The 72,089-nt window shown below is 36.5% G+C and overlaps 1 long non-coding RNA gene and 1 other non-coding gene across 3 annotated transcripts; one reads left to right on the forward strand and one right to left on the reverse strand.

Annotated features, from left to right (window-relative positions):
* Window positions 1-26,444: 26,444 nt before the first annotated feature.
* Window positions 26,445-29,925, forward strand: LOC131647794 (uncharacterized). 2 transcript variants are annotated; one of them, XR_009297963.1, is made up of 4 exons: window positions 26,445-26,870; window positions 26,990-27,064; window positions 28,563-28,625; window positions 29,572-29,925. It is a non-coding gene; the product is annotated as an uncharacterized LOC131647794 (long non-coding RNA). The 2 variants fall into 2 exon arrangements; XR_009297962.1 differs by lacking the exon at window positions 28,563-28,625.
* Window positions 29,926-71,746: 41,821 nt separating this feature from the next.
* Window positions 71,747-71,853, reverse strand: LOC131654383 (small nucleolar RNA R71). The gene has a single exon (XR_009299424.1). It is a non-coding gene; the product is annotated as a small nucleolar RNA R71 (small nucleolar RNA).
* Between the last annotated feature and the right edge of the window lie 236 nt (window positions 71,854-72,089).

The raw sequence follows: 72,089 nt of genomic DNA on the forward strand, positions 1-72,089 counted from the left end.
AGGACCCATCAGGTTTCTTATAAACATAGGAACAGGTCTTTAGTCACCTTTTAGCCTACCCTGGTGAGTTTTCTTCCAATTTAAACCAGACTTTTAACAAGCCAAGTTTGTCTCAATTTTGCATTGAGTACACCTTTTGGAATGAGAGACATGGACAGTCTCTGTCACCCTTATCTTCATCAATCTTCCTTAGCAGAGTCTAGGATCCATATTTGCTTATCCTCAACATGAGTCAGCCTTCATCTTGGGCTTTAAACAAGAAGTCTCCACTAGATAATCTTTCTGCCATTCACCAAGAGAGTCAAAACCCCTGGAAAGGGTTAGCCTCCAAATCAATCCATCATTTCAATAAAAACCCCTGGAAAGGGTTAGCCTCCAAATCAATCCATCATTTCAATAAAAACCCCTGGAAAGGGTTAGCCTCCAAAGTCAATTAATCAAAAAGAGTCACGACCCCTGGAAAGGGTCAGCCTCCAAAAAACATGATAAAGTCAGTCTTTTAACAGACAATTTCTCCAGCTGAGTCAAAACCCCTGGAAAGGGTTAGCCTCCAAAATCAGTCTTTCAAAAATCAAAGATTCATTCTCTTAGGAGATAATCTCCCCAAAGAGAGTCTCCCTAAGTAGAGTCAGCCTCAATTCTGGGCTTCGTACAGAACACCAAAAAATCCTTAGTTTAAATACTCCCCAGTAGAGTTATCATTTCAATAAGTCAATAAAATCAATCAAAAAGCCTCAAGCTTGGGCCTCATTCAAGCCAGCTAAAGTCAAATCTTTCATATAGTAAATAGACATAGCTTATCTCTATAGAGAGATATTTTTACTACTCTACCACATTCAAACAAACAAACATTTCAATTTCAATTTCATTCAAAGTCTCCCATTTAGGACTCTGAAAGACATGCTCTGGCACATCCCCAGACTTGTACACTTTCCCTAATTTGGATGAGCATCTTTCTTTCATTTTAGAGGCACGATGGCTGTCATACTTGATCAACCAAGTAGACTCCCCTCTTAATGAAACATCATTTTTTTAGCTTTTCTGTCACTTTTAAATGTTTGTGGTAGAATAGTACAAATACCTCTCTGTAAAGATGATTTCATGTCTCTTTACTGTAAACAGAGATTTAATTCCAAGCTTCAACCTTGAGCTTCAAGCAAGGCACCAAAAACAAGTAATTTCCCTAGTTAGTTCCCCGAACTACATTAAGCTCTGACTTCCATTAGGGATATGTAGGCATGAGGTTCACAAGGAATCTCAGCGAGCTAATAAAATACCAAAAATAGTCTGTCTGTCTATCTGTCTGTCTTTCTTTAATCAATTCAATTCTCTCTCCTAACACAAAGGAGAAACTTTCCCAATCATTAGCAGCAAACACAATCACAATGACACAGAGAAGGTTCCTGTAGAGTACTACAGATATGTAGGGTGTTTAAACACTTCCCTATGTATAACCGACCCCCCGGACTCCAGAATTTCTAGTCTAGGTGAAATCCCCACACTTAGCAAACTCCTAGGGTTTAGTTGAGATCTTTTTTTCCCTTTCCTACTCGTAGGACCAATAAGAAAGTTCGTGTGATATCGTAGGAAGAACTGAAACAAAATTCATCCCACCACGGGCGCATTCTCCTTCCAAATTTCGCGTGAAGGGTTTAGCGTGCCGTCCTCCCAAGTGAAACGGGGAGGTAAAGAAAACGACACCACAGTATGGTTTTTGTTTCTAATGATTTTCTTTGTTGTTTCAAATCTTAATCCTTTATGCATATTTTATTTGACTTGGTCTAAAATCTAATAATGTAGAATGATTAACACTAGTAAAATTATAAGAAATTTATTTTATAACTTCAATTTCAACATCATAATTTATTTATTTTTTATAATTTAATTAATGATATAAAATATTTAGTTGATTTTGATTATGCGTTGTACAAATTGTACGTCAACTTATTTAAAATATATCACATCATTATAATTAGGGACAACATTATAGAAATATTATTTTAACTTATTATTCTTCACATTGCTTGAAAAAATGGAGGTTGAGCACTTTATAAATGAGACCGCCCATATACCCAATGTCTTATGGTTTTGGATGAATATGTGGTGTTTCTTTCACTTGTGTGTTGCTCAACTCAATTTGAATACTCCTCCTTGTGACCCGTTGATGGTATCAGAGTTGATGGTTTAAGTAAGAGACTAACTCCTTGTATTGAAATTCTTTCTGACATAGTGGTGGTCAAGCAGCGTGTCCCGTTGAAGTGCCTGTGACGTGGTAAGGGTTTCAACGAAGATACATGGTAGTCGCTTTGAAAGTCGTTTAACCTTAATTAATCAAGGTCAAGGTGGTGATTTTAAGATTGATGGTAAAGATGTTATAAATTTTTTTGACATGATTTGTGTACCTGATGTGTCTGAACTCAAGAAGAGTATTTTTGAAAAAGGACACCAAAGTGGTCCGAGTATTCACCCTAGTTCTACTGAAATGTATCAAGACTTGAAGAAGATCTTTTAGTGGCCTGGGATAAAAAAGGAAGTTGTTGAATTTGTGTATGCTTGCTTGACTTGTCAAAAGTAAATAATTGAGCATCAAAAGTCGTTGGGTTTGATGCAGCTGTTGTCTATTCCTAGATGGAAATGAGACAATATTTCGATAGATTTTGTGTTTCGATTACCCAGAGAATCGAAGAGTTGTGATACTATTTGGGTTATTGTGGATAGGTTGACTAAATTGGCGCATTTGATTCGAATTCTACTTAACAATCCGTTGGAGAAGTTAGCAAAGCTGTATATTGAGAGGATTGTCAGCTTGCATGGGATTCCACCCAGTATTGTATCTGATAGAGATATGCGGTTTACATCACGATTCTATGAGAGTTTGCATAAGTCTTTTGGTACAAGGTTCTGTTTGAGTTATGCTTATCATCCGCAAACATAGAGGACTATCCAATCCTTAGAAGACTTGTTGAGAGCTTGTGTGCTAGAATAATGAGGTGCTTGGGATAGTTTTCTAGCATTGATTGAGTTTATCTATAACAATAATTTTCATTTTGAATATTGGAATGACACCATTTGAGACATTGTATGGTAGAAGGTGTAAGACATCTCTGTGTTGGCATGAGTAAAGAGAGGGTGTTGTAATTGGACTTGAGATTGTCAAACAGACCACTAAGAAGATAAAAGTGATTCAAGAGAAGATGAGAGCTTCTCAGAGTCTTGATCGCGACAATAGGGTATGTCTGTGATTATGACTGCAAGTGCACAATCTATCGCGTAGTTTTAAAGATATCGAACCCACAGGGACTAAGAATCGACCTAGTGTAGTTAATCGTTACTACGTAAATCTAAGGTTAATATTTGATTTGATTGTTGATCAGACAGGAAAATAAAAAGGATATAGTTTAATTAAATAAGCGGGAATATAATCAGTATGTAACGGTTGAACGTCGTGGATCTAGTAAACTATCGACGCGAATCGTAATTTAAAATATTCTTTCTGTAGAAATCACTTGTTTAAAAACCCTCCTCTCACACTGTCGTGTTTATTGATTACGATCTCATTTTAAACCTAAGTGAGCACTCTCGCTGTATCAAATAAAGTTTAAAGATGATTTTTGAAAACCGACGAAGTCTAATTAACCTTAAAGCGCTCTCGCTGTATTTAAAGTTAATGTTTAATTTCTACTATCCAGTTAAAATCTCAAACTCTCATTTTTATTGATCCTAACTTCTATTGTTTTTAACTCTCGTTACAAAACAGTTAAATTAAGCATTAGAAATTAATACCAGATAAATAAATTTAATTAATAAAATACGTCGACAGCGTTACTCGATTCCCTCGGTATTGTGACCTTACATACTTATAAAAATAAATTAGTCGGACATTGTTTTAATAAACAGAACAGGATAGATATAGTAGGTAAAAATTAATCCGGGCATAATTCTATTAACTAACATAAACATACTATAATAATTTAAAGCAATTAAATGAACCTGGATTTAATATAGCAAACTGAAATTGAACAAATCTTGAAGTATCAATCTTGAATCCGAAACAAAATCTATTGCAGAAAATAAACTAAATCTAAAACTAAAATCTGGAGCTTGAAAGAAATTGAAACGCAATAGTGTTCCGGTGTGGAAAACTATTGCAGAGTATTGGTTCGGGAAGAGAATGAAATTGCAGAAGAAAGATATTACGACACTAGGTTAAAGCTCCCCCCTCTATCAATGATTCTTGGAGGATACTTATAGGGTTGGTGCAGAGTGGAGTTTGTTTTCGTGTTGCTGCTCTTTCGGAGGAGAAAATGGCGGAAACAGAAAAATTGCGTCTCTTCTGGGCCTGGGAGTGTGACTAAAGTCACACACCAATTAAAAGGGGGGTGCCGAACGGAATGGAGGGGTGTGCGCCGTACGGAATGAAGGAGGAGGTGTCGTACAGAATGAGGCTTTGGTCCGTCATGGGCCATTGCATTATGGGCCTGTTGCTTCATTTTTGTTGCTTTTCACACCTCCTTTCTTTCTTGCATTTTTTTTATCTTTTTAACTTCAATTTTTTATACTTTTTCTTCCTTTTCTCACATGAGCCAATAATTATTCAATTACCTGAAACACAACGAAATACCAGCATAATACAAAATAAAATAATAAAATCTAAATAAAATAGAATTATAATGCATGTAAATTAAGCTAAATATACGATACGATTTTGTGTTATCAAACTCCCCCACACTTGAACTTTGCTTGCCCTCAAGCAAACAATTAAGAAAAAGATTTTACACACGCATGACAATCATCTCGATTCGTACTCGTCGCGGCGATACTTTGTTAGAGATACGGAAGCTTAACATAAACACTAAAGATACAGTAGCGACACTAGACAATTCCGGCTTATGCAGACCAATTCAAATCATGCTATTACAGCTCATCTAGACCCTTTTGCCAGATTTTGCTTGCTTTCATTTGAGCGCAATCACATTAAGCCATTTATCTTCACACGCACATAGTAGAGTAACCAATTAGTGACTCTGATCCTTATTAGCACGGGGCTCTGACACATTTCTATGGTACCCATTTCTTTGACCAATTGTAAGCTGCGGTGGATCGAACCGTAATTCACCCTACCAAGTTCAATATCAGATACTTTTGAACCAACTGACAATAGGTTTTCTTATTGTTTGCGAGATATACATCTTTTGGGTTAAATGACCGGGTGAGGGTCACCTAGCTTAGTCAGTGCAATCTTTTAAATTCTTTACTGAAAATTTTTCAGGATCATTCACTTATACTCATAGGCTCTCTACGTAGTTTGTGTTTAAGACGGTGTCGACTGCTGAATAAACTACTCGAAGCTACTTTAAAGCTAGAGATTAAAGACTTTGAAATAATAGGTACTTAAATTGAGTCTTGCATAAATCAGAGTTCTAGAGTGTCAAGACTGTAACTATTTTGTTTACTAGTGCTTCGGTTCTAACATATCTTAAATTGTTGTATTCTTGTACTTTTCAAGCGTGTCAAGCTATGCATATAAAGTGAAAAAGGTTTATGGTTCAAGTAGGCGGAGAATTCGACAAACGGAAAATACTCGCATATATTAAACTTAGAGTACATGGGTTGGAATGACAAGAGAATAGATTTTTTTTAAAGGGAAATAACTAAAAATACCGGAAATTAAATACTAGGAATTAAAATCTACCGAAAATAAAATGAAAAGTAGCAAGCTTCCTCCCCCACACTTAAACGTTGTGTTGTCCTCAATGCGACTTTGTCTGGTAGAAACGGTGAAAACTCACTGTCGCGGGGAAAAATCGTATCTTTTCTCGGGATGAGACACCTGATGCCTTCTTTGGGCTCGAGTGCTCAAAAAAATGATTTTTCTTTTGTTCCGACCAAACTTTTTATTATTTCCAAAGTAGGAAAAGGAAAAAAGCTGCAATAACCTAAAAGTGGGGGGAGAGATCTTTGGGTAAGAGGGTTGGTTATACGAAGGGAAGGTATTAGCACCCAACGTATCTATAGTACTCTATAGGTTTCTTTGTTATGTTTTTCATTCCATGTTATTGAGAGGTTCTGTTGTGAGATAGGTGGGACCTAAGGTGTTTGTTTGATTATGCTCGCAAAGACAGTTTGAGAAAGTGCCATAGTAATCTGGGAAAAAGTTACCCCTGAATGTGGGATAAACGCTGAACCTTGTGAAGCAGGCGCTTCAGTTGTGGTTGTTTGAACCCCAGAGAAATTAGGGCGGAAACCTGCACCAAAGCTGAAAGGTGTGCCCCAACCTTCTGGCATGGAGAAAGATGGAATGCTGAATGCAACTGTAGAAACTGGAGTAGTGACTTCAGATGTTACCGTTGCTTGACTGTTAGGTGGCGGTGGCTGATTTTGTGCGGCCATTAAGGAGTCAACCAGAGTAGTGAGACTTTCCAACTTTTCCTGAAGGGTGGTCACTGTACTACGGAGCTCAATATTCTCTTGTTCAGAGTGTTCCATTACTCTTCTTCTATTTGAACGAGTATTGTATCTGTGATCTGATTGCGAGCGCGGTCGAGAAACTTTGAGACGCGACAGCTTGATGATCTATTGGAGAAAGATCCAAAAGATGAGACTCTATACAACAGACTCGATATGCAGAATGATGTATGCAAAAAGAAATTTATGATTTTTCCAAATATTTTAAAGATTATTTCCTTGCAAACATTTGAACACAAACTATTCTTTTATTGAATAAATGGGAAATGTTACAACATTGGAGCGTAGCTCCTTACAAAAGCAAATGATAAATGAAAAGCTAAACAATCCTAAGCATCTTCATCAGACGAAGAACCAAATGCATTGTGCAGCTTGAGCTTCATGATTTCTTTCCCATAGTAAGCTTTCAATTCGGCCTTTTCGGTCCTTAGCTTGTCAACAACATTCTTCCAATCGTCAGGAGTTGGAGCGTTGCTTGTTGAACCTTCAAGATTTTTCTTGCTTTCTTTGATGTACCTTTTGATTGCAGCGTCTTTCTGACGAATCTTCTCATCTTTGTTCATGAGCCATCCATCTTGATAATAGAGAGTTTCTTCGTGATCTTTCACTCTTTTTTTCAACTTTCTGTTTTCCACATTGGTCTTACGAAACTTTTCTTCCCAAGCGTCTTTTTCTAACCTCATCTTAGCCAAAGTGTCTTGGTATTCCTCCATAGTGGGAATGTTGGGTCGTTGAGATACTGCAGGAAACATGGGCTTTTCATAAGCATAAGGCATTTGGAACTCCTTTGCTCTTTTCTTTACCCAGCAGGTGTGGGCGTCCACAGCAATGCAATTTCTTGCCTCACCTTTTTCTTTCCATCGGACGTCGTACCAAGCTCTCACCATTCTTGTTTTCAACCTTTGAGGATCATCCCCTTCTTGGTAAAAGTAGCATTCCACTGCGAGACCAATGGGTTTAGCTGAATTTGCATACCCGAGTTGTCGTCGGGCTAGGACCGGATTGTAGTTAATTCCTCCTTGTGTACCAATGAGGGGTACGTTGGCGAACTCTCCACAACTTTCAATGGTTTCTCTACCACAGTGAGCCAAGGTATACCAACGAATATCATGATTAGTAAGGGACATAAGTCTTCGAGGCCAACGCAAACCTTCTCGGTTTTCCATGAAAATAGGAGACTCAGGTAAGTGTGAAACAATCCATTTGAACAACAATGGTGCACAACATACAATGACTCCACCGCCTTGGCGATTCCTATGATGAACAGAGAAATACATGTCACCAAGCAAAGTCGGAACAGGATTCCCAATCAGAAAGATCTTTATGGCATTGATATCAACAAAGTCGTTGACGTTGGGAAACAGAACCAAACCATAGATGAGCAAGGCTAGTATAGCTTCAAAAGTTATCATGCTACCAGTTTCGATGAAATCAAAGGCTTTCTTTATTAGGAAGTGCGAAGTCAAACCCGGGAGGTTTCCTTTAGTAGTCCAATTACTCTCTACTTCAGACTTCTTCAAGTGGATACTTGCTGCAATGATGTGTGACATAGGAATGGCTTCCAAACCATTGAAAGGTATTTTGTCAGACACGGGAATACCCAAAAGATTGGCATATTCTTCCAAGGTCGGTACCAACTGGTAGTCTGGAAAGGTAAAACACCAGTAGACGGGATCATAGAATTGAACCAGAGTTTTGAGAAGTCCTTCATCAACATGAGTGTTCAGGATAGGCAAAAGCTTTCCATAACTTTTCCTAAAATTAGAAGGATCTTGTACAGAAGATGCTAATTCTATCAGTTTTCCCACATCAGGCGCTTTGAAACCGTACTTTTTGGTATACCTTTTTACCCCTTCCATAACTTAATCATGTAATGTTTGCAAAGAAAATCCTCTAAATCTTTGGAGAAATCATGTTTTTATGGAAAAAGATGGGTTTTTTAATGAATGTATGAATGCATGGATGCATGGATGCCACATATTCAAACATGGTAAAGCGAACATGGTAACGCAAACATGGTACTGCAAACATGGTACACAAACATGGTACACAAACATGGTAACACAAACATGGTATACAAACATGGTACACATAGGTTCAAAGGTCCAGCGTCACGAGCATGAGGTTAGAGAACCAAAAATGGGATAGTTCTAGTTAATCACCTGCACAACATGTTCTACTGATACGTCAGAGTCTACATTTTTCTTTCGGATATTATCGGCTTGCACGATTGAACTTGTGAGCCAGAAATATTCTCAAGAAAAACTCATTTGAGTGTGGCTCTCCGCATGACAACTATCCAAGTCTTCACCTGAATCGTTTCTGCGCCACAACCTAATAAGGCCAGGATGGGTTGGGGTTCTACGGCCAACTCAGCTTCTACAGTTCAATGCAGCAATAATGTTTTCGCTACGAAACATGCTAAACATATATTACCAACAAGGAACCTCCACTGAGCGGAAGGATTCTTACGTACGCCTGTACATGACTATACCCTCCACCTAATTCTTATGTGTACTTAATCCGGGTTAGGATTTGTCCATAATGTATCACTTGTAACAGAACCACACATGTAACAGAACCAAAGAACCACACATGTAACAAGAATTAAAATAAAAAACAACAATTAGAAATAACCCTTTCTTTGGAAACAATAAAAAGATGGTCCCCAGTGAAGTCGCCATTTTTCTGTCGCGGGGAAAAATCGTTATCTTTTTTTCGGGATGAGACACCTGATGCCTTCTTTGGGCTCGAGTGCTCAAAAAAATGATTTTTCTTTTGTTCCGACCAAACTTTTTATTATTTCCAAAGTAGGAAAAGGAAAAAAGCTGCAATAACCTAAAAGTGGGGGGAGAGATCTTTGGGTAAGAGGGTTGGTTATACGAAGGGAAGGTATTAGCACCCAACGTATCTATAGTACTCTATAGGTTTCTTTGTTATGTTTTTCATTCCATGTTATTGAGAGGTTCTGTTGTGAGATAGGTGGGACCTAAGGTGTTTGTTTGATTATGCTCGCAAAGATCGTCGCGATCCTCTGCATACATATCCCTTAGAGGGAATCAGAGCATCTGTAGCTCGGGGTCTACGGGTGCGCTAAGGTTTGAGTGGTTTGAGGGAGAAGTTTTGCTCGCCAAGGATACGACCTTGTGCCTACGTATTCTCAAAGGGATGTTGAGAAAGTCAGAGCAATCGTAGTTCCCACTTATGCTAGTGGAAGCAAAGGATAAGAGACAAATGTCATCTTAATGCTCGATGTATCTAATCTATATCATCACATACATCTGTTTGATTTTGTTTGAAATCTTTTCATTATAAGCCCTGGGCTGTGCCACTTATGGCGCTTAGAATGATAAAGATGTTTTTTGTTTAACCAGCCTTGTGGCAAAAACTTTCAATGAAGTCAGCCTTGTGACAAAAAGTTTTGATTAATCAGCCAGCCTTGTGGCAAAAGTTTCAATGAAGTCAGCCTTGTGACAAAAACTTTGGTTAATCAACCAGTATGGTGGCAAAACGGTTTGATTGATTAGCCAGCCTTGTGGAAAAAATAAATTTGATTGATTGATTGTTGGTGATGATATAGAAGAGATACTCCTATCATAGAGATGAAAAATGTCTAATCTCCTAGGGTATTTGATTCGGATATTGGGGATGCTTATAAGAAGCCCGTGGGTCCTTGTACGAAGCCCAAGAGGAGGCTATCCGAGGGTCCTTGCATTGTAAGCCCAAGAGGAGGCTATGGGAGGGACAATCGAGGGTCCTTGCATTGTAAGCCCAAGAGGAGGCTATGGGAGGGACAAGTCGTTTGTACAAAGCCCAAGAGGAGGCGTGGTATAGTTGGTTTGAGCTCTTAGAGCGATTTCACCGGGAAACCATACTCTATGTCCTAACCTAAACTAGGGAGATTCTTTGCACGAAGCCCAATAGGAGGCTATGGGGAACCTAGTGTTGTACTAAGTTGAACAAGTATATATAACACAATCACAAATATGGACAAGTACGAACAAATATGAACAAACATGAACAAGTATGAACAGTTACATATATATGACAAAGTGTGTGTATATAATGGAGTTTATGAAGGAAATATACCTGTAAGCATGATCCATTTGTATACACGGGGGCTTGGGACTTATACTTAGGGAGAGGCCCGCTTGAGTTTATTCAAAGCTATGTAAACAAGTATTTACAAAAGGGCTCGGGACTTATACCTACATGGAGGCCCATGGTATTTTTGGAATCAATTGATCAACCCAAAAAGATTTAATCAATAGTTTCTTTTGAAAAGAAAAACTCAAAAAGAAATGGTTTATCATTTTGAAAAACGGTGATCGTTTGCTTTGAAACGGTTTGAAATTTTGAAAGAAATCAAATTAATTAAGATAAACACAAAGATTATACTTAATTAACACCTAGAAGATTAGGGTTTGATCACAAAATATTTACAAATGATTAAGTTTGAAAAATCAAATAAATATATTTTTGTGATTTTTTTATATTCATAAAATACATATATAAAATAAGAAGTGTGTAAAAAATGAATAAAAAATGAGTTAATTTGATTGGTTAAATTAATTGATGAAGTTGTGAAGAAAAATAAGAAAAATAGTGTTAAAAAATTGGGTTTTGTCTCCACAAGGACTTGAACTCACGCCCTCACTCTCACCAGCCAAAACAACAACCAACTGAGCCACGCTTGTGGCTTGTAAGTAACACGCGCCCAATTAAATATATTTTCAATCAATTTCAAAAAAACCTTTGAACAAAATCTGGCGCCAAGAACAAACCCTCAACAAGAATTTGAAAATCTTCGAAACTGAATGAAATTGATCAAGTAAAGGGTCCATCTCACTCGTTTTTTCATAAGGAACATGATGGTGACCTTTAATTTCATTTATTTTCACTCTAAGGCTATCAATTTTCTGATGAACACGAAGAACCCTAATTCTATGATTCAATCTGAAGTTGTGTATGATTGATGAATTATGAAATTGATTGAGGGTTATTGATCAGTGATAGTGCAGAAACAAGATGGCAAAGCAATATTTCATTTATGATGCATGATTCATAGAGTTTGAAGTTCAAGTGTACTTACCTCAAAAACGGCCAAACTGAGAATTGAATTTTGATCTGGAGGTGTTACAGGTGCTTTGTATCAATCTGAATAGCTTCAATGATGATTATGGAAGGTGTCTGGATGCTTGGAGCAATTTGAATTCACCTCTGCTAAGCTATGGAACCCGATCTACAGAGCCTTTGGAGTGTGAATCGAATTTGAAGATTATGAGGTTACAGGTCATATGTGAGTGTTTAGATCATTCATATGAAGTATATGGAGGGTGTTAGAAGTGATAGTTTGGGCAGATATGGCTTGATGTGAGAATTGGCATGTTAAGGTTCACTTTATGCAAACATGGAGGTGAGATGATGATTCTGAGTTTTGGGGTGATTTGGGGTGTGTGAGTGGATCAAACATATCACATATGATGTTTATGAGATGTTAGAATCATTACTTTGGCCAGAACTTCAAGGGTTTGGAGGTTGAGATTTCTACCTCTTTGAAACTCATGAAACTTGCAACTTAAGAAAGAAAGAGAAAGCCTATAATTTGTGAGGTTTTGGTGTCATTTGGAGAGTGGAAATGACCTCTATTTATAGGCAAAGCTTTCTGAATACAAAGCCCTTGCAAGTGGATCAAAGAGTGATGATTTGGCTTAAGAGATAAAATGGAATCTTTCACATTTAATGCATATGGTTAAAAGTGACTTAACCATGGTTATTTTGCCAAGCTTCTTATCTCTTTCCATTCTGATCTCAAACCAGAAAAATATCTTCCAATTATTGCATTGGTGTGTCATCACTTGTGTTATAGGCCATATAGTGTATGAACTTAGTGAAAATGGCTTGTAATTTCATGCATAATGACCTCTAATGTCAAAATTCAAAACCATAGCTACACTCCATATTTTTTCATGCTCTTGGACATTTTGGAAAGCTCATGTTATGTACTTCAAAACCCTAGTTGAAAGTTTCTTCAAGACCTTTAAGGAAATGGGTGAAAAAGATCCATGAACTTTGAAGAAAATGAGATTTTAAGTGAAATTTTCAAAAGATGCCAACTTTGAAGCTCCATATCTCTTAAATGGTTGATCTTTTGGAAAATCATCATATTTGACAAAGTTGTTTATTGGATCAAAATCTACAAATTTCATGTTGGAAGTTTTTTTCAGTTTGTAGGTGAAATTTTGAGAAATTCCCTTCCAAAGTTTGGAAAAAACCATTGAAAAACACTTAGAATTTTTCTAAGTATGGAAAGTCAAACTTTTGACTTTTTGATTCTTGATTGATTTTCTTGATTTTTCTTGATCAAATGACTTCATATATCATATATTGATGATTCAAAACTTCAAAAGTCATGGTTGACCAAAATTCCCCAAAAGTCAATGGTGATCTTGTACAGTTAACTTTTTCAGACGAATCGCGTTTCTGGAGATTTCAAATGAACCAGGCTATCCTCACCAAATGAATGGTATGAATGGATCACATTGAGTTATTGGAAGACCTTGAGCCATGATTTAAGTTGTGGCACCATGTTCTGATTAAAAAGTCAGTTGTTCAGGTGATTTAGGTAAAAAACCCTAATTGTCGACCTGATGAAATTGATGACTGTGGATCTTGAATTGAGACACAATTTTCATTGGATGTTGTCATAGGGATTAATTGAAGATGATTGAAACCTTTGATTGACTTCCTGGGGATTCTTAGGGTTTCCCAAATGCGATCCCTGATTTCAGTCCCTGATAGTTCAAAACCCTATTCTGATGATTTGAAATTTCACTGTTGATCAATCCTTGTGTAGGAGATGTCTTGAGCCAATGGATTAGGTCAAAATGATGCACTTGGGGTCTTGAGGTCATGTCCCAAGTCATTAGGTCAAATCCTGAGCAAAAATCAGGGGTATGCTATCTTCAGTCAAAACCCTAATTTGGTTGATTCAAAGTCCCTGAGCTTGTTGAAATGAATCTTTGAGGACCAAATGTTGATTGTTGATGAAGATGATTCATTTGAGATGAAGGGGGAACAAAACCCTAATTAATTGTTGCTTGTACTGATGAGTGATTTCTTGATTAAACCCTGCTGAGTCACAAGTAGCAAACACAAGCTATGCAATTTGTTAGAGATGCAAATGATGCATATGCTATGATATGAGGTGGTATCTTAGGTCAAAAATTGGGGTATGACACTCACTACTTGTTTCCTCTTCCTCGTGCTCTTCCTCGGGTTCGTGCTCTTCCTCCTCTTCGACCTTCATCGCTGTCTCTAGGCGGAACTATCCCAGCATGGTACACATACTCATGTAAGCCTTCAACATGATATGTCAAGCAATGCATTTCTTCAGTGAGGTCTGCAATGCTTTAATCATTCTAGTACGCATAGTCGTGTTGATCTCTTTGCATTTGGCGCATCAGCGTCATCATTTCATTTTGACCCGCCTCAATCCTTTGATGACACTGAGTTTCTTCCTCGTGGTTGCGAATCATCTCTCTATACACATCATCCAGTGTGATTGGTTGATTCCTTCTTTAGGGTGGAGGTACAGATGGTCCTGCAACTTTTTTAGGATTGGGTTAGGGGTTTTCATCAGGCTGGGGCTCTCCTTGATCCATTTCTTGTTCAACCTCATCCATATTATCTGCATTATTTTGATCATCCTGAATGTTTTCACCAGGAGAAGGTGCGTCGAGATCATAGATCCAGTTGTTTTTGCGGTCTATCCTTGTGATCTCGATGTTTGGCAGTATAACACTACGAATTTCCTTGTTCCGCGCCATGAGGTTGTACCTTTCGTCTGGTCATGATTTAATAAGGCGACAAGCTCTGCAATTATTGATATCCATAAAAACGGGCGATAGAGAAGGTAGATTTTCGAGCCTATCATTCAGATCGAGGGCTCAAGCTATACCAGTGACAAGTCATCCTACACAGAACGGTGTGTTTCCTTCTCTTGACACGAGAGCTTGAATGTGAGACATAAGGAAAGTGTTGGCATTGATCCTACAATTGGCAAAAGCACAATAAAAGAAGTATAACTCCTTACCATTGACTTTGTTGTTGTTTGTTCTTCCAAAAATAGTATTTGCTAAAATGCGGTGGAAGTAACGCATAGCCGGGTTATGAATTTGTGAAGAGAAGCGCATGTCGGGAGCGACATTTTCATTACCGTATATTCGACGCCAAGTATCATCTGAGGTTCTTTTCCAGTCAAGCTCAGGCGGAATTCTATAGTTGGCTCCTTCAACACGTGTGAACTGAAAAAGAGCACTAATGCTTCCTTGATTCATAGTGTATTCTCGGTTGAATAGTCGGAAGGTAGTGGTTCCGATAAGGTTGTGAGAAGCGTCGGTGGGTGTGTTGTAAATGTAAGAGCTTAGGAACTCCAAAGTTAACGCCTCGTATATGGGGAAGTCTAGTGTGCTCATGAATGATAAACCCGTTTTCTGGAGTAATATTTGCACACCGGTTTCGAACAGCCCCAAACTTCGCAAGCTTTCGATATGGGCGAACCTTGATGCTACCACCCCTCTCTGAGCGAAACTTCGGTATCGGTTTCGTTGAATTTCTCCCGCTTCTCCAATTCGGAAAATAACACCAGGAAACTCTTCTTCGTTTTGGTTGTTGAGGTTAGCCATAATAAATTTTCGGTTGGACATGTGAAAGAAATTGTAGAAGAAATAGTAGAAAAATTGCTTGTGGTTCTATTTGTAGCAGAGGGATAATATAGTGGTGTGAAGTTTGAAAATAGATTGACTAAGTATTGAATGGAAATTAAGGTGAGGTTTGAATTGAAGATGAAAATGGAAATTAACTTAGCACTAAGAAGTTTGAACAGAAGAGAAATTGGTTGCCTCTGGTGTGGAACGAAGCAAATGCGTTTCTCTGCATTTAAAGAAGAACGTTGGACGGAAGGAGGGGGTTGGGACGGACGGCGAGGGGTCCCCTCTGACGGACGGAAGGCATGCATGTACATGCATGTGTTGCAGTCTTGCGTGTGTGCAACATGGACAGTCATTTTGCAGAGATTCCAATTTTGACCAAAAGATGCATGTGATGCTATTGGACCAATAATAACTCATACAAATACTTTTGACTAACAGTCAAAGTATTATCATGAGGTGCATGCATAGTTCTCAGCAGAGTAAATAAATAGCATATATCAGTGTAAACTTTGTATAGCAGTATCACAATAGCAGACTGGCATTTTTTTCTGTGTTCCATATATTCACTAACTATATTCACTTAACAGTAATAATTTTATACTAACTATAGCAGTGAATAAACACAAACATTAGCACATAGCAGAAGCAGAATTTGTGATGCACACACAAACTTAGCAGATAAAATAGAGCAGAGAAATAAAATCCAAATAAAGAAAATATTGAATTTTATTAAAATAGAGAAAACTGAAAATTAAAACTTTGTTCTAAAAATGGAAATACTAACTAATTAAAATGCTGAAATATGAAAAACTAAAAATTAAAACTTCTAAAGCGGTAAATCTTAACTAAGCATTCCCTTCCCCCACACTTAAACTAGACGATGTCCTCATTGTCTAAATGTAAGAGTTAGAAATAGAAATTAGCGGTATTCAATTAGCCACTTTTCGGAGGTGGGATGGACTGAAAGTGTTGATGAAAACTGTCGAGATTTGCCGTGACCAAATCCATAAATCTGTGGAAATCTCCTCGGAGTCTCCCTAAATCGGTATGAAGTACAGCAACGTCGTTCCGAAGGGTCTCTATAGCAGCAGCATGGTCAACCATAGGCACATCCTCGTCAGGTGTAGTATCAATGTCATAGTATCCAGTCGGTGTCCTCGGATCACTTTCTTCTTCCTCGAAGTCATTTTCACCTTGTCCTTCCAAGTCATAAATCCAATTTTCTTTCTTGTGAACACTTGTGAACCTAATGCAAGGTAAAGCAAAATGATTAACTAGCTCATTATTCACGAGAAGCTGATAAGGTGGAGACTCGTAGTTGCTAACCAGGCTCTTGTTGAAGCAAAACTCCATGTCCATGGATTTGAATCCTCCATAAGGAATTAATCTAGCAAGCAGGCCTCTCAAAGATAAAGCACGATGATCTTAGTAACAAGACCACCTACAAGGATAGGACCGATGGTATCTTGGGCCAGAGCGGCCATCCTAGCAAGCATAAATGAAACTCCCATAACCGGTCTGGCTTGGAAAACACACATCATAATGCCTAGCTCATCCTTAGTCACCGAAGTATCTCCCAAAGGTTTTCCAAGAAGTGTGAAAGCTAAAATCATCTTAAAATACCTAATGGCGGGAATGTGGATTTCTGAAGAGAGTCGTAGATCATTCTGGTTTCTACTAGATATGGTACTCCAAAAGTAGTCAACGATGTTATCAGGGAAGTACTCATCATCAACTTCCATCAAGGCATGCATGCATGTAGGATATCCTAGTAACTCGACCAACTGACGGGTGGTGAAGCGGTAGGTGAATCCAAACAATCTGAATGAAACTCTTCCTCTGTTGAAACCTAACCCAAGTCTAGGCTCATATCAGAGGGAACTCAGAAACTCTAAGGTCAGGTTGCAAAAAGTGGGTGTACGGGTGGTAAGGAGATCGTCCCAACCAATCTGATGAAGCATAAAATGCACACTTTCCTGGATTCCTAGAACTGTCAGAGTCGCATCATGCGAGAAAACGGTGAGACCCATCTCACGCTGTGCCAGAATCTCATATCGTTTCTGCTGATCCTCACTCTCAAAAGTAACTACCATGTCATCAGTGAAATCCATCTCTAAAGTCAGAAAAGTGGTTAGTACCCTGGAAGTTTTTTATAAAATCAGAAAGAAAAGTGTTAAGTTAGTATGATTTAAAACAAAGAGTTAGTATTTTGAAAATATAGTGCAGAAAGAAAAGAAGATAAATTTTAATAAAACATTTAAAACTAAAATAACTTAACAGAAAATTAAAGTTAAAAGGTGGGTTGTCTCTGATAAGTGCCAAAATGTACTTATTTTGTGTATGTAAATAGTGGCACTTATCGATACTTTTGTTAATACCGTTTGAATGATTCCCCGTTTTGTGTATAAATACGTATACTTTGTGAATAATTGTATTTTCATATACTTTTATACCATTTGATAGTTTTTACTTTTTTTTATAGATATTCATGCTTATTGGAGCCTTGAGGAATAAAGTGTCAAAGGCACGACTTCGATTTCGCAATTTTGGTGAAAGCCCGCTTAGCCACCATAAAGCGGACTTCCATAAGCTCAAAATAAGGATGACCAAAATTATCATTTTGGTTTCCATTCATTCATTTTGGATAGAGCATTGAATAAGCTTTCCAACGCTTCGAACCGGACGCAATTCGGAGTTACGGTTCTCAACTTATGGCGAAAACAAGATTTCAATTTTGCTGTTAGTCCGCTGAGCGGAGGGGGTCCGCTGAGCGGAGCTCCAGCGGAGAAAATCAGAGTCTGGATGCAATTTTGAGTCCGCTGAGCGGAGGGGGTCCGCTAAGCGGACCTGCTAAGACAGCAGCTCGTTAAAAGGGGCCAAAATCACATTTTTAGGTTATGGGTTGGGTATTTTTGAGTCCCAACACCCTCAACTTCATTCTTAGATCAAAATTAGCTTAGAAAACAACTCCCGAGGTTGCATAAGGATGATCGGGGGTGGATTGAGCATCGAACGGAGCTGACAAACCGAGAGGTTTTCGGCTCATTTCTCTTCTTCTTTGTGTATTTCTCTTTGGTTGGGTTTTGTTTGTATATTTACTTGAATCTTATGTATATTTACCGATTATAATGTTATATTTAACTTGCTTTACGAATCTATGTTGATGTTATCCTAGATTTTTGCTCTATGTTGGGGATTTGGGGTGCTTTAGAGATAAACTTCTTGAATCCTTATCTAGGATGATTATCTGTTAGTTTCCAAACTCTAGAGATATATTTAGAGCTAACATTCGCTGTGGGTATTTGTACTTAATGCTTTCGTGTTTGAGCGGCGTGCGAGAGATCGCCGACGCGAGAACACGGATGTTCTCGTGACTTCGCGTTAGAGATAACCTTAGTTGTGAGATGATCTCGTTTGTGCTCCAGAGATGGACGCTTATGTGAGAGATACGTGATAACATAGATGAGTATCGTAGGTTGAGTATAATAGGTTGGTAAGTGTATGTTTGTGAAGAGTGGGTATATTTACATTCCTGATAAGTTATTTCTCTTCTAAGAATGTGTTTATTCTTTTCATGTCTATATCTTTGTTTACTTTTTGCTTATTCAATCCAAAGTTCAAAGCCGTAGAAACTGTTGAAGGGCATCTCTCCATCTTTGAGGACGATAAATCCAGGATCAATATTTCCAAATCTTGTTTGTTGCTTGCCCTATACTGCATTCAACAAAATGGCGCCGTTGCCGGGGATGGTTGTGATTGCATCGCAATAGTTTCCGTGGTCTTGAGCTTTTTATATATCGTATATATTGTATAGTTTCACTTGTATATATATATAATTACTTGTACATGTTTACTTGTTTATGTTCACCATATAGTTTTACTTGTATATGTTACATACAAGTATACTTTTGTTGGTGAATGTTGGTGAAACATGTTGATCTCGGATTAGCTCTTTACTTACAAATCTTCACTTTTCAACTCGTGCATCCAACATTCACCAACTTTCTCTTTGTGTATGTTAATAGTTATATGTGTTTCATGTTTGTATATATGTGTTTGTTCATGTACATATTTGTATATTTGTGTTTTCCTTTATGTTCGTTTAATCATTGTATATATTTGTACTCGTAACGTTTGTTGAGTGGTTGGTTAGGACACTTTCTATAGGCTTGTGCGGTGAGATGTCACCATGGCATGACGGAAAGAAACTACTTTCCAAACACCGAAACAATAAAGGCGTCGAGTTAACGACGTAAAACAAGGGCTTGTTGGGAGGCACCCCAACGGTTGTAAATATTTTTTATATTTAGGATTAAGAAGTATTTAGGTGAAGTGGAGGAAAATTGGAACAGTTGTTTCTGTTCTGGTTTTTCTGTCATCCGCTAAGCGAGCCTAGCTCCGCTAAGCGATGACAGTAAAATTTTGTTTTTCTGCTATGTACCAGTGGGGTTCCCATTCCACTTGGTTCACTCATTTTTCCCACTTTCACCAAGGCTATTTAGTAATAGATACTAGTTTTATTTTTCTAATTCTTTTATTGGTTTGTACTCGAATTTTGTCGGTAATTCGAAGATTTTTGAGGTGATTTTCCAAAGCTTGAGTGTTTCAACTTGTGGATGTATGGTAGGACATTGTTTTTGAAGTTGTATCACTCAAGGTAATTATTTATCGCTTTCTATAGCATAGCATGTTTAGGAAACTTTTCATTTGTACAATTACCATACAATTCATTCTTTTGCATTACTTGCTTGTTGATTGAATCACTTTAGTTCCCAAACCATAAATGTGAGGAAGCTTTCCATTGTTTACATATGCTGGAGGCCACAATCTTTGTTTTAACTAGATTTTATTATGCTTAATCTTTTGTTTATGTTGATTTTATGAAAGCATGAAAAGGATCAAGGCATTTTGTTTCATTTTGAGCACAACCACCATAACCAAAAAGTCAATTCACCTTGTGAGTGTGTGATCATTTGTTAACCCTTTTGAGCTTTTTTTTTTCAATGTCCATGTTGTTTTTGCTAAATACTTATCTTTGAGTGTTTGGTTCTCATTTTTGCATAGATGATTGATTCTTTGTTTTCTTGAACCCTCAACCATGATTTTTGGTATGAATTTTTACCTTACCTTAGAAAGTAGGGAGTATTCACATGATGGTGTGGTTGAATTCAAGTTGGGGAGAGAAATGGTTGCTACTTATTTGGTTGTTTCTATGAGGTTGAAAAGAAAGAAAGAAAAAAAAGAAAAAAATGTGAAAAGAAAAGGAAAGAAAGAAAAAAGAGAAAAAGTTTTGAAAAAGAAAAAGAAAATAGAAATGAATAATTGTGCTAATAAGTATTGTGATTGGTTTGAGAAACTTGTGGTTAAGGAGGAAGTTTAATCGAGATTTTGTTGTTTGAATCTTTGGTGGATTGATCACTCCCTTAGGTTTAGGCAAGTTTTTGTTTCGATTAGCCTTAGGACATATCCCTTATTTGTTAACCAAGCCACATTACAACCTTGGAAAATCCTTGTGATTCTTGCTTTTGTATCTTCGATGTGATTTTTGGATGAATGCATAATTTAATCGTTTGTTAGCAAGATTGTTGGATCAGTGTTAAAAGTCCTTCACCTTTGTGTGTTCTTCATTTATTGATGAAATTTTGCTAGGTGTGATTCATGAGATAGCATGTATTGTGTTAGAATGTTTTGTATGCTTTTTGTGCTTAGGATTCGTTTCGTTTACATGTTGTCGTTGTAGGATAGTGGTAAGTATTTACTTTGTTTATACGTTTTTGTATTGAGCCATACATTTGTTTTTGGTTTTCAAAACTTGTTGATTCACAATTCTTTGGTTTATTACTTTTGATTCTTTGATTTATTTGACATTTTTTGAGGACAAACAAAGTTTCAAGTTGGGGAGAGTTTGATAAGTGCCAAAATATACTTATTTTGTGTATGTAAATAGTGGCACTTCTCGATACTTTTGTTAATACTGTTTGAATGATTCCCCGTTTTGTGTATAAATACGTATACTTTGTGAATAATTGTATTTTCATATACTTTTATACCATTTGATAGTTTTTCCTTTGTTTTTATAGGTATTCATGCTTATTGGAGCCTTGAGGAATAAAGTGTCAAAGGCACGACTTCGATTTCGCAATTTTGGTGAAAGCCCGCTTAGCCACCATCAAGCGGACTTCCATAGGCTCAAAATAAGGATGACCAAAATTATCATTTTGTTTTCCATTCATTCATTTTTGGATAGAGCATTGAATAAGCTTTCGAACGCTTCGAACCGGGCGCAATTCTGAGTTACGGTTCTCAACTTATGGCAAAAACAAGATTTCACTTTTGCTGTCAGTCCGCTGAGCGGAGGGGGTCCGCTGAGCGGAGCTCCAGCGGAGAAAATCAGAGTCTGGATGCAATTTTGAGTCCGCTAAGCGGACCTGCTAAGACAGCAGCTCGTTAAAAGGGGCCAAAATCACTTTTTTAGGTTATGGGTTGGGTATTTTTGAGTCCCAACACCATCAACTTCATTCTTAGATCAAAATTAGCTTAGAAAACAACTTCCGAGGTTGCATAAGGATGATCGGGGGTGGATTGAGCATCGAACGGAGCTGACAAACCGGGAGATTTTCGGTTCATTTCTCTTCTTCTTTGTGTATTTCTCTTTGGTTGGGTTTTGTTTGTATATTTACTTGAATCTTATGTATATTTACCAATTACAATGTTATATTTAACTTGCTTTACGAATCTGTGTTGATGTTATCTTGGATTTTTGCTCTATGTTGGGGATTTAGGGTGCTTTAGAGATAAACTTCTTGAATCCTTATCTAGGATGATTATCTGTTAGTTTCTGAACTCTAGAGATAGATTTAGAGCTAACATTCGCTGTGGGTATCTGTACTTAATGCTTTCGTGTTTGAGCGGCGCGCGAGAGATCGCCGACGCGAGAACACGGATGTTCTCGTGACTTCGCGTTAGAGATAACCTTAGTTGTGAGATGATCTCGTTTGTGCTCCAGAGATAGACTCTTATGTGAGAGATACGTGATAACATAGATGAGTATCGTAGGTTGAGTATAATAGGTTGGTAAGTGTATGTTTGTGAAGAGTGGGTATATTTACATTCCTGATAAGTTATTTCTCTTCTAAGAATGTGTTTATTCTTTTCATGTGTATATCTTTGTTTACTTTTTGCTTATTCAATCCAAAGTTCAAAGTCGTAGAAACTGTTGAAGGGCATCTCTCCATCTCTGAGGACGATAAATCCCGGATCAATATTTCCAAATCTTGTTCGTTGCTTGCCCTATACTGCATTCAACAGTCTCCCATGAAAGCGCTTTGTTTAACGTCGCAAGCTCGACGAACCGATTGTTAGTTCTACGACTCGACGATTAACTTTACGAGCTTAAGACTATCAGTGTAGTCTTTGTTTTCAACAATATGGTAATGTTTCAATCGTTGCCCGTTTACAACGAAGCTATCGCTCGATTTTCCTTTAATTTTGATAGCGCCACTCGAATATACTTTGGTAACTTCGAATGGACCAGACCATCTTGAACGAAGTTTTCCTGGGAATATCTTAAGTCGAGAATTAAACAGTAGCACCACATCTCCCTCATTGAATTCCTTCCTTGAGATGTGTTTATTGTGCCACTTCTTTGTTCTTTCTTTGTAAATCTTAGCATTCTCGTAAGCATCCAATCTAATTTCTTCCAACTCGTTGATATCCAATAGCCTTCTTTCGCCTGCGGCGGTGTAACTTAGGTTTAAGGTTTTTATTGCCTAATAGGCTTTATGCTCTAGTTCTACCGGTAGATGACAAGATTTACCGTATATTAATTTGAAGGGCGTGGTTCCTATTGGTGTCTTGTAGGCGGTTCTATACGCCCATAGTGCTTCGTGTAACTTAGTTGACCAATCCTTCCTAGATGTGGCAACAGTCCTTTCAAGTATTTACTTGATTTGTCTATTCGAGACTTCAACTTGTCCACTCGTTTGTGGGTGGTAAGGTGTTGCTACACGGTGTTAGACTCCATATTTCACTAAGAGTTTTTCGAAAATTCTAGATATGAAGTGGGATCCTCCGTCGCTAATGACTAATCTTGGTACACCAAATCTTGGAAAGATTATATTTTTGAATAGCTTAATAACTACTTATGCATCGTTTGTGGGTGAGGCTACAACTTTTATCCATTTAGATACGTAATCGACTGCGACAAGTATGTAATTATTACCAAAGGACGATGGGAAAGGTCCCATAAAATTGATTCCCCACACATCAAAGATTTCTACTTCTAAAATGCCCTTTTGTGGCATCTCATCTCGCCTAGATATGTTTCCAGTGCGCTGACATCGGTCCCAGTTTCTAACAGCGATATGGACATCCTTCCACAGGTTGGGCCAAAAGAGACCAGCTTGCAGAATCTTAGCGCATGTCTTTGATGTGCTTGCATGCCCACCATAGGGGGCATCATGGCAATGATGTATTATGCTTTCTATTTCTTCTTCCGAAACACATCGGCGGAATATCCCATCAGTACCTCTCTTGAATAGCAAGGGTTCATCCCAATAATAATGTTTAAGATCATGGAAGAACTTCTTCTTTTGTTGGTAAGTCATGTCAGGCGGAAGCACTCTCGCCTCTAGGTAGTTGACGAAATCAGCATACCATGGCAGAGTGGTTCCGGTGCTTAATGTCTTAACGGTTTGCGCTTTAGGTTGTTCCAATGTGTCGCTTTCGGATTCTAAATGTGCTATTAAGCGTTCATAAGGGAAATCATCGTTGATTGGTGTTTCTTCTGTCTTAATACCTTCCATCCTATATAAATGGGCGGCTACAACGTTTTCGGTCCCCTTTTTATCTTTGATTTCCAAATCAAATTCTTTTAGTAGTAGGATCCACCTTAATAGTCTAGGTTTTGCATCTTGTTTAGCTATTAGATACCTAATGGCTGCATGGTCAGTGTAAACTATTATATTTGCTCCTATCAGATAGGAACGAAACTTATCTAACGCGAAGACCACGGTCAGGAGTTCCTTTTCGGTTGTGGCGTAATTCATTTGCGCAGGGTCTAAGGTCCTGCTTGCATAGTATGTTGCGTGGAGTTTCTTATCTATTCTTTGGCCTAAGACAGCTCCTACAACATAGTCGCTTGCATCACACATAATTTCAAATGGTAAATTCCAGTCGGGTGGTTGCATTATGGGTGCGGATATCAGGGCTGTCTTTAGTACTTCAAAGGCTTCTAGACATTCATCGTTGAAGTTAAACTCAACGTCTTTCATTAGGAGGCTAGTCAGAGGTTTAGAGATCTTAGAAAAGTCCTTTATGAATCTTCTGTAGAAACCTGTGTGTCCTAAGAAGCTCTGTATCTCTCTAACTGTTTTTGGGGGTTGGAGATTTTCTATTACTTCGATCTTTGCTTTATCGACTTCGGTCCCTCTTTCGGAAACTACATATCCAAGTACAATCCCTTGTTTAACCATAAAGTGACACTTTTCCCAGTTTTAGGACGAGGTTAACTTATACACGTTTGTCCAATACTTTTTCTAGATTTGAGAGACATCCTTCGAAATCTTCCCTACACACAGAGAAGTCGTCCATAAAGACTTCCATGATGTTGTCTATATAATCAGCGAAAATTGACATCATGCATCTCTGAAATGTCGCAGGGGCGTTGCATAATCTGAAAGGCATGCGTCTATAAGCGAATGTTCCATAAGGGCACGTGAAGGTTGTTTTCTCTTGGTCGTCAGGGTGAATTGGGATTTGAAAGAATCCTGAGTAACCATCCAGGTAACAGTAATAGGAATGTTTTGCTAAGTGTTCGAGCATTTGGTCAATAAATGGAAGAGGGAAATGGTCTTTCCTTGTGGCTTTGTTTAACTTACGATAGTCAATACACATCCTTGCTCCAGTCACCTTTCTTTCGGCTATAGATTCGCCTGACTTATTTACGGTAACTGTTATGCCTCCCTTCTTTGGTACACAATGGACCGGACTTACCCACTGACTATCAGAGGTTGGATATATAATTCCAGCATTCAGAAGTTTGGTAACTTCATCTTTAACTATTGTGCTCAGGATAGGGTTAATCCTTCGTTGATGCTCCCTAGAGGTTTTGCAATCTTCTTCCAACATGATGCGATGCATACATATGGAAGGACTTATTCCCTTCAGATCAGCAATGTTGTATCCTAACGCAGATGGATACTTCCTTAATACTTGTAATATCTTCTCAGTCTCTGTGGCTCCTAGCTCTGCGTTGACTATTACTGGTCTTTTGAGCTCATCGTCTAGATATTCATACCTAAGAGTCTTGGGTAGTGGTTTAAGGTCCAAGGCTGGTTTCTTTGGGCAAGGCATAGGGTTGGGTGTTAAAGCTAAGCAACTATTTTGAATGTGCATAGAAAATCTCTTGAAAGTTTAATTGTATGCATCTATTTCAATTCAAATTCAAAGACATGCATATTTTTTTCAAATCTAATAACAAATTCAGGACCATACCTTGGTATCATCAACGAAGATATTGAAGTCATGTTGGTGGAGATAATGAAAAAAGCTGTGAGCTGAAGACATGTGAAGAAAACGAAATTGTAGTCTTTCATTGCTTGTGATGGAAAACTTCTTCTACTTTGACTTGTGCGAGTGTTTGGTTGAAGAGTTTGTATTTAGAATTAAATGAAGTTGGAGATATATAGCTAAATGATGTAGTAATTGCATGGTGTCATGTATATGTTTTATAGCAATTCACAAGAGTACAATGAGTTTGGAAGATTGTAAGAATATGGAAAATAAATAGTAACTATATATATAAAAAAAATGAAATGCAATACATGAATAAAAATGAAAAAATGGGTAAAATGAGTTTTGCATATTGTAAGAAAAGGGAAAGAAAATGGAAAATGATAAGGAACTATAAAAAAAAAATATGAAAAGCAATAATTGAATAAACACTACAAGAAAATTTAAATTTAGATACCAAAATCTTGCTACATATTTATGCTCTAGCTAATTACACGTGCTTAAACCACAAACAAAATTTTCATAGCCATTAGTTACATTTTAAAAATGATTTAACTAATTATATTTTCAATTTTGTTATAAAAAATTATTTGTTCAGTTTAACACTTAAAAGAAAAATTGTGAGAGAATTTAAATAAAAACAACAAAAGTCTTTTGTCATTAGTTTTTTTTGTTAAGGACACTTTTGTCATTGAAAAAATATAAACGAAAAAATCTCAGATCTAGGTATCTTTCCCATTGGAAACGCTCAGTCTCTTTTTCTCTTTGAGCTCAATTCCTCTCGGTCTCAAACGATCTCTCTCGGCTTCAGAAGATTCGTATCTTTCTCCGACGGCCAATAAGTAATAAAGAAGAGTTGTTGGTGGTGAATGACGGTGCTTGTTCTTTTAAAAATAACTGCTTATTCGGATAACCTCGTCGCATGTACTTCGGAGCTCCGATAGTCGGAATCAGGATTGACTCCTCATTGTAGATTTGATTGTGTCGTGCATCCTTGGTTGATTTTGGTTTTAACGGTGGCGTTTGTAGTTATTGGCGATGGGGAAAATGAACCGGACTGGAAATGGAGGGTTTGGAAGCACGGAGATGGAATGCATTAGAAGTCACCATAATCAGGAGCCAGGGGAGAATCAGTGCGCTTCTAAACTTGTTAAGCATATCAGAGCTCGTGTTCCTCTTGTAATCAATCATACTCTATTTCTAATTCTCTGATCTATACAATCCCTTTTCAATTTTTATTTGTTCTAAATAATTGAGAGTGTGTCTAACATTATCGATAATTCGGATATGGTTTTTAGGTTTCCTGTTTCAGCTGTGTCTCGAGAGACAATCTCCATGATAACAAGTGAGGCAGTTCGTCGATGAAGGTGAAGGTGTGAAATCTCCAATTTATATATATCTCAGTCAGTTTTCATTTGTTATATTGATTGGTTTGATTTATGTTCAATCCGTTTAGTTTATTGAATCTGTGTGAAATATCCAATTGATGTTTAGTTTATTGATTCTGTGTTTGATGATTTCTGAATGCGTTCTGCTTTGTTTAGACCGTTCAAAAAATTATGATGAATGATGATTTTGTTGTTGTTTGAAAAGGAAATTTAGCTTCCGAACTTTAGAAGTATTTAATATTTTTGAAGGAATAGAAAAATGTAACTTATTTGGAAGATTATAAGTAGTGCTTATTCATATAGTATTTAATATGAACCTCATTAAGAATAAAATAAAATAAAAAAGTATATGAACCTCATTAATGGTGCAACAGATTTGGACTAGTTGGAACTAAGCGTTTATCAACACCATACCGTGGATCGATCTCGGTGAGTCCAGTGGTGGTGATTCTGATCCTGATGCCGATGATGATGATGGTGGTTGTGATAGTTGATAAATGGAGTGAAATCAAATCCAGTTGCTAAGATTTTCCTATTTTTCGAAACTGGAAACTTGTGGTTTCCACTAATACTAGATGTGAAACTGAAAAACATATGAAAGAGTATGAAGAATAGGAATAGCCAGGTTATAAAAGTAAGTAGATGAAAGAGTGTGAAGAATAGGAATAACCAATTCGTCAAACTTTGATTTTATATATATTGGTATTATCACTAGAATTAAAACAGGTCAATAAACTTATGAATATAGGGGTACTTAGATACGAGTATAAATTGTAATATGAAATCAAAATATAAAGTGCGGAAATGTGAATATATTCACATATTTTCTTCTGTGTTTATGGTTAAAATACTTCTCATCCTGAAAGCACGTTATTGAAGCATGATGCATAGTAGTCGGCATAAACTTTAAAGAGAGAAAATAGTTTTGAGATTAGTTTGACTCTGATTTTTTTAAAAAATTTTAATTGGAAATTGACCGACGCTTCATTTTAAACAAAGAATCCAAGAGTTGTGTCTTGATTATTTTATTTATTTATTAAAAGAAAAACCAACATTGGAACATTCAAATTCTTGTGAACCATGATAGTCAAAAGGAAACGGATTATGTGAATTGTTTTTCTTTTCGATAGATCACATCATTTTAAAATTTGATCTCTTGCAAATTATATAGAACCTTTCATAAGAAAATCATAAAACTTAAGAAAATACATGTTGATCAAACAAATATAGTATCAAACCTAAATTATGGGATTATCAATTTAGATATGGCCACAAGGTACTCTGCACACTAGTCTGCAGTATAGAGAATTAAATTGCATCAAAGCTTTGATGTGATGCTTTTAGAAGTTCTGATATAACTACATTGGATATTATAGCATATCACTATCATACATTGTAGTCTTACCTTTCTGATGGGTTTTTCTGTCTTGTTTTTTTGATAATCGTCCCTTGCTTAATATCTAAAATTGAAATTTAAATGCAGATTTTTTCTTCATTGAATCAGTAGAACATTTTCAGACCTACCAATTTTAGCTTTGGTTGATTGGTACAATTTCTTGCCCTTGTTCTGAATTACAACTTTATTCTATAATGATAAACATACACTACTTTTTCCTTTTCACTTTAAGTATATTATTGGGTATGGCGCTGCCTTTAGCACATGATTCTGAATTAAGTATTTTTGTAATGTGCTATTTAATGTTATTACTGATTCAAAACAATATAATACCCTTCAAAGAATGTAGTGAGACAGATTTTTGAATTGGATTGACTATTTTTAGTCATGTTACTCTTAAGATGGGCAATCAACAAATATGATTCTTTATAAGTATTTGCATATACATGTGTTCATTCACTATAAGGTATATCTTCATGTGTGGATTATTTACCATGCCACAAAATCAATCTGGTTGTATGTAACATGTAACTTCATTGATGGACCATATGAAATTTTATAGCACTAGATGACAATTTTAGTAAGTTAGTTTTTCACTCATGTTTCTTTTCTCTCTATAATTGGTTGATATAACCGGTGATACAATTTTGTAACCTTATTGATCCATTTCACCACTAATTTTTATTTGGCTTTAAAGATGTACTAATTATGATAATTTCATGCTACTTTCTATTGGAGTGTTGATGCTTCTTGTACAACGACTCAGTTCATATTAGCCTTTTACTTATTTTTATTTGAAGCTTTTTTTTCTTGAAATTTAAATAATTTTTATTTCTCAGTTGTCAAGAATAGTCAGAACTAAATACAAAAGCAAGGGCTGATTGGGACTGGTGAATATTATGCATAGAATGATTGGTACTGAGTAGTAGCCATTAGTTCTAATTTTGGTCCTTGATATATTTGAAAATCAATGCAGCTTAAAATCATAGTTGAAAGTATGTCCACTCTTTATGTGAATACATATTATGCTCATAGGATTAGCTTAATTGACAAATTTGTTGCTTCTAACGTCTTACTTGATGTTTCTACATATCAGGTTATGTGCTGATTTGGACAAATGGCTCTCGAGGAACTCAACTCATGATGTGTTTTTATGATACAAGTGTTCATAGTTGCTTGCAATGTGCTCTAAGCTTTAATGTCAAAGTGCATGGATGGGTTGAATATAACTTTTGACGCATCAGAATGGATTAGTCAATGAAGATATTGTTAGACGCTGGCCTAAGGATCTAGAGGGGGGTGAATAGATCTCACAGAGTTTTTCGGAATTATTTCGAATTAAAGCGAAAGCGGTTCTGAATCGACTTGCGTCTATTCCGGACCGTTATTGCAAGGGTCGTATATGTGACAAAACCACAAGATAATTGAGATTAACGATGAAGTGATATGTTATCGAAGCAATACGTTTCACAACTGGAAATCGATTAACTTCTAAATTGATAAACTTTGGTTTGCAATGCAGTGATAATGGAATAAGCAAAAAGACAAACACTTGGTGATAATGTTCAAATTGATGATGATTCAAGATGTGGTGAATTGTGATGTTTATGCAGAATCTTAATTCAAAATTTTAACACTTGAATCGTTAATCAATTTTGCAATTATGACCAAATATGAACAGAACGTAAATGAAAAGATAAAAGCGACAAGAACACGATATTTGTTCAGGCAGTTCGTCGATCGTCCTCGTTACGACTACGTCTGCCCCCAATTCCAAATTGAAATTGGGAAATCTTCCATTAATGTTGAAAGCAGTTTATACAAAGAAGAAAGCAAAGTGATAAACAATAAACCAAATTTGTCGATCCTTTGAATCTTCTTTCCCCTTAATCTTGAGCCAGATCAAGGTGTCCCAAGAGCTTCACTTGATCCCTTTTCTGCAGTGTCTTGAATTGCCTTGAACCCTTGTTCTTCAATCTTCACACTCAGATGGATCCTTGATGAAACCTCTTGATAAAAACCCCCAAGAATCACCTATCTTGGAGGACAAAACCCTCGGATTTTATTCACCAAAAACCCCACAAATCTTCACCCACTAGGAATCTTCAATTCCGTTCCATGGACGTTATCGATCTCGAATGCTAACCCTCAACGCAAGAATGATTGTGTGTAATTGTGTTGGAGTCGTGTCGATGATCGAAGATGAGAAGCCTTTGTGTATCTTTCAGTTGTTGGTGTTGATGAATAATTAACACGGAATGATATATATAGTTGCTGGTATGTTGGAGCAGAGTAAACACATGATTTGGGAAGTTTTCAGCAAATAGGTTGACCTACTTTAGTGCTTAGGTCGACCTAACAGAAGCAAAGTTAATTGAGTTGAAATTGTCCCAGTTAGGTTGGCCTAAAATCTGTTAGGTTGACCTGCTGAAGGTTTAGGTCGACCTAAAGTCAGTTAGGTTAACCTGTTGAAGGTTTAGGTCGACCTAAAGTCAGTTGTTTCCAGTTAGGTCGACCTGTTGAAGGTTTAGGTCGACCTAAAGTCAGTTGAAATGCATTTTTGTGACTTTTCTTCACTTTAGGTCGGCCTAGGAGTGTGGGTAGGTCGACCTAACAGTGACATGTGTAAATCCCTTCAGTTTAGGTCGACCTAGGAAGGTGAGTGGGTCGACCTAACAGTGGCATGTTTGTATCTTCTTTGTTTGCCTTAATTTGAGTCGACCAAATGATGCACTGGGTAGGCCTAGTTGATGCAAGACCATATGTTGAGTAATTTGAGCTTTATCGGTTGACCTTGACACATGGTATGTCGACCTACATTGTCTTGGATAGCCAATGCTTGCTTTTCCTTGAGTCATTCACTTGTGCTTTTGTTGTTTGTTTACTTATGATGTTTTCCATGAATCGAAAACTCCTTGGTGAGTATAGGCTTTTACTTACATACTCCCCCTTTTTGATGATGGCAAACATTTGATTTAATGGCGAAAGCTCCCCCGTACTAAGCTCCCCCGTACTCATCTCCCCCGTACTCTCAACACATCTCCCCCTTTGACAACATCAAAAGATAGACAACAAGAGAATAGTAGAAGAGAGTAACATAATAATTTTAACAGAAAGATATCTTGCATAGCATAATAGTAAAACAGTAGAGCATAATATCTAAACATATTCAGAATACAGCCAAGCGAACAAAATATCCAAACAGAACAAAAAATCTTCAGTAGGTTGACTCAAAGGCATAGTAGGTCGACCAAAAATGCTTCAAATGCTTGAAATGCAATGGAGATACTTATGGATGTTGGATACAAGTTGATTCTACTTATTAGTATGCCCAAACATGGTATGCTATGAGTAATGATGATCAACATATACATGTAAATGAGACATATGGAGAAGCATATATGAAGTCACTATAAACATGTTAATTGATAGCATATTATAGTATCAATAATATTTTTGGAAGTGAACAACAAACATGTTACCACTTTAAGTATCTTGTCATCATTGCGTAGAGTGGAGTAGAATCCTCTTGTCAAAGTGGAACGATCTTTGATTTGATGATGAACTACCTTCATACTTTTTCATCTTTGACTAGGTTGCTATTTGTTGCCATAGGTGTGTCAATTTCCTTTGACTCACTCATTCCAAATCTTTTGAGCAGCTCTGTGCAGTATTTAGTTTGACTTACAAACGTTCCATGACTGAGTTGCTTGATTTGTAGGCCAAGGAAGAAATTTAGCTCACCCAAGAGACTCATCTCAAATTCACTCTGCATAAGCTTAGAAAATTCTTTGACAAGTTTTGCATTAGTCGACCCAAATATAATATCATCTACATAAACTTGGACTAAGAGTACATCTTTATCTTTTCTTTTAATAAAGAGAGTAGTATCAATTTTACCCCTAGAGTACCCTTGGCTAAGAAGAAATTTGCTCAAACGTTCGTACCAAGCCCGAGGGGCTTGTTTAAGACCGTATAGAGCACGTTTCAGCTTATAAACATGAGTTGGATGCATGTAATTCTCAAAGCCGGGTGGCTGAGCAACATAGACTTCTTCATTTATATAGCCATTTAGAAAGGCACTTTTAACATCTATTTGGAATAGTTTGAAGTCTTTTGAACAAGCATAGGCAAGTAAGAGGCGAATAGCTTCGAGACGTGCTACAGGAGCGTATGTCTCTTCATAATCAATATCTTCCTCTTGATTGTAACCTTGGGCAACTAATCTAGCTTTGTTTCTAGTAATAACGTCATTTTCATCAAGTTTGTTACGAAAAACCCATCTAGTGCCGATTACTTGATGATCTCCCAGATGAGGGACTAAGTCCCAAACATCATTCCGTTTAAATTGGTTTAATTCTTCTTGCATGGCCATTAGCCAATGCTCATCAAGTAATGCGTCCTTAGCGTTTTTCGGCTCAACTTGTGAAACGAAAGCAAAATGATGACAGAAGTTACTTATCTTTGAGCGTGTTGTAACGCCCTTTGAGATGTCTCCTATTATGTTGTCAATTGGATGGTCTTTCATATTTGTCCAGGCCTTAGGAAGTTCTTCATTGTTTGAGATGCTCTCTTTTTCATTTTCATCATGAGACTCATCTTTCTCTTTCTCAGCATCTTTCTTTACAATATTTTCATTCTCGTCTTCCTTATCTTTGACAATATCTTCAGTGGATGGACCTGCACCATTAAACGAAAGACCTTTCTCGACATATTTTGTATAAGATTCATCAAAAGACACGTGTACTAACTCTTCTACTATAAGTAATCTTTTATTATATATCTGATATGCTTTGCTAGATTGAGAGTAAAAAAATATGCCTTTGTCCAAGTTTTAGCATATAAATGTAGTTTACTCATACGCCATTAAACATGATGCCTCTTTTCTTAATATGTTCTATTGTGCAGCCACAATTTGTAAAAGTTACTTTGAAGTCTTTGTCGCACAATTGACTAATACTTAGGAGATTATGTTTAAGACCTTCTACTAGTAACACATCAATTATAGTTGTGGTAGACGGGTTACCTACACTTCCGTTACCAAGTATAGCTCCCCGATTGTTGTCTCCATATGTGACATACCCCTTTTTCTTTGCGTGGAACTCAACAAAGAGTGATATGTCTCCCGTCATGTGTCTTGAACATCCGCTATCAAGGAACCACAACCTTTCGGCAATGTCAAGACACTTTTCCTGCGAAATTAATTTAGAGTGGAAGGTCCCCAATCTTCATTGGGTCCTAGGTGGTGAGTACATAAATTGTTGCACTTAGGCAACCATTGAAATACTCCTTTAGGAACTAAAATCCTCCTAAATTTTCATTTTTCAATGGTATGTCCCTCTTTGCAACAATAGTGACAAGTAATATGATGAGAGTATGTTGTTTTGCTAGTTGATACTTTTGGTACAAAAGTGTATTTACTATATAAAGGAGTATACGATCTTTTGAACTTATTTGGATCAACCGCAAAAGTCACTCTTGGTTGTAGAGCCTTATCTAACTTGGCCTTTAGATCTCTTACTTCTTTTTGCCAAATATGACATGTCTCACAACCAAACCATGATGTAGGATCTATCTCAACTTTGTCCTTTTGAATATCTAGCATAGATTGTTTTAAAGCTTCCATGTCCTTTTCGGTCTTCTCAACTTTTGATTCAAGATATGAAAAAAATTTCTTATTTGAGGCCAGTTTGAAAGCTTCAATTGCATCTCTATGTAGTTCTTCAAAAGCTAATTTTAATTGAGCATGAGATACCTGTTAGAACAAGATTTGTTCTTATCAATTATCTTAGTTTTGATGATAACAATAATATGAATTTTGCTTAAGATAATATGGTACTCTAATCCAATGCAATTTCCCTTTCAGGAAATATATATAAAGAGTACGCATAATTCAGCGCTCAGAAGATGTGTCTCAAATGGTTCAGCATGCAACAATCAGAACATGGTCTGGCAAGACATCAGAAGATGGTCGAAGCAGAATCAGAACATGGGTCTATGGAAGCATCAGAAGAACATGAGATCAGAAGCACTGAAGATCAGAAGATGGTATCACGCTCAGAAGCACTTCAAGGTCAGAAGATCAGAAGATGCTGTGCACCAAGCTGTTTGACTCTGATGATATTCAAACGTCGTATTCACAAACATCAGATCAGAAGGAAGTACACGTGGCAGACTACGCTGACTGACAAAAGGAACGTTAAAGCTACTAAAGGCTACGTCAGTAGACACAGCGTGAACAAGGCTCGAGGTAGTTGACAAAAGCGTATAACATTAAATGCAAAGCTGTACGGAACACGCAAAGCATTAAATGCATTCAACGGTCATCTTCTCAACGCCTATAAATATGAAGTTCTGATGAGAAGCAAGGTTAACGATCCTGAACCAATACAATTCAAATTAACTTGCTGAAACGCTGTTCAAATCTAAACTCAGAATCTTCATCTTCATCAAAGCTCACTACATTGCTGTTGTAATATCTTAGTGAGATTAAGCTTAAATTGTAAGAGAAATATCACAGTTGTGATTATCGCTTTTAAGAAGCATTTGTAAACTCTTGAATAGATTACATTAAGTTGTAAGGAACTAGAGTGATCAGTTGATCAGTATACTCTAGGAAGTCTTAGCAGTTAGCTGAGCAGGAAGTCTTGGCAGTTGGCTGAGCAGGAAGTCTTAGCAGTTAGCTGAGCAGGAAGTCTTGGCAGTTGGCTGAGCAAAAAGTCTTAGGAGTGAACTAAGCAGTTGTTCCTGGAGTGATCAGGTTGTGATCAGAAGACTCTGGAAGACTTAGTTGCGGCTAAGTGGAAAACCATTGTAATCCGTGCGATTAGTGGATTAAATCCTCAGTTGAGGTAAATCATCTCTGCGGGGGTGGACTGGAGTAGCTTCGTTAACAGCGAACCAGGATAAAAATAATTGTGCATTTTATTTTTATCGCTCAAGTTTTTAAGTCACACTTATTCAATCCCCCCCTTTCTAAGTGTTTTTCTATCCTTCAATTGGCATCAGAGCGCCGGTTCTAAGGTGCAAGCACTTAACCGTGTTTAGAAAAGATTCAGGAAGAGAAAAACGCTTCATTTAAAAGATGGTTGATGAAAGTGAAAGGACTATACCTACACCTGCATCTACATCTGGCTCTGCTGAGCAATACAACGGTAACAATGGTTATACTAGACCGCCGGTATTTGATGGTGAAAACTTTGAATACTGGAAAGATAAACTGGAGAGTTACTTTCTGGGTCTAGATGGTGATCTATGGGATCTTCTGATGGATGGTTACAAACATCCAGTAAATGCCAGAGGCGTGAAGCTGTCAAGGCAAGAAATGAATGATGACCAAAAGAAGCTTTTCAGGAATCATCATAAATGTAGAACTGTTTTGCTGAATGCTATCTCTCATGCTGAGTATGAGAAGATATCTAACAGGGAAACGGCCTATGACATATATGAGTCCTTGAAAATGACTCATGAAGGAAATGCTCAAGTCAAGGAGACAAAAGCTCTTGCCTTAATCCAGAAGTATGAAGCCTTCAAGATGGAGGATGATGAAGACATTGAAAAGATGTTTTCGAGATTTCAAACTCTGACTGCTGGATTGAGAGTTCTTGACAAAGGATACACCAAGGCTGATCATGTAAAGAAGATCATCAGAAGCTTACCCAGAAGATGGGGTCCGATGGTGACTGCATTCAAGATTGCGAAGAATCTGAATGAAGTTTCTCTGGAAGAGCTTATCAGTGCCTTGAGAAGCCATGAGATTGAGCTGGACGCAAATGAGCCTCAAAAGAAAGGTAAGTCTATTGCATTAAAATCTAATATCAAGAAATGCACTAACGCTTTTCAGGCTAGAGAAGAAGATCCTGAAGAATCAGAATCTGAAGAAGAAGATGAACTGTCCATGATTTCCAGAAGGCTAAATCAACTCTGGAAGACCAAGCAAAGGAAGTTCAGAGGCTTCAGAAGTTCAAGGAAATTTGAACGTGGAGAATCTTCTGATGAAAGAAGATTTGACAAGAAGAAGGTCATGTGCTATGAATGCAATGAGCCTGGACACTACAAGAATGAATGTCCAAATCTTCAGAAGGAAAGTCCCAAGAAAAAGTTTCATAAGAAGAAAGGTCTTATGGCAACCTGGGATGAGTCAGAAGATGATTCAGAAGATGAGCAGGCCAACTGTGCGCTGATGGCGACAGAAGATGACGGATCAGAATCTACATCAGAATCAGATTCTGAAGAGGTATTTTCTGAACTTACTAGAGATGAGTTAGTTTCCGGTCTAACTGAACTTCTGGAACTCAAGTCTCAGATCAGTCTCAAATACAAAAAGCTGAAAAAGCAATTTGAATTTGAAACAAAGAAGCTTGAGTTGGAGAATTCTGAATTAAAGGAAAAACTTTTAAAATTATCCAATAATGTTGGATCTCCTTCTGATTCAGAAAAATCCACTCCCAGTCTGAACCATATTCTGAAAGAATATGATTTAAGTTTCAGGAAGTTCCTATCTAGAAGTATTGGCAGAAGTCAGCTAGCTTCTATGATATATGCTGTGTCTGGAAACAAAAGAGTTGGCATTGGTTATGAGGGTGAAACCCCATACAAACTTGAACCTGTTGATGAAATGAAAATTACATACAAGCCATTGTATGATCAGTTCAAGTATGGCCACTCACATGATATTAGGCACACATCACATGCACAAAGTTTTCACATTACACACACTAAGAAGCATGTGACACAACCTAGGAAATATCATGAAACTCACATTAAGAATTATCATGCTGTTCCTCCTATTGCTTACAATGTTAAACCCAAGTTCAATCAGAACTTGAGAAAATCTAACAAGAAAGGACCCAAGAAGATGTGGGTACCAAAGAAAAAGATTAGTTCTTTTGCAGATTCTCTTGATAACAAAGAAGACAACATTCAACATGACTTGACACCTGGATTCAAGTTGGTCTCAACACTTGAAAGGAAGAAAGATTGTCTTTCAAGTTCTGGTTCTTAAATCTGTTGAAGAAACTGTGTTTGTAGGAATTCAGAAAAGAAAGTTTATTAGTCTTGGAACCATTTGTTTTGTCTGTCTCTGAAGCATTGATGTTTCATTCTTGATACTACAGAATATACAAAACATTGAAACATTAATTGTGGACAAATCAGTAAACATCTGTTTTGATGATAAACTTGTTTCTGATGAAACAAAGAGCTTAAGAATTTCTGCAGATACAGTTGTGTCCTATCAGAAGCTGCAGAACAAAGAAGTAAACCTCCAGAAGCTGTGTATATCAGAAGTAATGGATCAGAAGATCATTCAGTCTTATATCTGCACACTTCAGAAGGAGTATTTCCAGAAGTGAAACTCGATCAACTCAGAAGCAGTGATCAGAATCTGAAGGCGTAAAGTCTGTTCTTAATACAGCTGTCATCTATTATCTAATGATGAACACGTGTCTGTACGGTTTGTACAAAGCGTGCAGTTGAAAAGACGCCGACCTAGGTAACTGTTTTTAATTATTTCATTTACCACGTTCTCTCTCCTCACGTCACTCATCATTTAATAAAATTGATTTCCTTTGATTCTGAAACTGTTCAATTTTTTAAATCCGTCCCTATATATGTTTTTCAAATCATATCATACATCTTTTTCGCTCCTTTGTCTCTTTCTCCTCTTGCATTCTCTCGTTTGAAAAGTTTTTAGCCGTTTTTCTAAAAACCCTAATCGAAAACCTAGTTCGCTTCTCCTGCTCGTTTTCGTTCATTCTGCATCAATGGCTGCTTCTTCATCTCATTTTGCTGGTTCATCTACTCTTCTTCATATGCACGATGAAACACACCAGGAACTCACCCCTGTTGTTGCATGCTCCATCCCCAAAGATAAATTGGAAGTTTTGTGTGAACTCATGGTCGACTTTGATAACCTTGAAGAAAATCAATTTCATCTTAAGGAAGACATCATCTTTCAAGGATGGACCTCGTTGTTTGCTGAGTTCGTTGGACCTGTTTATCCGGATCTTGTCAAAGAGTTCTGGGTACATGCTGTGGTTGCACCAAAAGCTATTCTCTCCTTCGTCCATGGAAAGTCTGTCGTTGTTACTGAAAACATCCTAAGAGTGATGTTTGATCTGAAAAATCCTGAAGGGGCTTTTGAATTTGATCAAAGAGAAGATGTGGAAGATATTCTATCCACTCTCTATTCAAATGTCAAGAAAACTACACATGTTAAGAATTTGAAGGATATCTACAGAATCTGGACAAAGATCCTTCTCGGGTGTTTCTACCATAGGAAATCAACTCATGCCCCGGACTTCATCAGTAATGATCAAAGGTATATTCTTTATTGCATTGCCACTCAGAAGAAGGTTGATGCGATTTACATTATCTTCAATCATATGTGGAAAGCAGTAAAGGATTCCAGAAATGCCTTCAGAAAGGAAAATGCTGGAACAACCATTCCTTTTGGTAGGATTATTACAAACCTTCTGATACATTCCAAGATTGTGGAAAGTCTGGAGTCTGAAGGTATCATCAAAGATCTTGCTGTCACCACTGGATCTTGTCTGAATGCTTTCTCTTTAAAGAAGATGAAAATCATTGACACTTTTCTCAAAGTTCCTGATCCTCTAGATGGAACAAGAACCATAAGAGAACCAGTTCTGGCTGACTTTGAAACCTTCTTCAATAGTGAGGTACCTGAAGTCAAAACTGTTTATCTGAAATCTCTTGAAGAGAATAAGAGCTTTAAAGATCAAGACAAAGGTGCCCCTTTCAAAGTAAATCGCAAGAGGGAAGAAAGAACTAAAAGAAAGCATGATTATCCTTCTGTTGTCTCTAAGAAACAAGAGGTTTCTAAAAAGGTGATTGCTAATGTTGTTAAGGCCGTATCTGATGACTTTGAGAAAAAGAAAAAGAAGAAGAAGTCAAACAAAAATGATGAGATAGTTGAAGTTGTTGAAAAGAAGATAACCAAGAAGAGGAAAATGATTATTCAAAGCTCTGATGAAGACAATATCCCTCAAGTAGCTGAAAAACAACAAGAAGTTCAGGCTTATGCCAGAAGAAAAGAAATCTCTAGAGGCAAAGCAAAGATTATTGAAGAGCCGAAGAGTAAAAAGCTGAAGAAAACGGAGGATGTGACCAAAGCGCTTCTGAAAGGTTCCAAAGGAATATGCATCTCTGAACCTATTTCTGTTCCTGCTGTTCGATCAGAAGTTACACCAATAGAAGTTGTACCTACCCCCGAACCAGAAAAAGCCTCATCAGAATCACCCGTTGTTGTCCATATTCTTACACCACCATCTTCCCCTATAACCATTCCTTCTTCACATGCAAACAAATCCAATTCTCTTCCTCCCTCACCATTTCCCCTTACAAAAACTCCACCATCTCCTCAATCCATTCCGTCTCCTTCACCCTCCACTAATCTTGTCTCTGACCAAGCTGTTGACAATCTGGTTTTGAATATACAACCCCTTCAAACTCTCTTTCCTTCTCAACCTTCACCCAATACCACTCTTGAACATACTCCCTCCACCTCTCAAAACAATCCTTGTGATTCTCCTTTTCCAACCTCTGCATCACATGAGCAACTGCTCCGTGATTGCAACTACACTCCCAAGCCTCGTCCTGAAGCTGAAGTGGTAGTGTTAGATTCTGATACTGAAGCAGAATCTTCTTATAGGTTGGATAGAGAACCTCTTCCATACTTCACCTCCAACCCTGCCTTTTCAAAAACCCAAATAAAATCCAGCCCTGTATATCCTATTGGTGTAGTTTTTGAAAACATAAAGAAGAATCTCAGAAGTACCTTTGATACTCTCAGAATTGCTGAAAGTTCTGGATTGAATGATGTTGCTATGCGGAACTTCTGGAGGATCTTTCGCAGAAAATCAGATGCTCTGTTTTTAGAACTTCAAGAAGCCTGTGTAGCTGCTGCTCCAAGGCCTCGTGGAATTCTGAGGAATTATGAAGACTTCTGGTTTGCTCGCCTCAAAGGAAGATATCTTTTGGAAGAGAAGCCCTTTGTGGATGAATTGGAAGTATTGAGACTGGCTGCTGCAATGGAAGCAAACCCATGCAGGGACATGGTTATCTGGATTCCTGAGTATCCTGTTCTGCTTGGAGACTTCAAGACCTTATTTGACTTTCTGAGGGAAAACCCTTCTAAGAAAGACCCTAGCTTGGTCATTCCAGAAGTTGTTGACCCACCAGAAGTGGAAGGTCCCTCTGCTCCAAGGAATTTAGCTGCCATTCTTCAGGCTCTAGAGAATGGAGACTCTGAAATTCCTGCTGCAGAGTATGGAGATGCTTCTATGCAAGAAGCAGATGCTGAAGATCATGTTGCTAAATCAGACCCTGTTGAGGATATCTCAGCAAATGATACTTCTATGGAAGCTGCAGATCAACATGTCATTCCTGTGGTTGAAAGCGGTGAAACTTCTCTTGATGAACCTTCTCGTCTTGCAAGGACTCTAGAAGCGATTCAGAGGAGACAGGATGATCAAAGTTCACTCAATGAGAAGTATGATGCTTTCATTGAGAGGCAAGAAGAACACAACAATGATGTCAAACAGATGCTGGCCAAGATCTTATCAAGACTAGGGCCATCTTAGATTGAGTCTATGTTGTTTCTTTCTTTTCTTTGCATCTGTTTTGTTTCTGTGCATCTGATTTTTTCATCTTGTACTTCTGTACCCATTGGTTGAACCTTAATGAAATCATTTTCTTCCTCCATGTGTTCTGTTTTATTCATCTGAATCTTTTCTATTTTTTTGATGATATGACAAAAAAGGGGGAGAAAGATAAATGATAAATGATTTGATTAAATCTATCAGTTGCTGGGTAAAGGCTCCCACACATTCACTAACAAGAACTGCAAGTTCTATATGGTTTAAGTGTTTTGCAGGTACAAAGAAGTGAAGTGAATCTTCAAAGCAAACACTAGAAGCAAAACCATTGAAACTGAAGCAAGCTGAGTGCTGTCAAGCTTCAGAGATCAGAAGCAAGAAAGAAGAATGAATCAGAAGCACTGATAATAGAATTTGAATATCATTGTCTATCCTGTTCTGACAAAATTCTATTTGCCCTGATACACATAATGTTATGGCTCTGATACATTATTTGCTCTGATACATGTTTTTAGCCTAAAATGCTCTGATACATTTGGCTCTGATACATATCATGTATTTGAATATACATTTTATGTTCTAACTCGTTCATGCTGACTTTTGTCGTTTAGTTTTTGTTCTGTAACATTTCAGGATGTAGAGATGCTCAGATGATGCTCTGGTACATTCAACAATGTTCTGATACAAATCTAGCATGAAGTGATGTTAGTAGACATTCAAAGTTCTGAAGCTATCCGAGGGAAGCAGAAATCAGAAGATGTGAATGTTCTAAAAGATCCAGAAATTCAAGTTCTGAAGCTGTCCTGAATGGAAGCAGAAGTCAGAAGCTGTGAATGTTCTGAAGATCAAAGAAATTCAAGTTCTGAAGCTGTCCTGAATGGAAGCAGAAGTCAGAAGCTGTGAATGTTCTGAAGATCAAAGAAATTCAAGTTCTGAAGCTGTCCAATGGAAGCAGAAGTCAGAAGCTATGGATTCTCTGAAGGCAGAAGCTCATATGATCGTCTCTACCGAAATAATCAGGGAAGTCTTTTATTAAAGTTCTTCGAGTATTTATTTCAGGGGGAGATTATTTATCTCAGGGGGAGATTGTTAATCTCAGGGGGAGACATATTCATATGCTTATGCTATAGCTGTGTAATTTGTCTTTTGCCGTCTACTCTTTCTGATCGCAAATTCATATCATTTATATATGTTTTTGTCATCATCAAAAAGGGGGAGATTGTTAGAACAAGATTTCTTCTTATCAATTATCTTAGTTTTGATGATAACAATAATATGAATTTTGCTTAAGATAATATGGTACTCTAATCCAATGCAATTTCCCTTTCAGGAAATATATATAAAGAGTACGCATAATTCAGCGCTCAGAAGATGTGTCTCAAATGGTTCAGCATGCAACAATCAGAACATGGTCTGGCAAGACATCAGAAGATGGTCGAAGCAGAATCAGAACATGGGTCTATGGAAGCATCAGAAGAACATGAGATCAGAAGCACTGAAGATCAGAAGATGGTATCACGCTCAGAAGCACTTCAAGGTCAGAAGATCAGAAGATGCTGTGCACCAAGCTGTTTGACTCTGATGATATTCAAACGTCGTATTCACAAACATCAGATCAGAAGGAAGTACACGTGGCAGACTACGCTGACTGACAAAAGGAACGTTAAAGCTACTAAAGGCTACGTCAGTAGACACAGCGTGAACAAGGCTCGAGGTAGTTGACAAAAGCGTATAACATTAAATGCAAAGCTGTACGGAACACGCAAAGCATTAAATGCATTCAACGGTCATCTTCTCAACGCCTATAAATATGAAGTTCTGATGAGAAGCAAGGTTAACGATCCTGAACCAATACAATTCAAATTAACTTGCTGAAACGCTGTTCAAATCTAAACTCAGAATCTTCATCTTCATCAAAGCTCACTACATTGCTGTTGTAATATCTTAGTGAGATTAAGCTTAAATTGTAAGAGAAATATCACAGTTGTGATTATCGCTTTTAAGAAGCATTTGTAAACTCTTGAATAGATTACATTAAGTTGTAAGGAACTAGAGTGATCAGTTGATCAGTATACTCTAGGAAGTCTTAGCAGTTAGCTGAGCAGGAAGTCTTGGCAGTTGGCTGAGCAGGAAGTCTTAGCAGTTAGCTGAGCAGGAAGTCTTGGCAGTTGGCTGAGCAAAAAGTCTTAGGAGTGAACTAAGCAGTTGTTCCTGGAGTGATCAGGTTGTGATCAGAAGACTCTGGAAGACTTAGTTGCGGCTAAGTGGAAAACCATTGTAATCCGTGCGATTAGTGGATTAAATCCTCAGTTGAGGTAAATCATCTCTGCGGGGGTGGACTGGAGTAGCTTCGTTAACAGCGAACCAGGATAAAAATAATTGTGCATTTTATTTTTATCGCTCAAGTTTTTAAGTCACACTTATTCAATCCCCCCCTTTCTAAGTGTTTTTCTATCCTTCAATACCTTATCTACAAGTTCAGGTTTAAGATGACTTACACGTTTCTTTTTCTTGTGTTGATGAGCCGTAAGACATAAGTTTGCTGATTCTTCTTCATCGCTTGATGAGTTTTCACTTGAGGAATCACTTTCCCATGCTATATAAGCTCTTCTAGACTTGTTGTGACTTTTGCTTTGATTCTTGTCTTTCTCCTTATTGAGATATGGACAATCCGGTTTATAATGACCATCTTTGCCACAATTGAAACAAGGACCTTTGGATTTTCTTTTATTATCATCGTCTTGTTTGGACTTGTCGAATTGCTTCCTATGATTAATCAAGTTTTTACCGGAGTGTTTTGCTCCATTTTTCTTTATGTACTTGTTGTATCTTCGCACGAACAGTCTCATTTCCTCATCATCGGAGTCTTCATCATCACTCGTATCACTATCCTCTAGCTCTTGTCTTGAGGTCTTGGAGCTTGAAGCTTTTAGAGCTATTGACTTCTTCTCTACCTCTTTCTCCATGTTCTTCTCTTTGTTTGCCCTTTTCTCATGCATGTCAAGGCATTTAAGATGTTGTTCATGTTCCTCTAGTTTACCAAAAAGAGTGGTAATGTCTAAAGTGTTTAGATCATTCGTTTCCTTTATTGCTGTAACCTTGGGTTGCCATTCCCTGTTCAAACATCTTAAGATTTTGTTAGTAGCAACTGCATTGGAAACAGGTCTATCAAGAGAGTTTAAACGATTTTTCAAGTGAACGAATCTCTTCTGCATGTTTTCGATGGATTCACCATCTTCCATGTGGAAGAATTCGAACTCTTGAGTTAACGTATTGATTCTAGCTAGTTTGACATCATCCGTTCCCTCGTGGGCAACTTGCAATGTGTCCCACATAGCCTTAGCGGATCTACAATGGGAAACGCGGTAGTATTCATCAACTCCTAGAGCTGAGATTAGAATGTTTCTCGCTTTCCAATCGTATCCATATCTCTTTTCATCTTCAGCATCCCAAGTATTTTCTGATTTTGGAACAACTGCACCAACTGCATTTGTCATGGTGATCTGAAAGGGACCATTGACAATAGCTGTCCAGATGTTCCTATCAATGGCATTGATATGGACACACATACAATCCTTCCAATAGCCATAGTTTTCACCGTTGAAAACTGGAGCTCTATTGTGAGCCCCTTTAGGTCCTGAAGCCATCTTTCCAATAAGTGTTTCACGTAGCACGGAATTAACCAGCTCTTGATGCCACTTGTTAGACGTTGGCCTAAGGATCTAGAGGGGGGTGAATAGATCTCACAGAGTTTTTAGGAATTATTTCGAACTAAAGCGAAAGCGGTTCTGAATCGACCTGCGTCTATTCCGGACCGTTATTGCAAGGGTCGTATATGTGACAAAACCACAAGATAATTGAGATTAACGATGAAGTGATATGTTATCGAATCAATACGTTTCACAGCTGAAAATCGATTAACTTCTAAATTGATAAACTTTGGTTTGCAATGCAGTGATAATGGAATAAGCAAAAAGACAAACACTTGGTAATAATGTTCAAATTGATGATGATTCAAGATGTGGTGAATTGTGATGTTTATGCAGAATCTTAATTCACAATTTTAACACTTGAATCGTTAATCAATTTTGCAATTATGACCAAATATGAACAGAACGTAAATGAAAAGATAAAAGCGACAAGAACACGATATTTGTTCAGGCAGTTCGTCGATCATCCTCGCTACGACTACGTCTGCCCCATATTCCAAATTGAAATTGGGAAATCTTCCATTAATGTTGAAAGCAGTTTATACAAAGAAGAAAGCAAAGCGATAAACAATAAACCAAATTTGTCGATCCTTTGAATCTTCTTTCCCCTTAATCTTGAGCCAGATCAAGGTGTCCCAAGAGCTTCACTTGATCCCTTTTCTGTAGTGTCTTGAATTGCCTTGAACCCTTGTTCTTCAATCTTCACACTCAGACGAATCTTTGATGAAACCTCTTGATAAAAACCCCTTAGAATCACCTATCTTGGAGGACAAAACCCTCGGATTTTATTCACCAAAAACCCCACAAATCTTCACCCACTAGGAATCTTCAATTCCGTTCCATGGACGTTATCGATCTCGAATGCTAACCCTCAACGCAAGAATGATTGTGTGTAATTATGTTGGATTCGTGTCGATGATCGAAGATGAGAAGCCTTTGTGTATCTTTCAGTTGTTGGTGTTGATGAATAATTAACATTGAATGATATATATAATTGCTGGTATGTTGGAGCAGAGTAAACACATGATTTGGGAAGTTTTCAGCAAATAGGTTGACCTACTTTAGTGCTTAGGTCGACCTAACAGAAGCAAAGTTAATTGAGTTGAAATTGTCCCAGTTAGGTTGACCTGTTAGGTAGGCCTAAAATCTGTTAGGTTGACCTGCTGAAGGTTTAGGTCGACCTAAAGTCAGTTAGGTTGACCTGTCGAAGGTTTAGGTCGACCTAAAGTCAGTTGTTTCCAGTTAGGTCGACCTGTTGAAGGTTTAGGTCGACCTAAAGTCAGTTGAAATGCATTTTTGTGACTTTTCTTCAGTTTAGGTCGACCTAGGAGTGTGGGTAGGTCGACCTAACAGTGACATGTGTAAATCCCTTCAGTTTAGGTCGACCTAGGAAGGTGAGTGGGTCGACCTAACAGTGGCATGTTTGTATCTTCTTTGTTTGCCTTAATTTGAGTCGACCAAATGATGCACTGGGTCGGCCTAGTTGATGCAAGACCATATGTTGAGTAATTTGAGCTTTATCGGTTGACCTTGACACATGGTATGTCGACCTACATTGTCTTGGATAGCCAATGCTTGCTTTTCCTTGAGTCATTCACTTGTGCTTTTGTTGTTTGTTCACTTATGATGTTTGCCATGAATCGAAAACTCCTTGGTGAGTATAGGCTTTTACTTACAGATATATAAATATGAAATTGCTTTTAAGGCGTGTTCTCATTCTAATTAAGTATAAGTTTAAATGAATGTTTAATAAAAAATATAAATAATTTTAATTTTTTTATTTAAATTAATGCTTAATTATCGACAATTACAATACCATCAAAAATCGATTGAGATGAATATTTTTTTTATAATTTATAGCCTAATTGGGTTTTGATTAGAAAATTAAAAATCTAATCTAACCTAATTTAGCTTGAGATTTGCTATGATATTTTTGTGGTGATATATTAGCTGAATAGTTTGTAAACATAAATATAAGACTTGTAATTTGCTACATATTAGTTATGATTTAGCTATGAGTTGTAAAAAATTAGTTTGAATTTGGCTAGGACATTTCAGTCAAGATAATTAGCCACTTAATCTAAGCTACGACATTTATGGTAGCTAATATGTCCTTAATCTCTAACTAACTTTGTTTTGGTCGTAGTTAACGGTAGATTTTCTTGTAGTAAAAAATAGGAAAAAAAATGGAGACAAAAAATAATCTAAAATCAAAAGAATTAAAATAGGAATAAAGACTTTGATTGACTCTTAATTTGGGTTGCGAATATTATTTAAAGACAGAGCCACCTATTTTAAAAAAATGTGTATAAGATTTTTTTTTTTTTGCCAAAGTAACATTTTTTAAATGTGCTATTAAAAAGATAAAGTTTTTTTAATGTTCAAAATGAGAGTTTCTGAAAAAAAAAGTAACATTTTTTAAATGTGCTATTAAAAAGATAAAGTTTTTTTAATGTTTAAAATGAGAGTTTCTTCAAAAAAATAAATAATTTTTTGCAAAGTATTACTTTATTTTTTGTCACCCTATTTTAATTTTGAGAAGTCTTAAAAAATTATTTAAAAAAATTTATCTTTTTAAATAGCACATTAAAAAAATTTAGAGTTGTTGTTACCACATCTAACATAATTTTTAAAAACTTCTTTGATCTCATTCTGTTACATATATAGGAGATTATATAGGGTTGTTGCCTCAACTAACTCATAACAGAATCCTGTTATGAACAATTAAGGGAGAGAGAAAGGAATTGGGCCAATACAAATATGATGGAACAGGGGACTCACTGGGGTGCATGAGGCGTTGTGACATGTTTCCTATAAACCAAAAGATTGCAGAAAGAGACACGGTTAGCAGTGTTTCATTCAATAGGAGAGACACAATTATGGTTCAATCAAATAGGAGAAGAAGAACCAGAACAGTGAGGAAACTTGCCAACCTCAAGCACCTTGGATCCACAAAAGATTATCAATGCCAGTTTCAATCCTTGCTTGCCAGAACCCACAATCTCAAGCTTAGACAACAAGTGGACGTATGTACTGCTGGATTGGTTGATGAATTGAGGATAGACATTGAAATTCAACAACCAGAAAATCTAGGAGTTGCTTTTAATATGGCTCAAAAGCCTTTGAACGCAAGGTGAGGTGCTCACTCACACGAATGCTTATGCCACGGGATAATATGAGTAGAACCTTCAGCAATAGTTCGATTATCTCAAACCAAAAAAGGCGACTTTACACCGGTGTTCATTGGCAAGATCTTACATATCCGAAAAACAACTGTTTGTAGTAGAGTAAATAAAATAACTAGAGAATCGTTAATCAAGTGGAAAGGTTATACTCCAGAAGACCGTACATATTTTGATCTTTTGAATTTCAATATTTTAGGATAAAATTTATGGTAAAACAATTTTTTTTTCCTATTAGATAACATTATATCATTTAAATTTAAATGATAGTAATTTTAGGGAAACTTCAGTTATTAACCTAATCTAATTAAATAGGCTTACATGTAAACTACCATTAGCCTAATTAAAAGCTACAGAAGGCAACGGATACAAATAAACTACCAGAGAAATATTGTTACCCTTGGAAATTCCCCACAATGAAAAGCATTGATCTTGCTTATTCCACTAACACCATCAAGTAAATTATAATAGAAGACATTTGGATCGTGACCAAGTTGTGTGACAACGCTCAAGCCCGTTACTACTATTTACCTTTGCTTTATGGGAGATTTCTCTCATTGCTGTAACTTCTTGAGTAGATTCTAAAGTTACAACATTTACTTAACATAAAAATTTACAAATCGTGAGGCATAGATAAGTATATATTATAACAACAATGAAAAGAAAACATTAAATCATGATTCGAAAGTGGCTTCACCCATGGGAGGCAATTCCTACTGACCATTAAAGACTATCCACATATATACTTTTCTGTTTTACTTAATTCATACATATGTTTGGGGTCCGTCGAATGTTCCAAATATATCACGTGATTATTATTTTATAACATTTATTGATGATTGCAGTCGTGTTATTTGGGTCTACTTGTTAAAATAAAAATCTAAAGTTTGTTCAGTGTTTCTTCACTTTTTTTTCTATGGTTACAAAACAGTTTGGTGTGAATATTAAGAGAATTAGGTCCGATAATGCCAAAGATTATTTAAACCATGGTCTTAATTCTTTTTGTCAAAAAGAAGATATTATTCATTAATCTTCTTGTGTTAAAACCCCTCAACAAAATGGGATTGCTGAGAGAAAGAATGGGCACTTGTTAGACCAAACACGTGTTATGATATTCCAAAATAAAGTCCCAAAGAAATATTGGGGCGAGGCTGTCTTGACTGCATCATATCTCATTAATCGTTTACCCTCTACTGTCCTTGCCTTCAAAACTCCTATGGAAGTATTATCCTCGTTCTATCCTGACGTGTCTACTTCAAGTAATTTGACCCTTAGAATATTTGGGTGAATGTCGTTTGTCCGTATCCATAATGATGGTAGAGGAAAACTTGATCCTGGAGCGTTAAAATGTGTCTTTATAGAATACTCTTCTACCCAAAAGGGTTACAAATATTATCATCCACCATCTCTTAAATTCTTTGTCTCTCGAGATGTCACCTTCCATGAACAAGAAAGTTACTTCCATCAATTTCATCTTCAGAGGGAGAATCTAAGTAAGGAAGATGAGCCTTCTCTACTTCCTGGCCTTACTTTCGAACCGGAAGTTGAGAATTAAACTAGTGGTGACAATGTTAAGACTAAACTTGATTCTGAAAAAACTGGAAATGTTGAAACTGATATGAGATTTGGAAAGAATTTAGTACTCCCTCTGTCTCAAAATAAGTGTCTTTTTAGCTCTAAAAAGTTGTCTCAAAATAATAGTCTCTTTGCTTTTCCAATGCAACATTGATTAATTTTTACCAACATTACCCCTTATCTACACTCTTTTCAAGATATGACAATGTATATCAACCAATAGTAATTAAGGGTAATTTTGTAAAAATGTTATCTTTATTGACTCAATCATTACTTTTCTTAATCTGTGTGTAACAACCTTAAACGACTTTTATTTTGAGACGGGGGGAGTATATCTAAGAAAGAAGGACATTCTTGAATCTACTCATATCCAAGAATCTAATTCGACACTACATTAAGTAACTTCTCCCGATCCTTCAAGCACTAGTGATTCAATTTTTGAATTTTCTCATGAACAAGAAACATAATCCAACTCAGTACTACCACCACACTACAAGGATTTAGATCTTCCAATTGCCTTTAGAAAAGATACCAGAAAATATGCTAAAAAGCCACTTTACCCTATATCCAACTACCTAAGTTTTGAACATTTTTCACCCATTCATAAAGCCTTCCTCACAAGTTTAAACATTGTAACAATACCTATTTCTTTATCTAAGGCATTGTTTGACAGAAAATGGAAACAAGTCATGGACTTGGAGATGGAAGCATTGAATAAGAATAATACTAAGGAATTGGTTTCTCTGCCAAATAAAAAGAAACTTGTAGGGTGCATATGGATATACAGTGTAAAATACAAGGCTGATGGATCTATTGAGAGGTACACAAGACAAGATTGTTTTCCAAAGGATTCACCCAAACTTATGGAGCACATTACTCAAACATTTGATCATGTTGCTAAAATGAATACCGTAAGGGTGATATTATCTTTAGTAGCTAATTACAATTGGAAATTACATTAATTTGATGTGAAAAATGCCTTCCTTCATGGTGAACTTGATGAAGATATCTATATGGATATACCCTTTGGATACTGTGAACTTACTACCACCAACCTTGTGTGCAAATTTAAAAAGGCTTTATATGGACTAAAGCAGTCACCACGAGCATTGTTTGAAATATTCACCAAAGTTATGATAGATTTGGGATTTAAACAAAGTTAAGGAGATCATACTCTATTTATCAAACATTCTGAGACATGGGGGTAACAATTTTATTAGTGTATGTGGATGACATTATAGTAACAAGTGATGATGAGAAGGAGCAACAATTGTTAAGGGAACATTTAGCCAAGAAGTTTGAAATTAAGACCTTGGGAAAATTGAAGCACTTTCTGGGAATTGAAGTTGTCCACTCAGAAAGGAATCTTCATATGTCAACAAAAATACATTATTAATCTTCTACAAGAGACGGGTAAGACAACATGAAAACCTGCGAGTACATTAATTGATCCAAGTGTAAAGTTGGGAAACGCAGAAGAAAATATTTTGGTTAATAAAGGAATGTATCAAAGATTAGTCGAAAAACTTATATACCAATCACATACTAGACCAAATGTTTCTTTTGTTGTAAGCTTAGTCAGTCAATTCATGCACCAACTAAAGGAGATTCATTTACAAAATGCACTTTGAATTGTGCAATATTTAAAAGGAACTCCAGGACGAGGAATTTTGTTTGAACGAAATGGAAGTGTGAGTCTTGAAGCATATAGTGATGCTGACTATGCATGGTCAGTTGTGGATAGAGGATCAACTACATGATATTGTACTTTTTTAGGCGGTAATCTTGTGATCTGGAAGAGTAAAAAACAAAGTGTTGTATCTAGATCTAGTGTTGAAGCAGAATTCAGAGCAATGGCACAAGGGATATGTGAACTACTTTGGTTGAAAATGATATTAAAAGACTTGAAGATAAAGAGTGATGAACCAATGAGACTTTATTGTGATAATAAATCTTCTATTAGCATAGCCCATAGTCCAGTGCAGTATGATAGAACCAAACATATTGAAGTTGATAGACACTTCATCAAAGAAAAGTTAGATAGTGGTCTTATTTGCACTACATATGTTTCTTCTCAGGACAACGTTGCAGATCTTCTAACTAAAGGGTTGAATAGCAATAACTTTGAAAAGATTGTTTCCATGTTAGGACTGATAGATATTCATTCACAATCATAAGGGAGAGGGTTGTAAATAAGTTATTTTTACTATTATTATTAGTAATTTATATTCGGGCTTTTAGTCTATTAGTTAGGCCCATTAGATTAGAATAGTCTTATATAAAGAGATTAGTGCTTGTGAGTTTAGGATACTTAGAAAAATATTATAAAATTCCAAACACTTCACTTAGAATGATAAGTTGATTGCCATCGACACTGACCTTGAATCAAACATACCAAACCACAAAACATAAACACGTATCCAAAGACTAAATTCACATTTTTGAAGCAACACTACTCATGATGTAATCTCCTCATACATTAGCGTTAATACACAGAAAGTCTAGTCTAGCCGAGTAGTGAAGAGAAATAACGAAAAAACCTTAAATTGTGATGTCTTCTGAATTATCTTTGTCATCCCAACATCCAACCACCTACCATCTTCAACTTAAACCTACAATACGCATGTCAATATTAATAACACCCATCATATAAGAAAAAACTTCAAGTAAAATTCCAAACATTAAGAAAGCTAATAAATGAATATCACATCAACGGGAATCAATATATTAGGGTAAAAAAATATTAGAGCTTCTCTTTGCATGGCAATTTACTCAGCCCACTAATCTTGTATTCTCTGTTGGATGGACTAGCTGTGATACTCAATCTTTTCCGAGTCCTTTACTCAGCATGACAAATGGTTAGAAAACTATTGAGCATGGCAACAGATAAAGATCATTTGGCGAAACAAACAAATCTTCAGAAATTTTGGCTACCTTATGATGGTCAAAACAAAGGATCTTTCACATCTTGATTAGCAATTAAGAAATCAAGCACGGGCTAGGATCAACAATCATAGTCGTGTCATGTGGACAAATCTAAATAAACTAAATAAGGGATTGCTAAAAAGTATTCAGATCCAAAGATAGAGAACAAGGCACCATCTCAAACCTATGTTTGTGAGGTTCTGAAGTTAGGAATGCAACCTTCTGCATCCATGTACATTGATGGGATCCCGAAATACCGAAACAGAAAATAAAGAATCAAATGAGTAAAGCTTTAGAAAATAGACTAAATTTGATTAATGAAAAAACATAAAAAGCACAAAATGATGAATCTCAATCTACTCCGGAGCCAAGCTCTACAGATAACAATATTCTCTGTTCATAACTAAAACAAAAGATTTCTCCCATATCCTTTACTCTATCCCTCAGGCCCCTATATAACAAACTTCCTATTTCTCTCTCCCGTAACCAACTATCCTTTCTCTAATTTTCCTTTTTGGATAACTTAAACGGAACTAGGATAATTAGGCCTATACATAGATATAACAATACCACCCCCTTAAAATTTTCCACCAGTAGCTTCCTCGCTTGTTGGTGAGACATTTGTACATTGACACATAGTGTTGAATTCACGTGTGGCATAGGAATGAACAGCTTCCTGAGAATTCATACATGAACAAAACAACAAAAATTGCAGCAACAAGCTTAAAGACAAACTCTTACCGCAATTCAAACTCCATGATTTAACAATATGTCGATGCTTCATAACAATAATTTCCAATTGTGGATGTGGGGTAACACATATGAGTGATGGAGGATAAGGGAGCAACTCAGAATAAGTTCTTTTCCATTGAGTTAATACTTGGCCAATAACTTTTCTTCTTAAAACTCTCCTTGTACAATAGTTATTCAAGACTAGGTTCCTACCACCAGGATCCCATTGTTGGAAACTTGACGGGTCTGCTTCAAACAATTGACACTTACCAACAGTTTCCCCCTCACAGTATTGTGGTAGCCACCTCCAATTACTGTATTTTACGTGCATAGGAGCAACTCCGTCAACTAGTGTTTTAAAAACCGAACCAGACATCAAACCGGTGAGGATACTGGGTCACTGGTTTATTAGTCGAACCACTGGGTCACTGGTTGAATCGCATGACTAAACCGGATTAAATCGGATAACTCGGTTGAATATACCAGTCGTTATAACAAAACTATATAGGTATAAAACATGTCGAATGTAACACGCTTCTAAACCCGCGGCAATTAAATAAATATTTCAGAGTAACATGAAACAAGGGTGCCACAATTCATATTTAAAATAAATATCATATGTCATTGTCATGCGTTCACTGAGGAATTCATCATAATACATAATAATTCATGTTTCTACACAGCGGAACATTCATCAACGGATAAGCATAACATCATCTATGCAATATCTCAAAATATTAATCCGATAACAACAAAATAGAATATCATCATAAACACTAAACTAGCGTTCCCCCAGTGTTACAATATGAGAGCATGACACCTGACGCTATACTAACACACTGACTTATGAGCTAATCCTCACCAAGTCGAAAGCCGCTATCCTCAATCTGAAATAACAATATGTAAGGGTGAGTCTCATTGCAATTTACAAATATTATTGCATCATAAATAATAACACATCATAGTTATATCATTCACCCAATCGTATTATATTCAGACAATTCAACTAAACACGCAACCAACACATCATCAATTCATAACACTGAAACACATTCAATCATGTTATGAAATCATGCATATGAATGAACTGACACTATGCATGTGGTACCAAACATCATCAATGGGAATAACCCACCGGCCGATCCAACATCATCAAGATACGGCCCCGCCAGCACAAATTCCACACAATGGGAATTATGCCCTTCACTGAATCCACAACATCATCTGGATTCAGCCCTCAACACATGATTATGAATGAATGCAAACATATATGAAACATACTTATACCATCGTCAAGTCTATGAGTAACATCATCCAATACTCAAACCATCATCATCAAAGTATGTTTATATACATTAGCATCATTCAAATACAATAAATCATCATCATCATCATTAAGAACATACATGTATCCGCATCAATCCTCATCATCATCATTCATAAGGAGCATACATGTATTCACATCATCCAAACAAAACAATCATCATTATACAGTTCTCAACAATCATCACATCACATAATCATGTTTTCAAACACATCTTATATTGTCACATTTCATCATATATGTCAACAATACATCATCCATCAAACTAACAAAACATTCACATTTTACTCATATCCTCGCATAGAGTATCTTATAAACTTCACCATCCAATAAAATAAATCATCATACGACTCATATTTTAAACATAGCATGTATCGTCATATCTCATCGTATATGTCCACAACACATCATTCATCAAAACAAGCAAATCATGGTTTAAAATAATCAAAAGTTACACCTCATTTCATTATTTAAACACATAGGTTATTTTATGAGGTTCATCATACTCAAAATGGCACTCAAAACAGGCCAACGGTTCAAAAGATGCATCATTTTTCAAGTTTGGAAAATTTCTGCACAGCAAGGTCCACTCAGCAGACCACTAGCGACTCGTGACAGAAGCGAACTACCTTCAGACCTCCACTCAGCGGACCCCCCTCCGCTTAGCGGATGTGCAATTTTGCAGATTCTCGGGTCTGCAACAGACACTGCGATCTCACACATTCTAAGTCCAAAATCGATTCTAAACATCATATACACCCAAATAATTATCAATTGCATCATCATACATCATTATACATCAAAACAACACATTATTAACCAATAATCCATGCAATTTCATCAATTATAACATCTCTAAACCTAACATATAATCCAATTGACCTAGACAATATTCCTATTCAATGTTATCATCCAAAACACGATAAAAAATGTTAACCGGAGAGTCCCCCTTACCTTAGCCAAGAGTTCTTGATTGGTCTCTCCCTCTACTACTCCTCTTTCACGTTCTTCGTGTTCCAAATCCTCCAGTTCTTTCATGTTCTCCCTTTTTCCAAACTCTTTTCACGTTCCCTTCATTTCTTCCCAATTCCTTATTATTTTATAAAATAACCTTTAATTAGAATATGGCCTTTACTAACATAACACCCCCCTCATTCCTTAACATCACACATGGCCTAACACCATAAACCATTCTTTTCCAATTAAATTCCACAAACCACCAATAATTCTAATTATTAATTAAATTTCCAATTAAATTAGAAATTAAAATATACGGGTGTTACAACTCTCCCCACTAAAAGAGTTTTCGTCCTCGAAAACATTCTTCAATCAAAGAGTTTCGGATAGGAGTCTTTCATCTGGCTTTCTAACTCCCAGATAACACTCCCACCAGCCGGTCCTCCCCAAACTACTATAACCAAAGCTATCACTTTGCCACGTAATTGCTTCATCTTTCGATCCTCAAATTCATCTGATATAACCAACAGAAAGCATGCCTCATGCATTCAAATCTCAACTCTTACGTCACATTTGACCATCCAAAGGTGTACCACTCGTTATGTCTCCAAAAGGTTAACAACAATAGAACATCGAGGTACAACCCATACAATGCGCCCAATAACGGAATAATACAATAACACAACCATGGTATGACCACACCTGATCAACAGTGCAGTAATGCATTCCATCTACCAAACGTACCGACCTTAAATATACTTTCCCATCTAAGCAATAAAATAATACTTACACTTTTCACCAACTTCTTCCTTCAAGAAACTCAATAATCATATTCCTATATCATCGAATTTCAACTATCTGACTACTCTCAAGTCACGCCAGCAATTATCCAACCCGTTACATTCCTCTTTCACTGCACTATTCTGATTACTCATTACAATCATCATCACTGTCATACCCAAAAATTTGCCCACCATATTTTCATGCATGCATCAAAAGCTCAAGACTCAATTGAGTACACACTCTCCTAATCAAAGGCTCTTAAAACTAAAGTTTTGAATTTCTGGGTGAAAAAGAATAAGTCAAGGCCTCAAATGGAACCCATGGTCTCCCATATGCCTCAAAGGATCTTCATGCCAAGTTGCAAGCTCTGATTCATAAGATTGCTCAGACAACAGTTTAAATGGTCAACAGTCGACCAGTTTGTCAACTATGGTCATCACAGTCAAAACTCCTGATTTTCGGTCAACATCCTTATTTTAAAGTATCATTCATCATTTGATCAAGGATTGATCATGATTCATCAAGGGAAGCTCAGAAATCAACAAAACCCAAAGTTTCTAAATAGGGTTTTTGGACCTAAAGTCAACTGAACTTTGACCAGCCATAGCTTTCACATGGAACATCAGAAATTTCCCATCCAAAGCTCATTTTGAAGGAAATTGAATTCTCTACAAATTTTTCTCTCACATGTCAAGTCTAAAAATGTTTCATTTGAGATATATGGATCAAAACATTACCGGTCCTTCTAGAAGCTCGCAAAAAGCTATTTTTTTGTCAGGAGCCATATCTTCAAGATAAAATCCCCAAATGCAAAAAATGTTCCAAAGTGGATTGTAGAAGACACCTTGGGCTTTCCAAAAAGTCCTATAACACTTCCATACAGTAAAAATTGAGAGAGTTATGATTGGTAGAAGTTGGCTAAATATCAAGAAGTACATGAAACCCTAATTGGGCAATTTTGAATTTCTTAACTAATAAAGCCTAGGTTTTAGACTTCAAAGATGTCTATGACCTATATGAGGACCTCTAAAACCATCTTCCTAATTTTGTCACGGTTATTCATGTTTATTTGAAATTTTACTCATTTAAATTCCAAATAATTTAAGTAAAGTATGCAAATAATTGAAGTAAATCACATTGCTTTGGTTTCAGCCACTTGGAGGCCCAAATAATACCATAAGAAGGTCCAATTTTCATTTACATAGGAGAGGAGATTTTGTGCCAAATTTAGAAGGAAACCACTTGATTTTTCAAATCAATTTTCCAACTCACCAATTGCTTGGTGCCCAAGCCCAAACATTTGACCTAACTTTTTCTTATAAGTACTCAAACCTTTCATATCAGGAGAGGCTTTTTTTGGGGGAAAAAGCTTAGGGTTCAAAGGAGATAAACTTTCAAGGAGGAGAGGCCAAGCAAGTTCCGGATTTCCTTCAATTTTCTACCGGAACCAAGTCTCAAAGCATGTCCCTGAGGTGTTAAGGAACGTCGTTCATCTCCTAAGCAGGTCTAATCGTGCCCATAATCGCACCACCGAGTTCTCTGATTGGGTAATTTTTGGATATTATCGAATTTTTTATTCCGTGCATTATTAATGAGTTTTGATTATCCAGACATGATCACAAGGTTGCTTAGAACAGGTATGAGTGGTTTCATGGAAGCTTGAACGTATAAACGGGCATCTGCCATTGTTAACGACGTTTGAGTTTGTAACGACGAAGCTCGCGATATAGGCCGTATTAGCCAAAACTAACCCTTGATTTGGATTCAGGGGGTCGAATTAGGGGGGGTAGGGTGTCTCTTGCATTTTGTTTCATTGATTTCTTGCAGGTGTAGGCAGAGGGATTGTCCGAGAAGACGACAGGACCTAGGGTTCCGGCGCTTCTCCGACCCAGTCAACAATGGGGCGGCCAAATCTTCTGGTGTGGCACTTTCAAGAAATTGTATTGGCCAGCCAACATTCAATAATCTCCCTTTGCTCTCTGATTGGCCGAGCGTTGATGGTGGACCCCACTGACTTTGTTTTTTTCATTGATTCTTCTATCTCGTGTTGTTCTTTTTATTATTTGCAGGCTGGATAATTGACACAAAAGCGTGTGTGGCCCAGTGGTGTGCCGGTTTTGTTGGTAATCCTAAGGACAAGGGTTCGATCCTTGTTCTAGACAGAGCTTCATTATTTTTCTTTTCTTTCTCTTGACTTTAGGATATCCAGCGCTCTTAGCCAGCGCACGCACACGAAGCACCCTCACACAATGGTCGTAGGATCTCTGGTGATTTTGATCTGAAGGAACACCCGCAGGCCGCAGCAGTCCATGGTACACCCTCAGGGATGCACCCCACAGAACCAAAGCTAAGTCCCTTTATTTTTTTTATTTTTTATTTTATTTTTTGTATACCTTGTTATTTATTTTTTAATTTATTTCATTTAAACATTGTTTTTTTATTATTATAATAATTTCATATAACTATTTATTTTATTTAATCGAAAACTCGATTTTCTTTATAATCCTTTAATTTTAATTTTATTTGTTTATACATTTAATTAATTAAAATATCAGGTTTAACTCTATAATTATTAGGTTTTGTTTTGGTTTATCTATTTAATCGAATTTTCGATTTCATTAACCTTTTAGTGTTTGTTTAACATCACTTTATTTTTTTTATTTGCCTTTTTGGGTTAAAATAGGGTTTGTACCAATAGTCAATGAATCTGTAATGCACTAACATTTATCTTCTTCGTGCCTAATTTTTAGGGTTATCCAGATTGGTTAAAGCTCAAACCTTGTGGTAACCCTAAACTCATTCTCATTTAATTATCGTTTTTTCTAACCCAATATTATTACTTGTGGCTAACCTATTTTTTATCACTGTTATTTCCCCCTCCCCATGGTTAATTTTTGTAATTGCTTCTGGTTTGTATTGTTTGGCCTTGAAGGCACTTAAACTGTTATGCTTTACATTATAACTGCGTGGTTAGTAATTCTAGGGAGTGCAACCCTGAATCGAATTAGAATAACTAATTACAAGATAATTATTTGAATTGAATCATGTGATTGTGCACCCACACACCTTTAAAGGTAACCCTTCTTGTTGCCTGTTGCCTGTTGCCTTGTTATTTGCTGCCTCATTTGTTACAGAATAGTCAAGTCCCTCGGATTCCAAGGATGCCTCAACAAATGTTGCCCTCAGTTCATTCTCATCACAAAAGATCATAAGTCCCTTCCATGATTCCTTCGGTTATATGATCTTGTCCCTCGAAGTTTCCTACAATATGATTTGATAGTCCCTTTCGATTGCAGAGGCGTCCTCTTTTGTTGCCTAAAATGACTATTTTATCCTTCCCTTAGACTACCTGCCATCTTTATGGCAGGGACAGTCTTATGGCGAACGATAACTTCGATGACCCTTCAACCTCCAATAAAAGGACTTCCTACCCTCTTATGGTACGGATAGCCCTGAAAGGCTAAAAGAACCTTTTTAATAGGGGTAATTACCTCCTAATTGCTTGCTCTGGTTTAAATCTTTTTCTTACCCTTTATCAAAAACCTTCAAAAAGGCTACGCTTATTTTACAAGCTAAAGTCCTTATTCAAATCTTTTTCTTTATTCACTGCAAACATTTTCAAACATTTCAAAGTGAGCTAAGCAATTAAGAGCCCATGGAAAACCATGGATGCAAAGGGTGCCTTACATCTTCCCTTTGTATAAATTACCCCCCGAACTCAAAAGTTCTTTTAAAGGTTTTTTTGTTCTTTTAGCCTTTCTTTAAATTGGATAAAATAAAATTCGGTGGCGACCCTTGCTTACCACGACATTTTCTTTAAAGTCAGTTCACCGTATTACAATCACCAATTAGATTGTTGAGTTTTTTCTCAATTAAGGCTCTCTTTACTCATTCATTTAAAATCCTCCTTTACCATACATGGTACTAATTTACCACTTGCAATACTTACTCGCACTCAAAAACAAATTCCTGATTTACTTCCTCTATTTAAACATTCTAACCATCAGAACGAGTACACACAAGTAGTTATAATCACACTCATCAGCCTCAGTATACCATTGCTTACAAAATAGCTCAAACTGAATCCCACTCTTCTCTAAGAATTAAATCAACTTCGTCCTTCATAGAGTATAATTCCTCATTATATCTTGAAATCTACAATAACACCTTACAACAACACAAAATTATTATAGCATCACATAGTATCAACTCATTGTCTTAACTTTGCCGAATACATACTCGTTAATTACGTACAACCATAATAACATATTCATCATCTTGCCAATTATTCAAAAGAGTTATAATTCTTCGGCACGACATCCTTACTTCCGCTAGATTCTAATCTAACATATGGATCAATACATGTTCTCTACGTATGTTTTTGACATGTTAATTCCTCACTGCCCACTGTTAGGGACCAATTTGTGTTTATAATTGTGGTTAATTTTGGGGTTCTTAACAACTCAAACTCTAAGTATTTATTCAAGTTTGCATAAAAATAGCTTAAATATAGTAAGTTTTTGTTTTAGTATGTAAATATGTGATATACCTAACTTTTGTGTTTAAAATTGTAGGATTCTTGAATTGTGACATTAATGTGAAGTTGGAAGAGGCTTGTAGGATGTTTTGAACCCTTGAAAAGTCAGAAAAGTGAAGAAATCCTTTGGAATGCTCGCTATGGCCCTTTTTTAGAACTCTTGGCAGTAGCTTAAGGCTTTAAAGCTTGCTTAGCGAGGTTTACTGAGTGGAAAATAATTATTTTCTCGTAGGCTCGCTTAGCGAGCTATATTTCGCTTGGCGAGACGTCACTTTCTAAACTTGTATAAAGCAATTTTAAGATATTTTGTTGGAGGATTCTATTGTGTCATTGCTCTAAACCGACCCTAAGGAGAGAAAATCAGTTATCATCCATTTCTTACTCAAAAACAAAAATTAAAAGCTTGAATCTTTGATCCTTTGAAGATTGATGCTAACTATTCTTTGTGTCTTACTTCTTGTGCAAGCTACCATGGTGATGGGTAGCTAAATCCTCTTTTGTATCAAGACAAGATGTAATCTCCCTTTCCTTTATATGTTTTCTTTTTTATTATTGTATATGAACAAGTTATGAATCAATATAGATGATAATGTTTGCTTTATCTTGGATTTCTAGGGTTTAAATGTTTGTGAAATACAATGTTTTTATCTTGACCTAATTTTATCATCTATCAAAGACTATGTCTAGACATGGATCTAGTGTTTGATATTCACTTTGTATCAGTTTATAAACATTATTTGTGTTGTTTGATCGGTTGAGAAATTGTTGGTTAAACAACACGGTAAAACTTGCTATACTGTTTCGGACACGAACGGTATAGACGAACGATGCGTGATAATATTGATTAATAATGAGTTCATATGCATGATTAATTGAAGACATACAAATTAGGTTGATTAAATCAAGTCTTGATACTTCTTTAAACTTAGAACTTTCCAAATTTTAATCTTTGCTACTAAACTTGTGAATGATCTTTTACCAAACGAAACCTAAAGTTACTTTAACTCAAGACAATATAAACTATAGAACGGCGGTGATATCGCACCAATCCATGTGGAAACGATAAACTAAAAGTACTCCAATATACTTTCAACAAAATGGCGTCGTTGCCGGGGATTGTTGTTTAGATATTGCAAGCATTGCAATAGTTTGTTTTGTATTGAGTTTTATAATTAATCTCTTATTTCTAAGTTTTTATTCCTTGTGTTTGTTAATTTGCTTGGTTAGCGTTTCAGAAAACAGTTTATGCGAGGAAGTGTACCAAATAAAACTTTCCTAATTTCATTTGAAATTAGGGGCAGACGTACTCCTGCGAGGACAATAGAGGAACTACCTTAACAAATCTCTTGTTCTATATCGTCTTTAGTTTTATCTTTTCAATATTCGTTTTCGGTAAAAACTCATAGTTGACCAAAATTTGAAACTTGGTGAAAAACGCTCACCAAGTGTTTGATAAAATTACTCATTCAAATTTTGGTCAATTTGAGTAAGACAGTTCATTGCGAGTAAGACTCGTTTAAGTGTGTATGCTAGTTAATTGATAATTTCGTTAAAACGAGTAATTCAAATTTCACCATTTTCATCCGGTTAGTTTATTGCACATATCCAGTCCTCGATAACTCGATCGTTCAAAGACGATAAAGTTGATTCCAGGGAATCATGTTTCAAAAGCTAAAATTTTCTTAAGTCGGAAAAAGGTGGTCTATTCACCCCCTCTAGACCATCCCTATCGTCTAACACTGAATACCCACTTTGTTCCAATAATGTTGAATCCTTCAAGTCTTGTAACTAGATCCCATACATCATTTCTGGTGAATTGATTTAGTTCTTCTTGCATAGCAATAATCCAATTTGTGTCTTGAAGAGCTTCATCTACTGAGGTTGGCTCAACCATTGATACTAATCTAAATAATGAGTTCTCAATATTTCTTAGAAATGCCCTAGTCCTGATAGGATCATCTTTCTTGCCAAGAATAACATTTTCATAATGATGTGTAGTTAGTCTTGGAAATTGTAGCAACCTGCCCTAAAAATTTAGCTTTTAGAGTCGTCACCTATTCTGAAGGGCGAATAGGAAACCCTACGCAGTATAAAAGATCTGGGTAAGTTATTATAATCAGGTCGAGGGAAGGTGTTAGGCACCCTCAACCCTTTCCCATGGCTTTGAATCTAAGGTAACAATTTATGGCTAAAATATTTAGGCTTTATAGCTAAGAAAGTGAATAGGGGAAAAATTGAGATTTTAGGGAGGGGGACTCGCCTTGGTTATCCAAGTGCCTACGTATCTTCTTAGGGAGAATCAGAGTCAACGTAGTTCGGGCACAGGGTTGTACGCCTTAGAATTGAATTTGATACGGTTGAAAGTTGTTTGAAGGCTTTTTGAATGGCCTATCGTAGTTTTGAAATGCGAAGTTCGAAGGTATTTTGAATTACCTTATCGCAGTTATGAACATCGCAGTGTTGAAAGGATGAAAATCCGTAGTGTTGTTGTTTAGTGTGTTTTGAATGTTTTGGGCGTACAACCCTGATTTGATATGGCACCGTTAGATGCGATGACCAATAGATTTGGTCAGTATAGCTAACGGATTAACGGGCATTGCTGGTTACTCAGATCGATAGATTGATCGTCGCGGGCAGCAAATTAAAGTGTATTTTAATTTGTGTATTTTTTATCTCTCGTCTAATGCGACCAATAGCTTTAGTCAGGTCGAGGAGAGAATTTAAATAAAGGATTAATTAAATTATTTTATTTCTTTATTCAGATATTTGATCAGTACGACATACAGAGTCGACTAATTCGAAGGCGGGATGAAATAGATATTCATCCGCCATTTATCCGTTAAAGGGGAAGTTAGAGTTTATTGTTTTTATTATCTTTATCTCTCGTCTACTGCGACTAATAGCTTTAGTCGGGCCGAGGAGAGAATTAGTAAGAATTATGGTTCTTTGCCAAATGGGCAGTGGGATTGGGCAAACCCTAATAGTCATAAACCTTTATAGGGTTCTTTGTGATTTTTATAATTAATTAAATCAATTAAATCGGATAATCGACATAATCAAATAATCGGGAAAATTCTAAATCCTAATTTACTAATTGATTAAACTAAACATAATTTATTAATATTTAATTTAAACAAAATAACAAAATTATAAACAAAATAATAAAATTATATAGAAAAACCTGGGAAAGCAATCCTGTGTTATTGTCCTTTGAAGCTCCATGATGGACTTGCAATTCTGGTATGTTAGATCTGGTTGGAAGGCAATCTGAGGGCTGGAAAGTGAGGCTGCATCATGAATCTCCCCATACGCTGCACACCGGATCAAGCATCAAAGTAGCTCCTGAAATATATGTAAAAAAACACGCTATGTTAGATCTGGTTGGAAGGCAATCTGAGGGCTGGAAAGTGAGGCTGCATCATGAATCTCCCCATACGCTGCACACCGGATCAAGCATCAAAGTAGCTCCTGAAATATATGTAAAAAAACACGCTAAGAAGCCCCAGCGAGATTCGAACTGGCGTGCGAATGGTCGCAAAGGGTATCTTGACCATCTGAGCTGCGTGTGCTATATATAAGTATAGTGCTTTAATATTAAGATTAAAATTCATAAAAATTCGTGAATTGAGAAATTTAAACTTGCAGCAGTCACGCGCCCAGCTCTCCGTCTTCAACCTCATGTTTTCTGAAAAAGACTTATACCTACAGTTTTAGGCGTGTAGCTATACCCCTGTGATAATCAAAAATCATCATAACGCTCCGATAAATTCCAATAAAACACCCAAATTGAATAAAAACTACCCCCTGAACACGATGAGGCAATTGGTTCTGGTTGATTTTGCTTCTAGCCATGGTTCCCAATTTGAAGGTCCGAAAACCCTAACTATGGCAAAGCCTTCTACTTGCGCTTAAGCTCCAATTCGATCATCCAGAAAGTATAACAACAAGATTATAAACAATTATATGCACTCAAATTCGAGGATACATGCGTTCATATGTAAATCGAAAAAAGCTTGAAAAACAACAATGGTGATGTTATGATTTTGAGTGTCTCGAGATGCTGCGAATGGCTAGGATCACTTAGAATGCTTCAAGGAATTGTTTTGGGTGTTTGGTTTGGCTTGAAACGTATCAAAAACATGGGCTGCGACCTCCTTCGAATTAACGTTTTTTCTTGTTCTTAAGCAAAGGTTCCTGCGGCCAAAAAAGTCCCCCCTTGCCTCTGAATTAATTTAGATACATATAGGTACTGCATTAGGTTAACATATTTGGATAAAAATCTTGCTTTGAATGTCAAATATTTTGATTGGAAATCATTATCCAAAACTTCCCTTTTTCCCTTCAATCTCCTCTTGCTCGGTTTATATATTTCCAAGGTGGGCTTTTTCTTGTTTTTTTCTATAATAGAGATACTGATATTTTTTATTTGTTTTTACTTCTAAAAATTAAAATCTAAGATCCTAAAACTAGATACAATGTTAAACTAATAATCCTAATAATTAATACTAACAATACTCCATAACAATAATTAACAATAATAGAAAATAATCACATCAAATATTAAAATTAATAATTAGACAATACTAATTAATAATAATAATAGTTAAAAATGATCAAATCAGATATTGAAATAGTCCGACAAAAAATCATAAGCTATATGATTAATTGTGAAACGGACTAAAAAATCTCGAAGACGACACAGATGGGTCAGGTGACTAGGCTCCAGCACTTTCTAACTTTAACCCTCATTTTAACTCAGGATATTCTGTAAGAACGCGGGTTTAACAATAGGAATGTCAAACCCCATGATTCTTAATTTTGATCCTTGATGAATTAAAAGACATGAATTGACCGGGCAAATTTTGGGGTATGACAGAAATATTTTATGAGGATTCTCTTCAAATATTCTTATGTTCTCCATGGATGAAGTAATTTCTAATGCATCTTTATCTTCTGAGTCATCAGGATTTGTGAGTTTCTCTTCTGTATCTACAAAAATTTCAGTTTTCTTTGGCTGTTGATGGCCAAGCTTGTCATCAAATATGATATTGGTTGATTCTTCAACAATTAATGTTTGTATTATATACTCTGTAGGCTTTTGAGCATTCAGAATATCCTAGCAGAAGACATTTTTGCGCCTTAGAATCAAACTTGTTCAAATGTTCTTTAGTGTTAAGGATAAAGCAAGTACAACCAAATGGATGAAAACATGAAATGTTAGGTTTCCTATTCTTCCATAATTCATAAGGAGTCTTTTCAAGAATAAGTCTTATGGACACTCTATTTTGAATATAGCATGCAGTGTTTACTGCTTCTGCCCAGAAATGCTTAGCCATATTGGTTTCATTAATCATTGTCCTAGCCATTTCTTGTAATATTCTGTTTTTACGCTCTACAACCTCATTTTGTTGAGGTGTTCTAGGACAGGAGAAATTGTGAGAGATTCCATTTTCTTTAAAGAACTTCTCAAAGAGATGATTCTCAAATTCTCCTCCATGATCACTCATAACCTTAATAATTTTGGATTCTTTTTCATTTTGTATTTGATTATAGAAATCAAAGAATACAATATGTGTTTCATCTTTATGTTTTAAGAATTTAACCCATGTCCATCTATTGTAATCATCTACAATGACCAGTCCATATTTCTTACCTCTTATTGATTATGTTTTCACTGGACCAAATAAATCAATATGTAGAAGTTCTAAAGGTCTGGAAGAAGAAATAACATTTTTAGTTTTGAAGGAGGTTTTTGAGAACTTTCCTTTCTGACATGCTTCACAAAGAGCATCTGAGTTGAACTTTAGATTTGGGAGTCCTCTTACCAAACTGAGTTTGTTGAGTTGAGATAATCTCCTCAAGCTAACATGACCCAATCTTCTGTGCCAAACCCATTTCTCATCATTTACAGACATAAGACAAGTTACTTTATGAGATTTTAGATTAGAAAGATCAGTCTTATAAATGTTATTCTTTCTCTTACCAATAAAAAGGATTGATCCGTCTTTCTGACTTACAGCTTTGCAAGACTTTTGATTAAAGACTATATCATATCCATTATCACTTAATTAACTAATAGACAACATATTATGAGCTAATCCTTCAACAAGTAAAACATTAGTTATAGAGGGAGAGTTACCTTTACCAATAGTTCTTGATCCAATGATCTTTCCTTTTTGGTTCCCTCCAAATCTAACGTCTCCAACAGATTTAAGTTCCAAGCTTTAGAACATACACCTTCTTCCCGTCATGTGACGCGAGCATCCAGAGTCCAGGTACCATGACTGGTGTTTTGACTTCACTGCTAAGGACATCTGCAACATAGATCATTTTCTCCTTAGCTACCCATATCCTTTTGGATCCTTTGATGTTAGTGTGCATGAAGCTTTGTCTTAGCTTAGGTTTAGCACAAACATTTTCAGAGTAGGATGTATATTTGATGTCATGAGTGTGACCATGGTTAAAATGTGTGTGCAGAGGTTTGTATTTTATCTCCATATCATCAACCGGTTTAGGTAGATATGGTTCCTTACCCTGAAATGTTTTGTAGGCAATTCCAGTTCGATTGCTTCTACTAACACCATAAATTATAGAGGCTATTTTACTTCTATTTATGCTTTTAGTAAGAAATTTCTGAAAATTATCATCATATTCCTTCAGAATATCAGATTTTAAGGTGCTGTCTGAATTAAGGGTTTTTGCTTCCCTTTCCTCTATGAGTTGTGTATTGTTATCTTTAAGTTCAGTATTTTCTTATTTAAGTTTCTTTGTTTCAGTTAACAGTTCAATCTTTAGCCTTTTAAATCTTGTTCTTAATCTATTTTGTCTTCCTAAGAGTTCTGATAAACTTTCTTCAAGTTGTTTTCTAGTGAGTTCAGAAAATACCTCATTTGTTTCAGCTTCTGAGTCTGAGTCATTTTCTTTGGTGGCCATGTATGCTATGTTGGTGTCATACCCCAAAATTTGCCCACACTTTTCAAAAATTCAAAACAAATTCAAAAATTGGGTTTTATAAAAATCTTGGGTTCATTTACATTAACATCCTGAATTTTATAAATATTCAATTTAAAATCTATTTTAAAATATAATAGTTTGTATGTTTATTGTTAATATTGGGTGAACGGTTTTGTAGTGGTGATTGAATGAGCTTGAAACTTCTAATGAACATTGATGGAATCTTGAAATATTTGAATGACATTTGTTTTTTGAAAAGATATTTGTACTTGAATGAATCTTTGCAACTATGAATGAATTTTTTATGATGTGCTTAATACCTGTAACTTTCATGTAGTAAAACCATGTATAAAATTAGCCGCGGTTTTAATTGTGGTTATACCTAGGCAACTAAACTGTGTTTTACATTATATATGAACTGTGGCTAGTTTCAGCCACTGTTAATAACTGAGGCAACAGATAAACTATGGTCGTAACCTAGATGCCTAAACCGTGGCTTGTTCATGCCACGGATGTAAATAAAACGTGGCACAAACATGAAAACCGTGGATAATACTTTAGGCCTTGACCGCATATCCCACAGTTACATATTTATGGTCAAACCGTGGAAAAAGCGTATTGCCACGGTTATTTTATATCTAGCCGCAGTTTTTTGGTCGTGGTTGAAGACCTTTTTTTTGTAGTGTAAATTCTGAGAAATTCACCTAAATTCTTGATAAATCACTATTGTCCAAGACCCAATTCAGTTTTGCATAAATAAAAATTTTCATGAGAGAGCCCGCTAAGCGGAGCCTGCTCGCTAAGTGCATTATCGATTATGCAGAAAAATTCTGCAACCGCTTCGCTACTGCCACAATCACGGTTTTGCCCGGAAACCCATCCTAAACAATTCAGTTTTTCAAAAGAATCATATATTCATAATCCCCTACTCATACAACATCTATTGGGACCTTAAAAATACAATTCTACAATGTCAAATCCGACACTAATTTTACGGTCAAAATGCTAAAATTCCAGGAAACACAACAACGACACAAACTATCATGCAATATAAGTCCTACAACATATATACAACACATATCAACAAGAATCATCATCAACATACATCAATTTAATGGATTCCTCATTAAAATCTAAGTTATCAATAAACCCTAAAACTCATTCCTACATACAAATCATCATATCCAATTTTATATGGTTAGAACCTCACCCTTACCTTTGGATTGAAGGTGCTCTACTCTTTCAATGGAATCTTTCCCTAGCCTCTTTGTGCCTCTGCTCCTCTTTCACATTCTCTCCATAATTCTCTAACTTCACTATTTTCCCAATTCTCTCTTTTTCTCTTATTTTATTAAACCCCTTACTAACTTTCACTTCACTAATGGGCTTAACTAACACACCCCCACCAATTCTAATGCTAACACCATAATAGGTCCAATTACTAATTAATCAATTATTCTATTATTGTTACTAATTATTAATTCACCAATTTATTCACAAACACACAATTAAATAATAAATAAAATATACGGCGTTACAGGGGTGAACGAGACTAGATGCCTCGTCGTCGTGATAACACGATTTTATATCGTATATTTAGCCTGAAATCCATAAATATTTATAGCATTTTCCGTTAATTATATTGTTTTATTATGATATTATGCGAGTATTTGCTTTGTTTCAGGTTTTACACTCTTATTGAGACTATTTGTGAAAAGGAGAAGAAATGGAGCTAAAATGACTGCTATTTGTGCCTAAAAGACGAAAAGGGGTGCTGAAGTGAAAAAGGGGTGCAAATAAGGCCCAAATGTGCAAAGTACAAGTCCAGCCCACGAAGAAACAAATCTGCACGTGGCCCAACTCAATCCAGCAAGAGGAGACGCACGTCTCCAACAACTCTCTGCCACGTCATCAAGAGGAGACGCACGTCTCCAATCCTCCTAAATCTTCTCCACTTGAGACGCACGTCTCAAGTCGTTCAAAGGAGTCCCCTCAAAAAGTGGAGACGCACGTCTCCAAGTCCCAGTCAAGAAACGTCCCTCATTTCACGCGTTCCAACTGCAGACCCTCAGCTATAAATAGAGGCAGCTACTTCACTTCAACCGGCCCGATTTTCTGCTAACAAAGTGCTGCCGAAATTATTCCGCGACCGCTATTTTCTTTCCTGCTTTCAATTAAATCGTTTTATTTTCTCACAACAATTTCTACACCGGAAATTGTTGTGAACCTTTTATAAATCTAGCCTTACGTTAGATTTATCCTTTTTATTCCTTGTTTTAAATTTCTGCCCGTTTATTTCCGAAGAACGATCCAGCCAACCTGTGGTGGAAGTTCAAGTACTCCAAGATTCAAGTTTTATTTCAGATTTATTTTATTTCAGGTTTATCATTTACTGCTTTATTTATTATTGTTTTTGCATGATATATTGTATGCCATTTAACATGCCTTTTATTATAAACCAAATTAATTTATGCATGCTTAACCGTATTAATATGTCTGGCTAATTAAGTAAGATATCGGTATGTAAAGTAAGTTAACCGTGGGATCCGAAATAAATTGGCTTAATTATATTTATTAAATATCACATCTTTGGTTTGTATGTCTAATTTAATTAGTGAGTCTTAAAACCAATAGAGCGAAAGTTTAAGGGTTTAAGACGGTCAAAGGTTAAAATCAACAGAGCGAAAGTTTGAGATCTTTAATTGGATAGTAGACATAGGACATTATTTTTAAGGATGGCGAAAGCGTATTAAAATTAATTAGAACTTATTTATTTTCAAAAAATGTTTTTACACCCGAGCGGGATGGCGAAAGCGTACGTTAGGGATATTAGCATGTTCCGAGTCAACAGAGCGAAAGTTTGAGATTAGGAGATTTAAATAGATAACAACTTCATAAAACAAGCATTTTATTAATTACGTTGTTTCCAAAAAGCTTTTCTAAAATCTAATAGGATGGCGAAAGCGTACATTACGAGTTAGGATAGTAGTCTAAATCAACAGAGCGAAAGTTTGAGAGGAGGACTTTTAATCAATTGAATTAATAAAGATTTTTAACCGAATTTATACATTAGCCAATGGACTTTCGGATCACCTAAAGTTAAACAAAATACATACTGATATTTGTCCATTATTATATTTCTTAGTATTCACAATCATTTCCCCTTAGAAACAATCAAAATATTAGTAGCCTTAGCTTTACATAGTAACCTTAGATAACGGTAGATCGATTCATAGTCCCTGTGGATTCGATATCTTTTAAAACTACGTGACACGACTGTGCACTTGCAGTCGTAAGATTAATAGACACGTAAAGTCGCGATCAAGTTTTTGGCGCCGTTGTCGGGGACTATTTAAGTCGATATCGTAACTCACTGTTACACCGTAGAGACTAGGGCAATTCTTTCCTTTCTTTTTGAATGATTGTATGCCAAATACTCATTCACAAGGAGGAGATTTAATACAACGAATTAACGAGATCGAACGTTTCATTAACGTCAAACGTCGAGCTCGCAACCTTCCCGAAGTAGCACCAATTCCGATTAATCAGGAATTGATCTTTACTGATCAAATCAATCAAATTACCCCAAAGTTAGAGATGGCTGCTATTCGTCCTCTTAGAGACTATGCCGCTCCTTCACGCGCTGAACCGCACTCAAGTATCGCACCACCTGCGGTTGAGGCGAATAATTTCGAACTGAAACCTTCGTTGGTACAAGCTGTTCAACAGAACCAATTCTCTGGAAGCTCTGCAGACGACCCCAACCTCCATTAATCTGTGTTCGTGCAATATGCCGACACTGTCAAAGCTAACAACGTTAGTTCCGAAGCTATTTGATTACGTCTCTTTCCCTTCTCCTTGAGAGATAGAGCTAGAGTGTGGCTTCAATCCCTACCTTCTAATTCCATAACTACATGGGACGAATTGAAGAGAGTATTCTTAGCTAGATACTTTCCGCCTAGCAAAACCGCTATGCTAAGAGGTCAAATCAACGGATTTACCCAGAAAGATAACAAATCACTCTTCGAAGCTTGGGAACGATACAAGGACATGCTTAGACTATGCCCTCATCATGGACTCGAACCATGGCTGATCATCCATACTTTCTATGGTGGTCTCCTTTATAATACTAAAATGACTATAGATGCCGCTGCTGGCGGAGCATTAATGGACAAACCCCATGATGAAGCATACAACCTCATAGAGAACATGGCACAAAACCATTACTAATGGGGTGGAGAACAAGCCGCTCTAGAGAAAACCCAAACCAAAGGAGGAATGTACGAAGTAAGTGGTATAGACCGCGTTAACGCTA

The sequence above is a fragment of the Vicia villosa genome, linkage group LG2, assembly GCF_029867415.1.
Source record: "Vicia villosa cultivar HV-30 ecotype Madison, WI linkage group LG2, Vvil1.0, whole genome shotgun sequence".
Taxonomy (NCBI): Eukaryota; Viridiplantae; Streptophyta; class Magnoliopsida; order Fabales; family Fabaceae; genus Vicia; species Vicia villosa.